The sequence below is a fragment of the Argentina anserina genome, chromosome 2, assembly GCF_933775445.1.
Source record: "Argentina anserina chromosome 2, drPotAnse1.1, whole genome shotgun sequence".
NCBI lineage: Eukaryota > Viridiplantae > Streptophyta > Magnoliopsida > Rosales > Rosaceae > Argentina > Argentina anserina.
Window position 1 is genome coordinate 1,932,211 of NC_065873.1, and position 64,926 is coordinate 1,997,136.

General features: G+C 38.1%; 7 protein-coding genes and 1 pseudogene across 7 annotated transcripts; 5 read left to right on the forward strand and 3 right to left on the reverse strand.

Annotated features, from left to right (window-relative positions):
- Positions 1 to 16,712: 16,712 nt before the first annotated feature.
- Positions 16,713 to 19,296, forward strand: LOC126783689 (F-box/FBD/LRR-repeat protein At1g13570-like). The gene is given in 4 exon segments (XM_050509201.1): positions 16,713 to 16,815; positions 17,405 to 18,316; positions 18,383 to 18,538; positions 18,660 to 19,296. Coding segments are annotated over 3 exon segments (1,353 nt in total). The 5' UTR covers positions 16,713 to 16,815; positions 17,405 to 17,434; the 3' UTR covers positions 18,975 to 19,296.
- Positions 19,297 to 20,187: 891 nt separating this feature from the next.
- On the forward strand, positions 20,188 to 23,582 carry LOC126783367 (serine carboxypeptidase-like 2). The gene is made up of 14 exons (XM_050508825.1): positions 20,188 to 20,477; positions 20,586 to 20,731; positions 20,824 to 20,900; positions 21,038 to 21,160; positions 21,347 to 21,449; positions 21,548 to 21,585; positions 21,698 to 21,799; positions 22,022 to 22,108; positions 22,214 to 22,375; positions 22,507 to 22,578; positions 22,765 to 22,883; positions 22,985 to 23,098; positions 23,209 to 23,266; positions 23,344 to 23,582. The coding sequence occupies exons 1-14, from the start codon at positions 20,308 to 20,310 to the stop codon at positions 23,425 to 23,427; spliced, it is 1,455 nt and encodes a 484-aa protein (XP_050364782.1). The 5' UTR covers positions 20,188 to 20,307; the 3' UTR covers positions 23,428 to 23,582.
- A 1,561-nt stretch (positions 23,583 to 25,143) lies between these two features.
- On the forward strand, positions 25,144 to 27,994 carry LOC126785324 (magnesium transporter MRS2-3). Its single transcript, XM_050510971.1, has 6 exons — positions 25,144 to 25,617; positions 25,791 to 26,012; positions 26,105 to 26,233; positions 26,468 to 26,622; positions 26,709 to 26,934; positions 27,140 to 27,994. The coding sequence occupies exons 1-6, from the start codon at positions 25,174 to 25,176 to the stop codon at positions 27,425 to 27,427; spliced, it is 1,464 nt and encodes a 487-aa protein (XP_050366928.1). The 5' UTR covers positions 25,144 to 25,173; the 3' UTR covers positions 27,428 to 27,994.
- Positions 27,995 to 28,104: 110 nt separating this feature from the next.
- On the forward strand, positions 28,105 to 28,970 carry LOC126785325 (uncharacterized). Its single transcript, XM_050510972.1, has 3 exons — positions 28,105 to 28,497; positions 28,594 to 28,640; positions 28,741 to 28,970. Exons 1-3 carry the CDS (start codon positions 28,281 to 28,283, stop codon positions 28,870 to 28,872), a joined length of 396 nt encoding a protein of 131 aa, XP_050366929.1. The 5' UTR covers positions 28,105 to 28,280; the 3' UTR covers positions 28,873 to 28,970.
- A 2,734-nt stretch (positions 28,971 to 31,704) lies between these two features.
- Positions 31,705 to 33,284, reverse strand: LOC126783972 (protein SOB FIVE-LIKE 5-like). The gene is made up of 4 exons (XM_050509493.1): positions 32,511 to 33,284; positions 32,344 to 32,427; positions 32,169 to 32,236; positions 31,705 to 32,069 (listed from the first exon to the last, which is right to left on the reverse strand). Exons 1-4 carry the CDS (start codon positions 32,919 to 32,921, stop codon positions 32,024 to 32,026), a joined length of 609 nt encoding a protein of 202 aa, XP_050365450.1. The 5' UTR covers positions 32,922 to 33,284; the 3' UTR covers positions 31,705 to 32,023.
- A 4,393-nt stretch (positions 33,285 to 37,677) lies between these two features.
- LOC126783414 (protein SRG1-like) lies at positions 37,678 to 39,780 on the forward strand. The gene is made up of 2 exons (XM_050508879.1): positions 37,678 to 38,484; positions 38,951 to 39,780. Exons 1-2 carry the CDS (start codon positions 37,928 to 37,930, stop codon positions 39,543 to 39,545), a joined length of 1,152 nt encoding a protein of 383 aa, XP_050364836.1. The 5' UTR covers positions 37,678 to 37,927; the 3' UTR covers positions 39,546 to 39,780.
- Positions 39,781 to 44,445: 4,665 nt separating this feature from the next.
- On the reverse strand, positions 44,446 to 48,686 carry LOC126782408 (increased DNA methylation 1-like; annotated as a pseudogene).
- Positions 48,687 to 58,615: 9,929 nt separating this feature from the next.
- LOC126784488 (cyclin-D1-1-like) lies at positions 58,616 to 59,988 on the reverse strand. Its single transcript, XM_050509952.1, has 4 exons — positions 59,662 to 59,988; positions 59,265 to 59,562; positions 59,053 to 59,183; positions 58,616 to 58,855 (listed from the first exon to the last, which is right to left on the reverse strand). The coding sequence occupies exons 1-4, from the start codon at positions 59,896 to 59,898 to the stop codon at positions 58,628 to 58,630; spliced, it is 894 nt and encodes a 297-aa protein (XP_050365909.1). The 5' UTR covers positions 59,899 to 59,988; the 3' UTR covers positions 58,616 to 58,627.
- Between the last annotated feature and the right edge of the window lie 4,938 nt (positions 59,989 to 64,926).

Consider the following 64,926-nt stretch of genomic DNA (forward strand, 5'->3'; position numbering starts at 1 on the left):
AATCATCGTCATTCGTGTATAACAGGTACATATCTTAATGCAGTAGTGATCATGTGTAGACACATGAAATTTAATGAAGTAAATCATCTTCACTAAATGATTAAATCGACCAAGAACCTGACAAAATTGCACACGTAGCCTAAAAGTCAACAAAGTTAGTGCGGATCCGAATAAAACTCGTGTCAGCACATAAATGAATGATTGTAATCAAAGCTAGGTAATTCCGACTTAAATCGGAAATTCAATGTTATTGACGATTCGAAATTGTAATCGGACATTTGATTAAATTAATAAATTCTTTAACGGTTATAATTAAATCAATTATTTTATGCTTAATTTAGTTATGAGAATAATTAATTTTAAATTAATTAGAAAATACATATTAATTTAATTATACAATTAAAGAAATATTGTTATTTTAGTATCATTAAAATATTCTATAAAATAGAAGATTTAACATTATAAATACTCATTCCAACATGAAGAAGGGGACTTGAGAAGAAGAGAGAAAATCACGTGAGCAAGATCACTCTCGAGAAATCCCGAAGTCTCCCAAGTCCACGAAGAATCATCAAACTATCAAATCGCTCGTTCTTCATCAAATCCAAATCCAAATCCAAACTCAAGTCCACGAAGAATCATCAAGCTACCAAATCGTTTGTTCTTCATCAAATCCAAATTCAAACTCAAATTCTCAAGATCAAGTGCATGTCACCCTTGACCCAAGTTACATACGGATATAGAATCAAAGGAGTTCACAAAGATTGTAACCTCGCGCTTAATTATCAATAAATTACATTTCATTTGTACACGTGTCTGCATTCTTATTTGTTTTAAGATTTTCATTCTACAAATTGGCACGCCCAGTGGAACCTTTTTGGCCTCTTATCTCCTTCTCCGAAAAATCTTTAAATTCGTTTGTGCGATGGCTTCCAAAAACAACCAAGCCGTTCCATCGACGAAATCCAAACCCACAACCGCGAGGTTAAGCGGAGAGGCCGAGCCGGTCAAGAAATCCAAACAAACATTCTCCAAATCAAAGAGTGAACCGATTGTCCATGTCACCCGGAGCGTGGCTAAAGCTCAACCCACAACATTTATGGCACTTGCCAGTAAGCCTCGTCAACCAGCTATCACATTGGAGAGCATGACTCTCAAAGTGGGAAGAAGCAAGTGTCAAAGGAGAAGGAGCCAAATGAGCAATCTCCTCTATCCGTTCATGGTGATGGCCCTATCCTGGAAGACGTTTTCTCTAATGACGAATTGAGCAAGACATCATACCATGGAAGTCCCAAATAAGATGGCGATAATTTTGATCCTATGGCGCATCAGTCCTCTTCTGACAATGCACATGTCTTGGTGACAGGGACATCCACAATCGATGAGCAACTTTCCAATTTGTTGGAGATGGTTGAAAAGCTCACCCAAACGGTTGAAGAAAAGGACGTACAAATCGTTGAGCTCTATAGCAAGTTGGAAGATCACGATGATGAGAACTCCACCAAAGAGTCGCATGGCAGGAGCAAAGTAAATAAAAAAAGAGAAACGTCCAAGAACATTGACGACTCGCTTGGTTCCTTATCACTCCAGCAATTGCAGGATATCATCACCAACTCAATCTGGGCTCAATATGGAGGTCCTTCTCGTGACTCCCTCACTTACTCCAAACCTTACACTAAGAGGATCAACAGCTTAAGGATGCCGCCAGGGAATCAGCCACCAAAGTTCCAAAAATTTCAAGGTAAAGGGAACCCGAAGCAATATGTCACCCACTTTGTGGAGACTTGCAGTAATGCTGGGATAGAAGACGATCACCTTGTCAAGCAGTTTGTTCGCTCGTTGAAGGGAAATGTCTTTGAGTGGTATACAGATCTAGAGCCAGAGTATGTTGACATTTGGGCATGATGGAGCTAACTAGCACGAAGCAACGAAAGGATGAACTCGTAGTCGACTACATCAATAGATGGCACTTACTTAGCCTTGATTGTAAGGACCGACTATCAGAGGTGTCAGTCGTTGAAATATGCATCTAAGGCATGTACTTTGATTTGCTATATATCTTGGAAGGAATCAAGCCTCGTTATTTCGAAGAATTAGCTACTCGAGCCCACGACATGGAGCTAAGCTTGGCAAGTCATAAGGGAAAAAATGAGTCCCTGGTTGACCAACGAAAAGACAAAGTCTTCAGAAGCAGATTTGACAAGTTTGTGAAGAAGCCTTCCAAAGAATCAATGGTCATCAATACTGCACCGGTTAAGATCTCTACGCGGGATACGAATGAGTTCAATAAGGTGAAACCTCCTCGAACCTATTATAGGAGTAAACGCACGTTGAAGGAGATGGAGCGAAAGACGTACCCGTTCCCAGACTCTGATGTGGCGGGCATGTTAGAGGATCTGCTCGAAAACAAGATAATAGATCTTCTGGAATGCAAGCGTCCATAAGAAATGCATCGTGTTAACGATCCGAAGTATTACAAATATTACCACCTTATTAGTCACCCTGTAGAGAAGTGCTTTGTTCTCAAGGATTTGAAAACGAATCTCGCCAAGCAAGGGAAGATTGAGCTAGATGTTGACGACATTGCCAAAGTCAATTGCACTATTGTAACATTCGGGTCATTCGAGCCAGTTTCATTCCCTTCACACCCAATGAAAGCACCGTTCCATTTCCCAAAGGAGGCACGCGAACATAAGAAGACCAAAGAAGTTAAAGAATGTCATGTTTCCACGCCTATCCTCCAAGTTGCCTCTAATGCCGATGATGAATGATGGATATTGGTCACTCGGAGAAGAATTCGCAAAGGTATGATGTCAAACTCACCGGTTGCCCGATCAAGTTATAAGAAATCACCTCCACGATGGGAGGAGAGTGGACGAGGACGTTTTGAGAAGAAATTCGTTTCATATTTGTGGAAGACTCTTCACCGGAACTTGTCGATAGAGCACTGGCTTACAGAACAACTGGAGGTCGCTTCAATGGCCACAAATTGTGAAGTCAGCTCCAAAGAAGACGAAAAGTCTGAAGTAAGAAAAATATGTCCAAGTCAAGTGTTAAAGAAAAATGAGGTGTTGAAACAATTGGAGAGTCTACCTTTCCAACTTAGCCTCTCTGACTTGGTGCAATTGCCAAAATCAACGAGATGCGCACTTGTGGAGTTGCTCATTGACGTAGAAAACACTCCACAAGCATAAAGGAATGTGGCGCGTGTGATGCATATTGTGATGTCATTCACTTCACAGATGATGACCTTCAATTGGGCTCAAAGCCACATAATCGGCATCTTTTTGTGACAGGGTACATGCGAGAACGGAAGTTGAATCGCATGCTCATAGACTGAGGGTCAGTAGTAAATATCATGCCCAAGTCAACCATATCTCAACTCGGCATCAACATTGATGAGTTATCAATGAGTTGTCTCATGATCCAAGGTTTCAACCAAGGAGGACAAAGAGCGATAGGGATGATCAGACTAGACATGGACATCGGAGAGTTAAAATCAAACACCTTGTTCCATGTCATCGATGCGAAGACCTCGTACAACTTGTTGTTGGGACGACCATGGGTACATGAAAATGGCATTATGCCAACCACTTTACACCAATGCTTCAAGTTCTCTCGCGGAGGTGTGAAAACTGTGGTAGGAGATACCAAACCATTCATAGAAGCTGAATCATTCTAAATTCGACACAGATGAGGAGTCAATGAAAGAAGTCCTTCCAGTCGGAGTACCCTATACAGGGAAAGCCACTAAAATTAGGGAGAATGATGCCAAATCAGAAGACATTGAGCTTCATGGTGAAGTGTCGCAAAAAGTCTCATTTGAAGCGGCAACATTGTCTATGGAAAGAAAAGTCAGCCATGCCTTTCCGGTCCTTCGCTATGTTCCGAAGTCTAGACGAAGGGAGAGAGAGTCTCCATTTGTGGGGACAAAGTCACAAGAGTGCCCACGAAAATTAGAAGAGGATGATGTGAAATTGTTGAGAGAGAAATCAACATTGTCATTAATAAAGGTGAGCAACCGAAATCCTACAAAGCATCCACTAAAGGGGTTTGTCAAACCAATTCAAGGTAAAACGGAACATGGATTGCTGCCCAAGAAAAGAACAAGTGAAGGGTTCGATTCTAACGCATACAAGCTGTTAGAAAAGGCCAGATACGACTTTAGTTTATCAGCAAAAAGGACGACCAAGTTGCAGCAAAGATGGCGCATGAGCTCGATGAGCCACAAAAGAAGTTAAGAGAGCAAGAGGCAATAATTGATTCTTCTAAAGCTGGTCTCGGTTTCACTTCAAGCAAGCCAATCAGAATTTTACAAAGGAGAAGGGCGGAGCGAGCCAATGTGCAACATATCAGTGTTGAGGTAGTTGAAGAGAAAAATCTAGAGGTTCAATCAACCCCTCGCATTTCGTCGTTCGATCGCATTCATCCAGGTTCTCAAAGAGCAACATCTGAATGTATTAAAGGATCAATCACCAGGGTGTCGGTGATTGACCGTGTGAACATGACAACAAGTAGAGGTTCAGTCTTCAATCGCATCGGTAGTACAACCACTCGGCCTTCCGTATTCAAAAGGATCTCAAGTTCAGACAAATATAAGAAAAAGTCAAACCTCATTCCGCGAAAGCCTGCATTAGAAAGGATCCAAGCATCGAATGAATGACAAATAAGAAAGAGGAAAACAACTTGTAGTCAAACGCTGAGCAAAGAAATCTAAAGTCTTATCCCGTCACGCATGAAGAGACATTGTGTGTTGGAAGTGGATTCTACGAATCAACTCAAAATGAAGCAACATACCATCATATTCATTGGCCAAAAAGGCGATAGCAACCTCGGTAATGGCGATGAGGATAACATTGTCCAAACCTCTTATCATATCACGATGGCAGAAGCATATGCCGTAGAGGAAGACGATTGTGAAGATTTTGAAATTGAAGTAGACGAAGCTCCTCCAGAACTTGAAGACGGGGGGCAAGCCACTATGGACGAACTTAAGGCGATTAACTTGGAAACAGAGGGAAACCCAAGATCTATTTTTGTGAGTGCGTCTTTAAGTCCCGAAGAAGAAAAAGAATTTCTTGATCTGTTGCTCGAGTACAAAGATGTCTTTGATTGGACGTACAAAGAAATGCCCGGCCTGGATCCAAAAGTAGGAGTTCATCGACTTTCTGTCAAACCGGAGGCTCGGCCAACCAAACAAACACAAATACGCTTTCGAACATAACTTATTCCTCAAATTCAAGCATAGGTTGATAAGTTGATTGCCGCATGCTTCATTAGAGAGGTTCAATATCCCAAGTGGATCGCAAACATTGTTCATGTCAAGAAGAAGAATAGACAAATCCGCGTTTATATAAATTTTCGTGACTTAAATGAGGCGTGTCCAAAAGATGATTTCTCTATGCCAATCATAGAGCTCATGGTGGATGCGACAACCGGGCATGAGGCTTTGTCATTCATGGATGGATCATCAGGTTACAATCAAATAAGGATGGCCTTAGAGGATGAGGAATTCACTGCATTTCGAACTCCTAAAGGAATTTATTGCTATAAGGTCATGTCATTCGGGTTTAAAAATGTCGGTGCAATGTACCAACGTGCTATGTTGATGATTTGGTTGTCAAAACAAAGAAAAGAAGTGATCACTTACAAGATCTACGAAGAGTGTTTGACAAGTTATGCAAGTACAAGTTAAAAATGAATCCTTTGAAGTGTGCCTTCGGCGTTAGTTCTGGAAAATTTCTTGGATTAATCGTGAAGCACCGAGGCATCGAGGTAGACCAAAAAAATTTAAAGCCATCAAGGAAATGCCAGAGCCAAGAAATTTGCGCGAGTTGAAAAGCCTCTAAGGACGACTTGCCTTCATCAGACGGTTCATATTAAACCTGGCGGGCCGTTGCCAACCATTCAGTCGACTTATGAAGAAAGTTGTTCCATTTGTATTGGATGAAGCTTGTTGCAATGCCTTTGAGAGCATAAAGAAATACCTAGCAAATCCTCCGGTGTTGGATGCACCTATCGCCGGGAAACCTTTTATCTTTTACATCACGGCTCAAGAGAGATCATTTGGGGCCCTTCTTGCCCAAGAAAATGAAGCCAAAAAGGAGAAAGCCTTGTACTACTTAAGTTGGACCCTCACCGGACCTGAGCTAAATTATCCGCTGATAGAGAAGATGTGTCTTGCAATCGTCGTCACCATTCAAAAGTTGAGGCATTACATGCAAGCTTACACAATGCATTTGGTGCCGTGAGCCGATCCAGTTAAGTTCATATTATCTAAACCAGTTCTAACCGGGCACATGGCTAAGTGGGCGTTACTATTAAATCATTACGACATCATATATGTGCCCGCTAAAGAAATAAAAAGACAAGCGTTGGTTGACTTCCTGGCATACCACCCTATTCCAGCAGATTGGGAAATCTCAGATGACTTACCGGACGAGGAAGTCTTCCTTGCAGAGGTCCTCCATACTTGGAAGATATTTTTTGATCGCCCATCTAGGGCAGACGGAGCAGGGGCTGGTGTCATCTTTGTCTCTCCACAAAAACAGATATTGCCTTATTCTTTTACTCTTGGGGAACTGTGCTCCAAAAATGTCGCAGAGTACCAAGCGTTGATCATGGGATTGCAAACAACGTTAGAAATTGAAATCCAAAGTCTCGAAGTGTATGGAGACTCGAAGTTGGTGATTGATCAACTGCTCACAAATTACGAGGACAATAAGGAAGATTTGGTACCTTATTTCCAACTCGCCACACAACTCTTGAATGACTTTGATAATTTTACACTATACATGTGCCACGAAAAGAAAATCAAATGGCAGACGCATTAGCAAACTTGACGGCGACTTTGGCATTGTCTGGAGACAAAATTTTGGACATCCCAGTTTGCCAAAGGTGGATCGTGACAACAAAGCCTTCACTCCAGTGCGCCAGTTCTCATGTAGTGTCAGTTTACACCATTGATGTTGAAGATTTGAGATATCATTTTATCGACTATCTTGAGCATAACAAGCTTCCCGAAGATTCGAAGCAAAGATGGAGCATCAAACGGCAAGCACCGCGCTTCCTCTATTACAAAGAAACTTTATATTAGAGGTAATTTGACGGAGTACTCATTCGATACTTGGGAAAAGATTAAGCGGTAAAAGCCATGGAAGAGGTTCATTCTGGAGTGTGTGGAGCACATCAGTCAAGACCAAAGTTATATTTTCAAGTAAGACGACTAGGGTATTATTGGTCCACCATGGTCAATGATTGTATGGAGTATGCACAAAAATGGCTAGCTTATCAATTTCATGCCAACTTCATTCATTAGCCACCTATTCGATGTTTGGGGAATGGATGCAATCTGACCCATCACTCCGAAATCATCGGTTGGTCATATGTACATTTTGGCAGCCACATATTCCTTCTCAAAGTTGGCCAAGGCTATACCACTCAAAGAAATAAAGAAAGAAAATATTGTGGACTTCATTACGAGAAGCATAATACAACGCTATGGTATACCACGGTGCATCATCACAGACAACGCCAAGTATTTCTTGAATACCGCAACAGAAAAGTTAAGCAAGAAATTCCACTTCAAGCTTCACTTCTCTTCGATGTACAACGCTCCGGCGAATGGTTTGGCAAAAGCATTCAATAAAACACTTTGTAATATTCTGAAGAAAATTGTCAGCAAGAAACAGAGGGATTGGTATGAGAAATTGGGCGAAGCTCTCTGGGCTTAGAGAACAACGTATCGGACAGTCATAAATGCTACAACCTTATTCTCTCACCTATGGTGTCAAAACCGTGTTACCATTAAAGAAATAAATCTCGTCATTAAGAATCGCTTTGCAAGAAGGTCTCACAAATGAGGAAAATGTCAAGTTGCGCCTTCAAGAGTTAGAAGCTTTGGACGAAAAGAGGCTTGATGCACAACAACACCTGGAATGCTACCAAGCTCAGATGTCACACGTCTTCAACAAAGGTGTTCGAGCATAGTCATTTCCAGTTGATGATTTAGTTCTTGTTGTTCAAAGACCCATCATTATGACGCACAAGAGTGGCCCCAAATTCAAGTCAGAGTGGGATGGTCCTTACATCGTCAGAGAAGTATACACCAATGGAGCTTACAAAATTATGGCGGAAGACAGTTTGAGAATTAGTCCCATTAACGGCAAATTCTTGAAGAAGTTTCATGCTTCAAAACGTCACACCATGCTCCAAGTCTGCACGAGCCTAAACTGCACAAGAAAAAAATGCAGAACGAGAATTAAAAAAATGCCCCACGACTGCATGAGCTTAAACTGCAAAATGCACCAAAACAAAACCGTTGAACTACGTGATGACTTGATTCCTTCTTTAGAAGGATACGTAGGCAGCTTGAGAATAACAATCTTAAGTCCAGTCACATCAAAATAAAAATAAGGGTTTTTCTGCCAATCATAGAGAAAATTCTTATTTAACTGCGTAAGTCCATTGCAAGATGGGAGTTGAGCTGCCATAAAATAGAGCTTTAAAAGCGAATGGCCCGATAAGAGAGGGATATACAGTTAAGGTGGTGTCATCATGTTGCTCATCTTCAACATCATCGAGGATAGTGATTGTCCCGTCCTTAAAACTCATGAAAGCCGTCATGCTGAATGTGATGCGTAAAGCCTAGAATGCTTTTATTGAGTGTTGTAGTCTATGAAATGAGAGCAGTCAAGCGATTAGGTTTTTTACGTCCTTGAAACTCCTGAAAGCCGTCATGATGAATGTGATGCATAAAGCCTAAAACGTTTTTATTGAGTGCTGTCAAGTCTATGAATTGAGAGCAGTCAAGCGATTAAGTCTTTTACGTTCTTCAAACTCTTGAAAACCACCGTGATGAATGTGATGCGTAAAGCCTAAAACCCTTTTATGGAGTGCTATCAAGTCTATGAAATTAGAGTAGTCAAGCGATCAAGTCGTTTACGTTCTTCAAATCCGCCAAAAATCAATGTGTTTCGAAAACAGTCAAATGGCTAGATCGACCATGACTCTCAAATTGTTGTCAAAATCCTACAAAAAATATTTAAAAAAGGGGATCAAAATCATACCAGTATACTCCTAAATAAAAAAAAGGGATGGGCTCATTGTCATGGGATGCAGCAGTTTCTAGGACAAAAAAAAGATTCTTTTACCTAGACTAAAAAAAAAAGTTATGAAATGAGCTCATTGTGTTCTACTTAAGTTTGATTTAGCAGCTTGGTAACCTTCATTTGCATCCGGCTCTTTTTCCAGACTATTTGATCCACGACCCGATTCTTCACCCAACCAACGCCCGTGATGCCATGCACCGCTTGATGGAGAAGGACAAGATCAGGGAGGAGATTCTTGCTGTAACAAAGCCGAGGTCAGGAGAGAGCTCATGTTGGAGCGAGAGCTCGCCTTGAACAAAGCCGATGAAGACGGCGGCGACGGGCTCGAGTTTGAGGACTCGTTCGGCCCAGTCTTTTGACCCTCGCTTTGGGTTTAGCTCTCGGAGTAGTTCACCATTGGCTATGGTGCCGCTGCTGCCGGAACTTGAGCCGGAGAAGGTGGAGGTCAACAAGGAGTTAACCCCGACGGCTAGTTCTCCGGAGCCGAACAAGGAGAAGGAGGAGCTCAACAAAGGGAGGTTGATCATGTTGGCAAAACCGAACCTAGACCTTTCTGGACTGAAACGGAAATTACTGCCATTAGAGGGTCTTAATGAGTTACATCAACATACTATGAGAAAAAAAAAAAGATACCTGAGGAGCTACCTGAGGAACAATGGAGTTGTGCTCTATGTCAAATGACTGTAACAAATGAGAAAACATTTGAAGGTCATCTGAATGGCAGGAAGCATAAGGCCAGCGAAAAACGGCTTGGATCTGAAAAACTAAGAAATAGCTCCAGTAACGCATCAAAATTAAAGAATAATGTTTCTAAGTGCTAGAGACAACTGATGCTTCAAGCTCACAAATAGGGGTCAAAGAAAGGTGTCTACTTGACCCTAACAAAGCCGGTGATGGTTCAGACAAGAAGGGTACATGTATTTCTAAAGAGAAAACTTGAAGATAAAGACGAAAAGCTTAAAGAAAGCATAAAGAAGACATGAAGAGTATGAACGTGATAGGATGGAGGAAAAGAAAATAAAAGTGAAGGGTTCACGTGGGGATGGGAGGAAAGTGAAAATGAAGATAACTTTCTAATATCCACATAAAGAAGAAGTACTCACTTTGTGGTGCTTACACGTGAAGGGCATGTATGCACATGGGGCAACCATGGCCTCCAGGAGACATAAAAAAGATTTCAACATTCGGAGGTTCTTCCATTCACCTAATGAACCTTCACTTCTGTTCTATTAACGGCGTGTGGAATACACGCGCTAACGGCCAATTCAATTTGGGGAAAGAAATCAAACACTGCAGTAACAATTGGGTTTACTAGCACGTGCATGACATGCGTGTCTTTGTTTCCGCGATACAACTAGAGTAGAAGAACAGCTCCTGTAGGCCTCCACAACCTGAGCTGAAGAGCCTTCATCAGAGCATGACCCAGAAATTTAAAATGTCCCCGAGCATATCCAAAAAGCTTAGAGTTGAGAATTCCTCCAAGTCAAGGAATGTTCCACTCCTCCATTCTCGAAGCTAATCCCATTGCAACTCATGTCATATATGCGGACTGCCGAAGAGATCAACACTCGCTTCCCAAGGTGGAGATGGAAGTCGTCGTGGTCGTGGTCGTGGAAAAATTGGAGAATCAGGTGACGGGGATTTGGGTTTTGCAGAATGGAAAAGAAATGAGATACACACAAATTATGAGCTCCCTTGCTTGGGTGTTCCCCTGCTTCTCAACCTTATCCAACTCTCCTAGATATATCCACACAAATACGGATTAGATCTGATGAGGGATTTAATAATCACTTTAATCAATACTCCATAGCCATTTAAAATAATAATATCAGAAACTATTTTATGTAAATAATAAATTAAGTGAGAGAATAAGTTGCCACCATAATGGTCAATTTAGGATTTATATTAATTTTTAGGCTATCTGATCTTTAAAACCTTTAAAAATTAAATATAAAAAATGATTTACTAAAATTAACAGGCTCTTAGAATAATAAGCTATATTCACTTATATAAAAATTCGGAAAAATTTATCACATAAGGAGATAGGTGGTCTTATGGAGGTATGATGATTCATTCATATCTATCTCATGATCAAAGCCCATAAATTGATGAAAATAAGTAAATTTCAAAACATATCCACATTTCACTATAACACTCATATCTAACGGTTAATTTTCAATTTATTAAATACTTAAGTTTAATTACATGAGTCCCATTGTACTTTATAAAATGACATAATTTTTTCATATATTATTTGGGAAAGAATATGATTTCAAACTAACTCTATCCAAGAAATCAATTTTTGAAAAAAATCAACATCAAGATATTATCATTGTAGGTTTGTAGTGAAAGCAGTGCTACGATAGGAAATTCACCTAATTTCATGTACGATTGGATTTCCATCCTTGTTGTATATCCTATATAACATACTACATCTTTAAGAGGTAGCTATATAACCATGTGAAAAATATGTCCAAAAGTTTGGATGGGTAGATATAGTGCATTATCGGGAATGTGTACAGTTTTTTGGAGATTTGTTTGAGTACCAGAGCTATTTATATGATTTTCAAAAGATTTTATTTTATACTAAATTTAATTTAAAGTCAAATTTTGGACACTTGGTGTTTCTCACCACGCATGTGTCAATCTAATTGAAGTTTTGACTTTGTAAAATTATTTCACAACTTCAAAAATTCTTTTAAAATAGTGCCGCTGCCCAAAAAGATCCCAAAAATTTATAATGCCCTCACAATGATGCACTTTACCCATCCATGTAAACATTTTAAAAAATACATGCCTTCGTGACATAACTACCTTTATGGAGGATGAATGACACTTGGGGTTGACCGAGTAGATCAAGACCCAAACGAGGTTCAGTATAGGTGAATTTTTAATCGTGACCATATTTTCATGTAGTGACAACATCCGACGGTCTGTTTTCCCGAAATTCAATTCCTATATACAGTTGTCATTGGGGAGGTAAAGGAGATTTTAGAGTTTACCGAGTCGATCGAAATCCATACGTTATTGAAAATATATAAACTTTCTAGTTTAGTCATATTTCGCTATAATAATAATAATATCTTACGATTGGTTTTTTCAAATTTCTTTGATAAGTATAGTTGGTTTATAAACATACTCATTTGCACAAGTTATACTATGTTACTAAGCATGTTGTGACTTGAAATATTAAAACTCATAAAAGAAATGTTGACCGTTAAATGTAATTACGAAACTGAAATATGAATGTGGTACAAAACTCTCTGATTTTGGTCGTTAATTAGGTTTCGATCCGCGTGGTCAATCTTATATAACCTACTTATTCCCTAAGGACAGCTGTATCACTCATGTAAAAAATAAGTCCAAAAATTACATACGTGGATTCAGTGCATTATCTAGAGAGCGTAAATTTTTTGGGAATTTTTTCGAGTACCGGAGCAATTTTCTATGATATTCTAAATGTTACAAAAATATTAATAATTAATATAAAGTCAAATTATAGACACATGGCGTGTTTCCAACCACATAATATTTTGTGATGTTAAATTACTGTGACTCTAAAACCAAAAAAGAAAAGAAATAACAAAAAAGAAACCTAAACTAGTATCGACCTCTGCCTCTATTTCTCCATATGTATCGACCTTTTGATTTGTTTATCTTCGATTTGTTGCCATCCACCGCCACCCTCATCCATCACCCTTCTCCCTGCTCCAAACCTTAAAACCCATAAACCACTAAACCCATTAAAAAGTTACAACCTTAGCCCTATCAAAGAATGGCCATCACTACTCTCCTCATCACCTTCCTCCTCATCTCTGCAACCCTCATCCGACGTTGTCGCCCTCCTCTCTTTCAAGTTCCACTTCAATCCCATATTCTCAACTTTCCATGATCGGAAATGCCCATCATTGGAGAACACACAGAGCCTCCAACCATGATTGATGTAAAGGGAAGATCGTAGAAAAAGCTTTCCATGATTTGAATCAATAGTTGCACAAAAATGATTTGATGTCCAATTGCTAATAATCACAGCAAGCAAATGTTAATTAACACCATCTCTCCAACCAACCCCAGAAGATTTGACCAAAAAACTAAAAAGAATCAAACCCACCAGAAACAATTCGCACCTCAAAGGAATCTTAGAGAAAGAATATAAAAGCTGAATATTCACTCGGGGTTGGGTGTCGATGAGAGAAAGAATTCAAATATAATGTTCAAAGCTGAATTGGTGACATCATGGATCAAAAGCTTAAAGATTGATTATTTGGGTACTAATTTTGATGAAAAGAATGATTAATATGAACATGAATACGAACTTCAAATCAGCTAATTTATAAGAAGAATTGAAAACTATGAGTTTTTGTTGATCTAGTTTCTACAATTTCAATCTTGTTATTAAAATTTCTAATGTTGAAGTAAAAAAAAAAAGAGGAAAGATTACATTATTACATTTTAGAAGTTTAGTGAGAGAGAGAGTTCTACAGTTTATGACTTTCTGGGTTTCAATGAGAGTACAAGTGTACAACAACACATCAACTTTTTGATTGTTTTTACCCCTCACCTGTTTTGAAGCAAACGGTAACTGACGGACTTAAATTGACTAACGTCAACACATACACTGACTGAAAGAAGTGGTTGTTATTATACCACGTAAGCTAGGTGAGCCTTCACCCAGTGGAGGTAAGAATTTTCGCAATTATACGGGTACAAGGTCTTTATGCAGAGAAATTAGAAATCAGGTTGGAAAGTGAGCACGCCACAAAACACTAAGTTAAAATATATGTTGATCAAATCAATCATCTCGTGAGAAATATCTTTTGTCGGGATTTATATATTGTGTTCCACCACTTGATTAGTTTGCAGGGAAAGTGGAGCATGCATGAAATTACTAAAGCAACTTTTAGAATAGTGATTGTTGCAGGCACAGTAGGGTTTGTGTGATTGAATATATTGAAAAGGAAAAGCATGAATCAGTAGGATTCGTGGTTCAAACTCCAAACTGATCGATGATCCTCATGCTTCCTTTTCATAGCCGCCCAAAGATCATCATCACTTAAAATAGGGTTTATCAGCCAGAAAAAAAAAACAAAAAAAGGGGCAAGCTATGCTTATGTATGAACTGCTGGCATTTCATCATCGAAAAGAAGAACTGCTGGCATTTCATCATCGAAAAGAAGAACGGCTGGCATTTCCATAGTTGTACCACACAGAAGGAACAAAGAAGAGTGGATGACACAACTCCAAAGGAAAAAAATAAAATGGAGTTACCTAGCTGCACTATACCATGGTTAGCGCTTAAACGTGACACAAACTCAAACTTCAGAGCATGCATGCCTTGAAGTTGCATACTTCAAGCTGCATTTTCGACACGTGACCACGACATGTCTGCAACACAACTTGAAGTGGGAGCATTTGTAGACACATGAAATTTAATGAAGTAAATCATCTTCATTAAATGATTAAATCGACCAAGAACCCGACAAAATTGCACACGTGGCCCAAAAGTCAACAAAGTTAGTGCAGATCCGAATAAAACTCGTGTCAGTACATAAATGGATGATCGTAGTCGAAGCTACGTGATTCCGACTTAAATCGGAAATTAAATGTTATTGACGATTCGAAATGGTAATCTGACATTTGATTAAATTAATAAATTCCTTAACGGTTATAATTAAATCAATTATTTTCTGCTTAATTTAGTTATGAGAATAAGTAATTTTAAATTAATCAGAAAATACATATTGATTTAATTATACAATTAAAGAAATATTGTTATTTTAGTGTCATTAAAATATTCTATAAAATAGAAGTCTTGACACTATAAATACCCCTTCTAACATGAAGAATAAGAAGAAAAGAGAAAATCACTTGAGTAAGATCACTCTCAAGAAATCCCGAAGTCTCCTAAGTTCACGAAGAATCATCAAGCTACCAAATCGCTCGTTCTTCATCAAATCCAAATCTAAACTCAAGTCCACGAAGAATCATCACTACCAAATCGCTCGTTCTTCATCAAATCCAAATTCAAACTCAAATTCTCAAGATCAAGTACATGTCACCCTTGAGCCAAGTTACATACGGAGATAGAATCAGAGGAGTTCACAAAAATTGTAACCTCGCGTTTGATTATTAATAAATTACATTTTATTTGTACACGTGTCTGCATTATTATTTGTTTTCAGATTCTCGTTCTACATCATGAATGAGTATATTCCATATGTGGGTACGTACAATAGCCTGGATTGCTACTCTTAACATGCAACAGTTGATGGATGGAGGCCATGGTATGTCGATGGATAAGTTGCAGGGTAAATATTGAGCTCTTAATTACTTCTCAATCTGATGACAATCATCCTCTAACTCATCTTATTTCTGAAATATGAAAACGAAAACCTGTCCAATTGATTACTTTTGTTTGTCCTCTTCAAGATTCACCGAGAAGTACACAAATATAGTATCGGAAGGATTGACGTTTGCAACTGTGAAGGTAAATATTACTAATTAGTAATTTTGGACCAACCGAGAAGTACACAAATATACAGGGAGGGGGTCACAGAGCTCCACAATACATGCCGAAGCAATGTCTTGAAATGTTGGATAGATGGTTCTCTTACTATTCTCTATAGACAGAAGAAACTATTCCATTCTCACCTGCTATATAACTAGCACTCGAGCGTTTTCTATGTGATCGAGGGACTGAATTCGGTGAAGTTAATTAGTTTTCAGATTGGTTTAGTTGTGGACAGTTGTTCTTTTGTTCCCATCGAATGTAACTCTTTACAAAGATGTACTTCCATATTGTTGATCAAGAATAAATTAAGTACTTTATGTCAACTGTGTGCTAACAATCAGTTGTGTGACTGTAGGTGTGATAACTTTTCTGAGTTTCTCTCTAACAAAACTAAATTTTGAGTATAAATCTCTCTCCTATGTTCAATGAATGAAAGACATTATATCATCATTTGAAAAACAAACAAACTAAGAACAAAACGTATATCATCTCCCCTTTCCATCTATTCAAATGACTAATAAATGACATTTATTGTAATAATGTGTTAGAGCATCTCCAACGGTAGCATCTACTAAATTGTTATATTTAGCTAAAATTGAGTTATAGCAATCGATATTACAATATTATGTATTAAGGTTGCTTAAATGCGAACGGAATTGTCTTGCAATGAGCTACGAATACCTATCCATGAGTTTGGTCGTTTCCCACCAATTTTATATTTATCGGTGTTGTATTGTTCTTGCCTAATTTTCGGCAAATTCTATTGAATAAATTTATTTTTTCAAATAAATAAAAATTAAATTCTAAATGTTACGGTTTATCAAATCATAGAATGACACATGAGGAATGAATATTTAGCTATTTCTTTAACAACGGATGAGTCTCAATTTAATTTGATAAATATTTAATTTAGTAATTTTGTAAGTAATTCTACTGGCCCTGGACTCCTGGAGCTCTAATTTATATCAAAATTTGACTAATTATTAGAAAATTACAAATTAAGGGCACTAGTGCCGGAGATGCTCTTAAAAGCAAGTCCGAATTTCATTGTGATATAAAACAGGCTCTTAAGCGAACGAGGTCAAAAGTCAGAATGATAAGTCTTGTACGACACTCTCACCTCTTACCTCTCTGCCAAATCGCTCTCTCACCTCTCCAGAGTGCTCTGTTCTCAATCCCTCAACCTCATTCAAGGTATCATGCATATTACTCTTGAACTTCTCTTCTACCGTAGTTTGGGTTAAAATTTGGGATTTTCTTCATTTCTTGCTGCAAGTAATCAAATTTATTGATCGCTAGGAAAGAGATATCAGATTACCCAGGATAGTGGCCATTTCCTTTATTGTCTTGATTGTCTGAGAGTTGAGTTGTTTGTACTTTTGATCGGTGTTTTAAAGCTTTTGGGTTGGTTGAATTTGTTTTCCCTTGAACTATGAGTCAATGAAACATAGATTATGTTTTGTATTTTGATAAGTTACCAATAACATGCAAGTTAGAAGATGCAAACGCTTTGTTTTCAAGATTGCAGATTTGCAGTGGTGTGTATATCTCTAATGTCTGTAGCTATTATTCAATGTATAAATTACTGTAAAGTACATTAGAGATAAATTGGCATGTAAACTACTTTGAGGTTGATCAAGTATCAACAAATATATTCACAAGGGTTCCTAGCAGGACCATGTTCGAGTATTTTCCAAACTATATCATCAAGAATTTTAGAAATATTCGTAGCAGGATCACATTCGAGTATTTAACAAATTAAATATCCCTTCCGCATTTGCAGTGATTGAGTTTTAGTGTGCTGGGTTTGAAGATGGAGTTGGTTCAGTTGGATAGAATTAGCAGTTTGCCGAATGAGGTGACAGAAAAGATTTTGTCATGTTTACCGCTGAGGGAAGCAGTGAGGACAAGTGTTTTATCCAGCAAGTGGAGGTACAAATCGGCCATGCTTCAAGATCTAATCTTCAATGAACTTGCGTGGAGGGAAAGTCACAATTATGATGATCAAACCTCCCAAACCTTTGCCAACATGATTGATCATGTGCTCTTACTTCATATTGGCCCCATTCGCAAGTTTGATTTGTTTGTTGTTGAGGTAGCCACTCGTGATCTTGATCGATGGCTTACTCATCTATCAAGAAACTCGATCAAAGAGTTGGTACTTTGTATTTGGATATATAATTACCGGATTCCATCATGTGTGTTTTCTTGTCAAGATCTGGTTCATCTGGAGTTGGTTATGGGTCCAGACACTGAGGTTTGTCTCAGACCTCCATCAACATTTAAAGGATTCAGGAGCTTGAAGAGTCTTCAACTAGGTGGCATCAACATGGCCCGGCATGTGTTTGAAAATTTGGTGTGTTGCAGTCCTCTGCTTGAGAGATTAATATTGCAACATTGTAACGGTCTAATGGTTCTGAATATCGTTGCACCAAATCTCAAATTTTTAGATATTTTCGGTGCCTTTTATCTTGTCAACCTTAAGCGTACCCTGAATCTTGCTGATGCTTCATTCGCTGTTCACATCGATACTGATGGTCCTAACCAAAGATGGGTTCCTGATGCTTGGATTCCTAGCAGTTCTAGCAATTTGCTCAAACTTTTTGACCACCTCCCTCATATTGAAAGGCTTGCATTAAGTTGGACACCTTGAAGGTAATTTATTTGCTAGCTGGTATTATACTTTTATTTAGTGGTGTTTGTCATTGCTATTTGAATCTGATCCATGTTAACTAAGTGTGTTATATTTTGCATTGATCAGTATTTGTCTCTTGGTGCCTTGCCAGAAAAGCTTCCTAAAGCATGTGAATACCTGAAAGTTCTCTCTATGGTTATATGCTTTGATGATCCGGATGCAATTTTAACTGCTCTATGCATTCTGAGAAGCTCCCCTGCGCTGCAGGAACTAGAAGTTCTCGTGAGTTGATTCTGCCCAACTTAAATCTTGATTTTTACCAACTTTATGGTCGACTGTCTGATTAATTTAGAAAGCTACTGGCCAAAACTTCCAGTTTTAAAGTTATAGACAACTTTTTTAGGTGGACCGCGGAAAGAAACTCACAAGGGCACCCGGTGTTGTCGAAGCACAGAAATCTTCTAGTTTAGAAGTGAGCTACAATTGTACACATCCTGAACTGCGGCTTGTGAAAATAAGTAATATCTCTGGTGTTAAAGCGGAACTAGATTTCATCAAATTTCTACTTTTAGGTTCACCTCAACTTGAGAGAATGACTGTCACACCGCCTGAATTTCCTCAACCTGCTTCTGTGAAAGGTTTTCCAAAACTAGTAAAAGAGCTGCTCCTGTTTAAACGTGAATCAAAGCATGCAGAGATAGTTCTTCTGGACCCATGATTCTTCATTAATGAATTGAATCAGTCAGAGATTCTGGACTTCTGGTGAATTGAAATTGGGTTTGGAGTAGTACCTGTAAACGCATGCTTGTCGAGACAAGTTCTCATGTTTTCCATCGATATTTCCACTGTGGAAGTGTGAATGGTTTCTATATTTGATATGGTTTCCTTATCATGTTTTGCCGTTTCAGAGTTGAAGCTTGTTCTATTAGAAAACTTTAGGAATGTCTTTGGCTTTGAATCTTTTAAGTGCACTATGAACTTGTTTAGCATTGAACAAATACAGAGCACCATGAACTTGTTTAACCTTGCAAGAATGCAGTTGTGAGTTTCGTTTCTCCCTAGAGCCTGCCAGGATGACTCCACCTTAAATAGTAATTTGTCTTTCATATGGGTGAAGTTTGGGTACTACTCGGTTGTAATGGTAGAATGTTGATCAAGTGCATAAATGCATAATTGTTTGCTTAATACTGCTCTATGTTCTCTACACTAGCAGCATCAGAAATGGTTTGCTTAAAAACTAACCCTTGGGCCCAAAAGACCTAGGTGATTTGATTAACTTGTCAGTTGCCACCGTTGTAACCCGGCCCAAGACCAATTTATACATCATTGTTCGATTTGTTCACCCTGGGCATGAGAATGGCGAGAGCTTCTGTTCTTGAATACACATTGAAGAAAAACATTAAAAACTATAAGCATTCAAAACGTGACTTAACTTCAATTGTTGAAATTTGAGGTACTCTTGGGAAACTGTCTATGTTTGCTGCAGCCCTCTATTGGCAGCCATTAGAAATTAGAATGTTAGTTGCACACTGCTTGGTAGCACCTTAGTCTGTAAGTCAACATTTGATATATCCAGTACAACCAATTTATCATCATCATCATCCTTCAGTCCTCTGCATTTTCCACATGGAATATTAAATCATCCCAAATCCTAAGACCTTAAAGACATAATTAGAAGTTTACAACTAAGAACCACAGGTATGGCACACATATATGTAGCTCTAGTTAAAAGGAAAGGACGAAAGGTAGCTGCAATTGTCCTTGGTGAGCCTATCTGAACCAGCATATCCAAGAATTAAGGTAGCAACAAGATTCACTACCTGTCTTTCTCTTGCTAGAAAAATCAGTTAATCTGCTAAGCCACCAAGAACAGAAGCCGGTCACCACTTGTATAACCACCACATTGTATACATTACAAGTTTCCCTCCTCGCATTATTTTGCTCCTGCTCCCAGACGGTTTCTTTTCCCAGTCTATATGGGTAAACATACAAGTGCATAGAAAGTTCAGTTTGGGTTAGCCGAGTACCAGATTGATTTCATTAGTTGAGCAATGGCAGGGATAGTGTTACCAGAATTAGCAGCCAGCAGTGACAAGAAGATGAAATGGATGTGTCTGAATTTACTTCTTGTGCTGGTTCTCTCCGGTGTCGCTATGTCGAAGAATATCACTACTACTCTGCCTGGTTACCCTGGTACACTCCCATTCAGTCTAGAAACCGGGTGAGTCACTTTTTACCAACACCATATAGACAATGCCAGATTTTCTGGTTTCTGAGTGAGTTAGTAAATGTACTAATAGTTGTGAGGAATGTCCAAATTTGTGAGCAGATATGTGAGTGTGGGAGATTTGGATGAGTTGCAGTTCTTTTACTACTTCATTGAGTCACAAAGGGACCCTGTAAGGGATCCTCTCTTGCTTTGGCTCACCGGAGGCCCTGGTTGTTCTGGTCTCTCTGGCCTTATCTATGAAATCGGTATTCATTTTCTCTCTCATTCAGTTTTCCCACGTAGCTGCTACAAATTTGAAGTTAAGAAAATCAAGGACTAAGAAGTAGTACTATTGCAGGTCCATTCACTTTTGACTATACTGCCTTCAATGGTAGCTTTCCTACTCTCGTGGATAACGCTTACTCATGGACACAGGTGCTAAATCTCACTCATTACCTCATTTCTTGTTGTTGTCATTGTTGAAGCATATAGGAAAAAAATTATGCGTTTATGTCAGAATTTTGTGTCTTGTGTAATTTAATGAAACATGTATGTTGTAATCAATCTTTTAGATTGCCAACATTATCTTTATAGATGCACCAGTTGGTACTGGTTTCTCCTACTCAAATACTCAGGAAGATTACAATACCAGTGACACTGAATCAGCAGAAGCCGTGTACCAATTTCTCCGAAAGGTGAGGACTTCATGTCGCTTAATCTTCCATCAAGTACCAAATAAACAACAAAATTTCCAAACTTGAAGGGAGAAAAGAGGAAGAAAACGATTTGTTTTTTTTTTTTGCCTTTTTCTGTAGAAATAAAAACAAAAGGAAGTGATAAATGTGTTACATTTTGCTTACTTTTGGAGTTTGTGACAACAGTGGATGATCCAACATCCCAAGTTTAGGTACAATCAACTCTACATTGCTGGAGATTCATATTCAGGCGTCATTGTTCCTCAAGTTGCTCTTAAAGTATCAGATGGTTGGTAATTGAAAAAATTATATAGTTAATGTATAATTAACACATAACCGGCCAATTAGCGGCTTTTTCCTAATGACTTTTACATGGGTGTGCTGCAGGTAATCTTAATGGAGTCAGGCCAGCCATGAAGCTCCAGGTACATGTCAAAATCTCTTCAAAGAAGGGAACATCTATAGCATGCATGATATCTTAGTGTCTTACAGACTTCAGAACATGATTTAAGTGATTTGCTTCTGTCATTTAATCAGGGATATCTACTTGGAAATCCTGTAACAGAGTTGCACAGCGATGAGAATTCAAGAATCGAATTTTACCACCGCGTCACACTTATATCCAGTGAACTTTATGCGGTAAGATCTCATAGTTAGCTCTCAATTTACTACAAGAAAAACACTCTGAAACCAAAACATATCCTAAAAGGTGGAAACTTCATTATTATATAGCGTTAATTACTATCTAGTAATCCACCAGCTTATTATTATCTCATATAAACTGGATGACATTACGTACTTGTCTATATTTCAAACCTAAATTAAAACATTCAAAACTTATTGTATATATACTTGTTTCAGTCCATCCAAGAAAGTTGCCAAGGTGAATATGTTTATCCAAATGTGAGCAATTCAGATTGCATGGACGACATTGGACTTGTTGCAGAGGTTGTACATCGTTAACTACTCGTTACTTCTCTTTACTCCTTTATAGTGAACATTGCAGGCAAAACACTGACTATTAAGAATTTGTTTTCCTCTTAATTTTTGTAGTGCACTATAAGAGTAGATGATGCAAACATTTTGCAACCAAAATGTTCATGGGCATTGCCAAGAGTAGCAGATAGATCAATAAAACAAGGGCTGAAATTCTTTGACGACATCCCAGATGAAATCATTCAATCACCAACTAAACGAGAAAGACATTGGTGTCGTGTAAGTTCTTATCAAACTGTCTTTTCTTTCTCATTTTCTTTGTTCCGGTGAATGCAAGTGATTTTTATTTTTACGTACTTTCTGTAGCTAGACTGACGATTATATTACACACAATATTTCTGGTTTTACAGAACAGCAACTATGTGCTGTCTTATATATGGGCGAATGATGAATCAGTCCAAGCAGCTCTCAGCATTCGAAACGTATGCAATTTTCTCGTTATGTCATTCAATTTTCAAATGTTGTTAATTAATGCATGCATGTCATATCAACATAGTAATACGTATGCAGAACTTGAATTGATAACTTCCTTTCATTAATAGTAATTGTGAAACTTGTACTAGTTCTATTACTAACTAAAAGTTTAATCTAACATGTAAAAATATCAGGGTACCATAACGGATTGGAAGAGGTGCAATAAGAGTTTGGCTTATGAATCTAATGTGTTGAGCGTGGTTAATTACCATCATGAGCTCATCGGAAGAGGCTATCGTTCTTTAATATACAGGTGAATTTGAGATCACGGCATGCTGCATATATATTTAAACCAATTATCATTCTTAATTTTCACGCACTCCTAATTGATCCTAACATGCTGCACTGCTGCAGTGGTGATCATGATGGTTTGATTCCATACATCGGCACACTAGCATGGATAAATTATCTCAACCTGACTTCCGTTGATGGATGGAGACCGTGGTATGTCGATGGAAATGTTGCAGGGTAAGAATCGATAAGAAGTCTACATTTTGCTAAGGAGTAGCACAACACTCCAATACTGCAAATGTAAGACTAGAAATCCCAATTTGATTGATAAATTTTTCTTATCTCAGATTTACCGAGAAGTATACAAATGATGCGTCAGATGGATTGACCTTTGCAACTTTGAAGGTAATCAAGAACCAGTGTTTTTGTTGAGTAATTAATTAGTTACTGGTTTTTAATTAACTGTGTAAATCTTTGTGTAGGGGGCGGGTCATACAGCTCCTGAGTACATGCCTCAGCAAGCGTTGGATATGATAGATAGATGGTTGGCTTACTATCCTCTCTGATTGTAAGGAAAATAGTTGGCACCCTCTAGCTAAGTCACTTCGATCATGGAGAAACTTCCATATACAGTATATGAATCACGGCGCCATGAATCACACCCAATTTTGTGATATGATGTAATCCTCCAAATAATATTCTTGTTCAAGATGTTTCGTTATGAGGTCTTTTTTGGTATGAAAATTCTTAGTAATTGATGAATACACCCATATACGTTATAAGGTTATGTATACGGGTGGTGGAGATCTATATATCCGTATGCAAGTTATAATTCCGCTCTTATCAGCTTACTATCAGTTTTCTACGTTCATGACATACATGTCTAGTGATTAAGGGTGTTGCTAAATGTAACCAGCAGATTTCTTAGTATACCCAGCAGTATAAATAATTTCGGTACTACCCTTTAGTATTATAGAAAAAGAAAAATCGCATTATTTGATTGAACCAGCAGGAAAAACCCAATTCAAGGAGAAGATTAAAGTTTATGGATGATCCTCTATCGGCCCAATTTGTGATCCTCTATCTATCTACCCAATTACACAATGTTCTCGTTCCTGCCCAATTCTTTTGTTCTCGTTTAGTTTCTTCCATCTATCTATCTTTCTTCTAATATATGATCATCTTGCATGTTGATCGATTTCTCCAAGTGGGAATCCTCATTCATAGAAATTGGTTCAATCCTCATATTCTTAGTAGTGAAATGAAACCGGAAGCAATTTCAAAGAAAAGGAAATATAAGAGGAAGTACTTCCAAACTGGAAAATGAAACACAACAATTTATGTCAAATTCAATTACGAATGATAGTAGTGTATGAATGAAACATTAAATTCAAAAGAACCGGGCAAAAAGGGGAAGATGAAGTTAGGATATCATTGATGTTGGAGGAGAAGGTTGTGGAAGGTTTGGTTCGGTTTCTTACCTTTTTAAATTTTCCAAAATCAAGAATTTAAGGTGATACTGGAAATACCTAGAAAAATATCATAATATTAGGTACACTCAAAACCTTATCGGGTACGTTTAGCAGCACTCAGTGATTAATCGTCCGAGTATATCGACCTATGAAGCACGGACATGGTTTCTGGAAAGCGTATTGCGTGTCGAACACGGACACGCGAATTGACTTTGGATACGACCTGGACACGCGAGTATCTGAATTGGACACGCGAGTATCCGCATCGGACACGCACCAACTCATGATAAAAGTGAAAGTGCTTATGGTGATATTCGAACCTCGTAATAAAAATAAGGATGCTTGTAGCGGGATTCGAACCTTGGTTATCATCATTTTAATGCATATTTTGACATATATATACATTTAAATACTTTCAAATTTATAAATTATTTTTTTTAATAAATAAATATATATATATATTAAAAATAATATTTATTTAACGTTTCCACCACGTGTCCGTGTCCAAAAACATTTTTATATACCGTCTACGTATCGAATCGTGTCTAATACAGGCACTCGTGTCAATGTCCGTACTACTTAGATATCGACACTTCTAAAGCGCGTGGCCTCTAATCTCCTTTTGGTCGCGAAAGTAACACATCCTAAAATAGTGGATCAAAGTCATGACACGTAACTAGCGGTAAAAACAAAAAAGTCACCCACCTAGTGAAACACACAAGACCCGTGGTAATAAACGAAAAAAAACTACCCCACAGTAAATTCAATCTTTCCGGACTTTTAAAAACAGAGAAAAAGAGAACCCAAAAAAATTCCCAAGCCAACTGAGAGAAAGAAACCATGAGAATCCATTATCCCACTCACCACCGATCCAAGTCCGGCACCGACCCCGACGACCCGGACCCGACCCGGGCCATAATGTCCGGTCCGGGCATGACCGTGGGCGGCCCGCTGCGCAAGAAAGGCATGGGAGTCAAGCCGTGGCTGCTCCTCGACTCCAACGGCCAAGCTCAGGTAGTTGAGGTCGGAAAACACGCCATCATGCGCCGCACGGGTCTACCCGCCCGGGACCTCCGGATCCTCGACCCGCTCCTCTCGTACCCGTCGACGGTGCTCGGTAGGGAGAGAGCGATCGTGATTAACCTGGAGCACATCAAGGCCATCATTACTGCCCAGGAGGTTCTGCTGTTGAATTCCAGAGACCCGTCGGTGATTCCGTTCATCGATGAGCTTCAGGAGAAGCTCTCACGCCATAGCCAAGCCTCCAAGGCCATGAAAGCTCAGGTTGAATTTCATCTCGTGGTTGAATTTCGTCTCGTTTAGTTTTAATTACTGTTGTGGTAATTTCATAGCAATTACTGCGATTGTGAGTGTAAAATGTGGTGTAATTTATGGTGATTTGCATTTGCGAGTGTACACTGTAAAATGTGGTGAAATTTATGGTGATTTTTGGTCAGGAGGGGAATGGCGAAGAGTCGAAATGGTGTGACTTGGAGGAGGCCGAGGCGCATTTACGAGGCGTTAATGCCGCTGGTGGTGCTGGTGGTGGTGCTCAGGGAGGGGAAGCGAGTGGGAAGCAAGGTCAGGAGGAGAATCGTGAAGGATTGAAGGTGCTTCCTTTTGAGTTTACGGCATTGGAGGCGTGTCTTGAAGCCGCGTGCAGTTGTTTGGAGTGTGAGGTAATGTGAATTAGGCTCTCGGCATTGGCTCATTGGTTTTGTTGTTATGAGTTGTTTGTTTTAGTTTGGAGTTTGTGGATTTTTTATTGCAGGCGAGGACATTGGAGCTGGAAGCTCATCCGGCTTTGGATAAGCTCACGTCAAAGATTAGTACACTCAATTTGGAACGTGTGCGTCAGATCAAGAGTCGGTTGGTGGCTATTACAGGTCGTGTGCAGAAGGTTAGCTTCACATTTTAGTAGAACAATCTGTATTCTTTCCTGTGTGGATGCCTTTATAATGGCCGAGTTGCATTTTGTAGATAAAAGTCATAAAACAATGGAGCCTTGCACAGTTGCATTTTCTATGCCTGTTTGACAAGTTTTTCTTGTGTTCTTTTCTTTGTGGTATGAGTTTGGCCGTTTGATCACCAGGTGAGGGATGTTACTGACACTGGTTATTTTTTTGACTTCTAGGTGAGGGATGAACTAGAACACTTGCTAGATGATGATGACGATATGGCTGAAATGTATTTAACGGAAAAGTTACAACTTGAAAATTCTACTACCTCATCTTTGACTGAGAGAGATGATATGAATGTTGAAGGTCCACAAGCAGATATAGATGACAGGCATGGCATCTTATATTGCATTGTTTCATCGTAATGCATAGGCATCTCATCTTTAGTCCTAACTTTTCATGTTCTGATGTGTGTAGGAATCTCGCTGATATATCATTGGATGCTACTGGGGAATCCTTGAATTTTGAAGGAGATCTTCGAAACACTGATGACCCCCAGCATGAATCCCTGGACATACATGGCACTCATACTAGCAGCACTCGTAGTGTTACAACTGGCAAGAATCTTGATGTCGAGGAGCTTGAAATGCTCTTGGAGGCATATTTTGTGCAAATTGATGGTACACTAAACAAGTTATCCACGGTATGGAAGTTTCTACGTCAATTTTTACAATGCTGATACCTTAAAGTGAACATCTATTGGATAATGTATAATTAAACAGAATTAGAGTCTTTTGAGACTTGAACCAGGCAATAGCTTTTTTAACCAATTCTATTCGTGGGTGCTGTTTATTTACATGATGTTAGTGTTCTTATTTATTTGACTCATATTGATTCTTCTTTGGCAGCTGAGGGAGTATGTTGATGACACTGAGGATTACATCAATATAATGTTGGATGACAAACAGAACCATCTTCTGCAAATGGGTGTAATGCTGACAACAGCAACCCTGGTAGTTAGTGCCTTTGTTGTTGTGGCTGGTATTTTCGGTATGAATATTAAAATTGACCTGTTTGATGAAGCCAAAGCGGGAATGCGAGAGTGGTTGTGGACTATTGGTGGCAGCACTATAGGGTCCGTAGTCTTGTACATAATTGCTATCGTATGGTGCAAGTATAAACGCTTGCTGGAGTAGTGAAGGTTGGATCAGGGTTCTTTTATAAACAGGAAAGGTGCTCAACAAGTTGTTGTGGTAGACATCCTCTATGTAGACAGACATGATTCTATACAGCGTACTTCCTTATTTATGATACACAATGGAAACATGCATGGAATAAAATTCAGCACTGGCACTGCTCTTCAATTTTCAATGGAGTAACATCTCTGGTGATTCCGAAATCCCTGGTCATGAGCTGGAGTACTAGACTACTAATCAAGAAATTAGAAGCTCTGCATTAGAATCGAGGACAAGCTTAACAGAAGCTTTGATGACTTGGGAGAGCTGAACTGAACTTGCAACCTACGGTCTAAATAGACGAATCATATGCAGCGTACCGTACACAGTTGCTGAACTCGAATGAGTCGAGTCTGCATTTGTTCTTGATAATGCGTTATAAGTATATGACTGTATATGTGTATGTACTTTCCAAATCTCATGTACTTCTCAGATCACAGTACAGTAAATGTGTATGTACTTATCATACAACACTACAGCATGTTGTGTAGGTACTTGAACTTGAGATATGGTAAATTGTGGTTGAAGTTCTTTCTTTCTTTCCAGGCATTTGAGTGATTCGGAAATTGTACATGTACTGCAAGAGTTTACGTAGTATCATATTTCTTTGTCTAAAACTCTGTCAGTGAAATAGTGCTTTTCTTTGGGTTTATATGGAAGACAAACTATGTTTTTTTTAATAAATAGCTGACGTGGATTTCTAATTAGGAACTTTGAGCCTGTTGGGAAGGCTTGACTAATTACAAGGAGAAAAGGAACCTCATCTTCTTCATTATCTACATGTTTAGAAAACAGGTGGTTGTAGTGAAAAGCCATGAGCTCAATAGGGCAGAGCATTTTGATGGCCCTCACTGTTACTGTGAACAAGTTTGCTTCCTCTAATGTGCAGGCAGTTCAAAGAAAACATAGAAAAGGACCAAAGAAAACCACTTCCTCCGGCACCACAACCGATTTCGGAAGAAGAGGGCTGCTCTTATCTGCTGCAGTTGCTGCTCCCCAACTCAGTGACTCTGCCACTGAGCTTCTCAAAAGTAATACATTTTTTCTCTCTGTTTTTATCATCAGTCTTAGCTTCATTGTGTTTGGTTTGCTTGTTGTAAGCCAGTAGTGATTGAAATATGTATCAGAGTATCTTAAGAAGTCAGAAGACAACAAGGCCAAGAATGACAAGGAGGTAAAAGAAGATTCTTGAACCTTATCCACTCACTCTTTGTTCTGCATTTAGATAATATTCATTTTTCTGATACCATGTTTTCTTGTGATTATGTTTGCAGAGAATGGACGATTATTACAGGCGGAATTACAAGGACTATTTTCAGTTTGAGGAAGGACCTTTGAGGGGAAAGAAAACACCGCTTACAGAAGCAGAGAAGGGTATTCTTGATTGGCTTGACGGCAACAAATGAAACCCAAATTGTACAAGTGCTTGAATTTGAAGAGTAATGAAGTAGATTTTAGTTGTGCATTAAGCTTTTGTTTTGAATGAATATTCTTCTGTTTGAGCAAATTACATATAGGCTTTGTTTTTGCAAGCACCTATCTCACAATTTCTTCACGAAATGAAGCCGAGTATAACACAACCATCAAAATCCACATAATCAAACAAGAAGTTTGAGCTTTTGCCAATCACAATGAACCTGATTGAATGCTCGTCGCTGCAGATACTTTGTCTCCAACTCTTCCGAAACTTAACCCACAAATCCATAATGAATTTAAATCAGATGGTTCACAGATTTCGGGCCTTTCTAAGGAAAAGCCCATTTTCGTCCTTCGGTTTGGGCTTTCCTCCGGGCCCCTGAACCTTCTTTAGTAGAAAATCGGGAACTTGAAGCCGATGGCCGGAAAATTTGTCATGCCCTATCCCTGGCATGCACGTGCCGCCACTGATCCAACATTTAATTTTTCTTGAAAAAGGAAATGAGCTCCACAGGCTCTGCTAATCCGAAGGCCATCTGGAACTGGTGTTTCAATCAATTGCAACATGTAACAAATGACAGTGCTATGTGATTTTGATTGCCAAGCAATATGTAAGGTACTTGTTTCAATTCATCGTTGAGAAAAATTTCGACATAATATTTATATATGATGAAAAACAAGGTGTTCGATAAAATGCTTCAAATAAATCGAAGCTCCTACATATATGTCATGTACGTCTAAATCTCTTATGCTAAATTTCTTTAAACTTTCTCAAAGGGATTCCCTAGTAATTACATGCAAATTCTTTACTCCGTCGTCTGTATATTCATTTCACATTCACCCTTTCTGGGATATATATCCGATCTTGGCCCTTAAACCCCATGATTTCCAGATTTGTGCTTTCTTTAGTTTGATTCATGCAGTATATACATGTAAACTTTTTTCTCTGGCCGAATACGAACAATGGAGAGTCACAGTTTCTACTTTCTACTGCTTCCTGTAAATTGATCATATCAACACCTCTAACTCTGTTACGGTAGAATTTGTATATTACTCTCGATCGGCTGCAAGTGCAGGTATGTATGTGCTGATCGACTAGCTAGCTTAGTCATATCCGACTCATATGACATTGATATATGCAGGTCCTTAGCAGAGACGATAAGAATTGCTGGTGACCCTTTGTCTGAAGAAATGGGAACACTAGAAGTTAAGCTGCAATCTTGATAGCAGGCAGGGACTGAATGTTACATAACATTTCATAATCTATACATGTAAGTGCAACACGGCTGCTAGCCTTTCTTCCCCTCTATATCATTATATCATATGTTACAGAAAAATTTGAAGGCTTTGTCTTGGCGGTGGTTACTTGGGCAAAGATGTTTTCCCATACCTCTTTGATTTCTTATCTCAATATCTCTGCACTTCTCTCTGCCACATGATGGAACGCAGTGTAGTGAAGCAAGAGACTAATCATCACTTCTATATGTATATTTTCTGATAACAGTAGACAACCTTTTGTCCTTCATGTCCTTTGTGTCCTTGCTTGCCTTCAATTTAGTTCTGTATTGTGACTCTGCATGAGTGTTAGTGGTTAAACTATAGGGCTAAACCCTAAAATCAAAGATAATGGACTTCCTTTATAAAATGGATAGTTGATTGACTGCATGGAAGACTCCAATTATTGAACCTAAAATTTATATAATTGGAAAGAACATGGGATAGGGCTTGGAATTTAATTTTGACATCCTAAATTTCCAACTACTAGCTAATGATCTTATCTATATCCTTTTCAACCTTGAAAAGTTGAAAGAGAAGAACAAAACTATATATAATTTGAATGGGGCGCTGCAGACTGGGAATGGTTTGGGAATAAAGAATAGGCAAGAAAGACATATAATTGTGCATGCATGACATAAAGTCCAATGACAGCTTCCTAGCAGACAGAGTTGGAGTGTGCACAATTACATTGATATAAATAGAAATTCACAGGTTATCTTCTAAAAAATGATATAGAAAATGGGATACTTCCAAATGAGATAAAGGGCACATAATAAACAAGATGGGGCATGTTCCATTGGGTCAGGGAGATCTCAGGCAGGATCTCCTGGGCTTAGAAAAGAGTCATAAGAGATGGATATCAAATATTCCAACATTAAGTTTGGCATTTCTGTAATATTATCAGGCTGCCCATCACTCCTTACACAGTTACACTTTTGCTTAATCGTGTCTTATTTTCCATCTGCATTACAAGCCTTGAGATTTCCTTAGAGAACAAGTATGATCAGTATGGGATGCACCCTTGTCTTGACTCATGGGACATTGTCCTCATTGGAAGCGTTCCCTTAGTTTTACTTCTGAAGGTAAAACTAGGTTTTGCGATTTGATAATATGGATATGATTGGAATCCTACCTAAGCAAATCTGATGTTTGCTTAGTCTGTTTTGTGATTATGAAGTTTGCGACTAGTAAGCCATCAGGGTTAGGTGGAAACTTCACTAGGTCTTGTCTAGTTGAAAATTTAAGCTTCTGGTTAAGCTACACTATTAAAAGATCTATCTACGTCTTTGGACTGCTAAAGCTACCTGATTTAGGGGAAGATGAATGGCGGCTGACAAATTTGGAAAAACAAATTATTGCCTATATGTGATGATAAGACACAAGATTAACTTCTCATAAATCTGACAATGAAGAATATCCACTTCTGAAGAAAATTCCTCTACGAATAATTGGTTTAGGCAAATCAGAACTGCTCTAGAATGTTGATTACTTGCACCTCTAAGATACATCTAGAAATATTGTTAAGGACTTAAGGCTATTAACTGTTCCATAAGAAATAGGAGTTTGCTGAATTGGTCACAAAAAAATCTGCTTACATAAGTTCTAACTTTTCTTTTCCTCCATTCTTTTTGGGACTGAGCAAAATTTCAGCTCAGTTGCACCACTACAAGATGACATTGAATTAAATTTTGGAAGCATGAAAATTTATTCCAACTTCTCCTCTTAGGTTGTTTCCACATTGACAGGTAATGGGAGAAAAGAAACAAAGAAAGAAAAATTGAAAGGAGCAAGATCCCTCTTTGAGATCCAATTCCGTCTCTACTTTTACAACCTCCACACTAACACATGCAGCAACTGCTGATATCATTTATGATATGAAGATCTTGTTATCTCATTCCCTTCAAACCACCTGCATGTTTAGAAACAAGCTCTGATGTTAGTTTATAACTTGAAGTACAGAAACAATTGCAATGTAAATGTTTATAAGAATTAAAAATGAGTACTCAACTGGTTTTGATCCAGAAGTTGATTTCCTGATTGGAAGAAACCATAGTGGTTTTGGTATGCAGATCTCCCCTGCAAGAACAGAGTAATTATTGCTAGCTATTTGCAATTAATCAAATAATTTATAGCTAAAACTAGTAGTAATGGATAACACGAGCATATAAGAAAGCCCCAAGTACCTGAAAATGAGTTGATGAGAAACCTTGTGAATAATCCAGGACACTATCACCGGAAGCCTGATTATTGGACACCATGAAATTGTTCTGCAAAATTTATTCCCCATCAGATAAATTTAAACACCAACAACATCAAGTTTGTCACATTGATGAAAACATGAAATTATTACCTTGGAAATGTTGAACAAAGGGGAGCTAGCAGTGTCATCAAGAAAAGATGGTTGATGTTGCTGTAGATCTTGATTCAATGTTTGAACATCTTTGATCCTCTGCTTTCTTCCTCCATACTTCAATGTCTGAACATCTTTGGATGGAGAATAGAAACCCCCATTATTGTTTTCATCAAAGTAAACCTCATCTTCATTGAAATGAGGAGGCCCCGAAGAAGCATCAGAAACCATTGACTGGTCTTCTTCCTCTTCTTCATCCTCATTACTATAGCTAATTCTCTTTTCCTTATACTCCTCACAAAAACCATCTTTATGTAAACCACTGGGATGTTGAGAAAGAACAGATTGCTCTAGGTATAGAGTCCAACCAGACTCACAACCGCTACTGCATTCTGATGCCAACACATCCATATTGATTCCTTTGTGTCTTCACAAAGAACAATACTAGCTCTGATATATAGACAGAGATGATCGTGTATATATGAACTGTTACAAACTACAAAGTCTCTCTACTGCTCTAGATATATGGATACAGCGTATCTAAGCTCTCAAACTCAAGACTGTATGATTGAAATTAGTGTCTCTCTAAATTTGGAGTAGCTCCGGTTTATGTAGGGATAGGAGTGAGGAATGTGGTGGAAAAAAACAAAAGAGAATCGGACTCAAATAATCGTCCCAGGCTTGTTTTGTCCTCACTGTCCTCAATTCCATCGGCTCTCTTATGTGAATGAATCAAAACTGCCAGTTGAGAGAGAGAGAGAGAGAGAGAGAGAGAGAGGTATAAGTATAACCTCTTCACATGGTATACAGCGAGACACTGTCTACTTCTCTTAGACAAAACCCGGTACACGTCCATTTTCCTCCTTCCCCAATATATGGACACCTATCTTCTTCAAATTATACGAGTCATCTCGATCTTTCTTTCTCTCTCTAATGAGTTTTCCTTTTTAGGGTTGATAAACATTAAAAACTCCCATCAGGTTAAAAAAGTTTAAGATTATTTATATAACGTTTTTTTGTCTAAACAGTCGACTTAAAAGTTTATATTTTATCTTTTAAAGACTTAAGAATTTCTAGAAAATGCATTGCAGTACGTCTTATTTTTTTTAAAACATTGTTGATGATTACATGGCTTGATTTGATCGAGGTGCGGAGTCTTTAGTGTGAGATCTTCTAATCTATATGTAAGTGTGGTCCGTCATATACAGATGTACGTTTTCATAGATATTATAGAGCAATTATATATACATGCTGCATGTCACTCAACTAAATTAGCTTGTTATTTGCAAAGCAATTATCATGTTCTTGTTGGACACTGACCCTTACTGTCTGTCCTCAAGTTTCGTGTTAACATATCCGTAATATGATTGTTGATATTTAGCTTTTATATTAAGATTTATCAGACATTGTTAAAAGATATTTTGGTATACCTTAGATTGTCTTCAAAAGTTTGAGATTTTCAAACGTACTGTTGGTAGTGGAGATTTGAGAAACAAAAAACAGTAGTTAGGTGTGTGTGTGTTTGTCTTGTCTCAATAAGAATCAAGTGTTCAATTATTAAAGGGTTTAAGCATGACTGTGTAGAATTGGGGGAGGAAGGGATCGAGTTCTGTAGAAAACTTCTTGGGGTAAAGTGCAGTTGACTGAGTTGTGTTTATGAATCCACATGCAATCACATTCCTATTCATTCATTCAATCACACTTCTCTCTCTCTCTCTCTCTTTTGCAGGGTAGAGTATTAGGGTTTTACTCACTCTTTACCTCTAAGAACTCACACACGCATGTGGGCACGTGTGCATTTGCATACTATGCAGAATTTCCCACATATTTACACACATGTCTGCACGTGCCAACACGCACTTCCACCCTAAATTGCATGCTCTTACAAACTCCCTGCATTTAAAACTATCACTTGCTCCTTGTACCAAAAAAAAAAACTATCACTTGCTCCCATCCCCTCACCACTTTCTTCTTCTCCGTGTGATCGATATATACGAGTAGGTCTGTGCAGGGGGGGGGACACACATGGGCCAGTGGGGGCAGCTGACTTCGCTCAATTTTTCACAGTCAGATTTTTTTTTAAATCAATGTATAAGATATATATATTTGTTTTAGGCTATTATTCATAATTTGGTGCATCTAGTTGTTAATTGTTTATTTATTCTCTTCATACTTTTATTAATTTAATTAGAATTTTTGATAATTCTCGCATAAGTTGGTGTTATGATTGTAGTTTTAGTTGTTGTTGTATTTTGTTTTTCTCATTAAAAAACTAAAAAAAGAAGAAGCAAAGTATATAACGCATGTGGTGGTCAAATAAAGGAGCACTAGGCTTATCCATAGTGCATAGACTATTATTAACCATGCATAAACCATAATTATTGATGGTTCTAAGTTAGAACAGCACATTTTCCTTCCTTCAATTCTATATTGCAAGAGCTAAAATGCACGTGATTCTTTTGTTTATACTTTATACGTACTCCATTTGGTTCTCGCAATGAAAACAATGTTACTGATGTACACGTACATGCATCATCTTGATATTAAGTACTTGTGCTTTTGTTTACAAACTTAACCTCAAAATAATATGGCATACGATAATGATACAACAATAACTTAGGCTAGTGCGACTCATGGTTTGTCTAGGTTATGAGGTGAGCGCCACCCTAGTAAGGACCTTTTTCCATAAATTCTATATAGGATAAAGGACAAGTTGCTTGCTAGCTAGCTAGTGCATTTGCCAATGGACTACATTTATGTAGAAATATATAATACAAAAGAGAATCAAGGTTAAAGCTTTGAAATCCCATGCATGTGCATTCCCTCTTGGATCACTCATTATTAGTAGCCCATCCAAATCCATTAGGGACCTGCAAGTGTTACTATCAAACCCATCCAAAATGGGATTCTATGTCTAGTACTGTGTACAATGCATCATCCAAGATTAAACTTGATTTAATAGAATTACTACCCATCACCCATGTCCATCCAGCTCATGATAGGGACCAACTTTGAGAATTGATTTGACCTGGAAGAAATATGATCAATGTTTTTAGCATTTCACTAACGTACTTACGTTGGAAGTTTTAACATTTCACCACCAACTTGTTCAGAAAACTAGCTAGTAGTACGTGTTTTCTTGTTAAATCATTTGAAATGATCATTGAAAATTAACCAAAGTTACGTACATATCTACTGCTCATTCATTTAACTGTGATCAAAGTCATTCAACAAGTAGTGGCTATCTAAAGCACTATCAAAACTACTTATTCGTACCCAGCAGGTTTGATCTAGTATCATTTGCAAAAGCAATAATCTTCAAAAGATATTTTGATTATTAAGGGACGATTTATATTGATAATATATATTGGCACTCAAAGAAGATCAGACTCGATCCTTTTAGAAATCATCTGTTCATACTCTTATCGTTTCTTATATGTACGTACGTACGTACGTTTAACTCTTAATTGCTCGAGTCATATTTTCTCCGTACGTTAGGATAAGACATTCCCGATTCAAGGGTTCTTCCACAATGTGCATGCAAAGTAAGCAAGTAAATCTACGAACCCCCAGCAGATGACGGAAGAGGCTAGGGTTACCGGAATTAGCCGACGGAAGAAGCTAGCTAGGGCGATCATCAGTTTTCGAAAGAATACAGATGAGCATGGCCACCAGTTACGGGAAGAGATTAATGAAAGTCGATCCAAAGCTTAGCTGTAAGAAGATTAGAGATAGAACGTAGGGTCCCAGAAGACTACAATCATGATTTTGTCGTCTACGAACGCAGAAGACTAGTACATCGTACGGACGGGAGTACGAGGGCTCACACCGACCGGTCACCGGTGGCTACACGCAGACACGAGGCGGACTGCAGCTGAGTGGTCTCTCTGCCCGCCACGTATGTGTCGGGCCAATCATTTTGCAGGGAACAGCCAGATATGGAGATAAGGTCATCACTGTTTCTCTTCCAATTTTCCTGAAGAGCCGTGAAAGGGTGAACTTAGTTTACCCTAACTCTTGGAACTGGGGGTAAACCCCACAAATTCATAAAGCCAGGTGGGCTAGCTCTAGCATGGTCCAACTAATGTGAATTGCAAAAAGAATGGAACGTAAATCTGGAGGCTTCCAGGGTAATCTTGTCGACGCTGTACTACTCTCCGTATTTGCTACCTATTAAGGACAGCCGGAATGTGGACTAGCCGGAATATGTGCATACAGACACATATTGATGAATCATGTGTATTTGATCGGTCTAAATAATTCATAATAAATAATAACTTAAACGGGATGAGAGGCATGAGAGTTTTGTATGTAAATTTAAACAGCAATGGCTTTTTTTTTTTTACGACATGAGTTTTCAGTTGTCATTTAGGTGGCACACATCAGTTTGTGAAGTCATTCCACATTTTCCACCCATGTCCTTTCATATAGCGGATTTGTCTATGGTGCAGTGCTTATGCAGCACATAATCATTATCGTTGAAATTCAAACTTCTAAAATCTTATGGTTCTCATGACATTCTGAGGTTAATTTTTTAATTGATTTTTTTATTGCATACACACAAAACAGTCTGCATAGTGTGCAACACTATATAATAGAATTTTCCTCACATAGCTAGTTCTTACTGACCGCCCTCCTAGGGTTTAGGGTTTAGGGTTTAGTTGTCTTTGATGTGTTTTCCTAGGAAAAAGGAGAAGTTGTCTTTGATGTGCATGTTATTCTTTGTCCTAATATAGGTTTTCTTCATTGTTCTATGAATTAAACCTCGTTTAAAGAATGTTGAACAGTGAAAGGCCATGCATGATATCTAGGCCTCTCGATCTGTCCCGGACATACCAAGATTACTCATGTGGCTGATGGACATACACGTTTCGTGAATTTGAGCCTTAACAAAAAAAAAAAAAAAGACATACACGTTTAGTTCTATTTGGTTAGAAAATGATAGCTAGGCACCCAAGAACGTGTGATTAAGAACGTCGGTCATTAAGATGGGACCGTTAAATATATGGACAACCAAGAACTTGTCCTCGATGCTTAATTAGCCGATGATGAAATTTGGGAAGAGTTCTATACTTCTATAGCTGATCCCTCAAGTATCTTATACGTTGTTTGGTACTTGATATGAAATAGATATATAAAGATTTGTGTGGTGTTAGTTTTAGCCTTCGAGCCCGACTCGGCGTACATAATCCGATAAAGATTGTCCTTGCGCTCAGTCTCTACCTCCAATATTATTAGATCACTAATTGATTAGCAGCACTTATGGAACTGTCTGATGACAAGCTCATCTAGGGCCAAAGAAATAATTAAGCAAAACCCCTCTTTTAAGTCTTAAGCGTCTAATTAACACTCCAGTACTCTCTGACCCTCTATCCATTAATCTCATTTCCACACAAACTTGATCAAAAGCTACAGGCATGGAGAAAAGTAGTGACAGTAGTTACTTTCATGAAGCCAGCTACGTAGAGGAAACAGGTCAACTAAGAACCACAAGAGTGCCTGTAGTTCAAGAACTAGCTCGCCAGGGGCTCAACCACCTACCGCAGAGGTTCGTGGTGGTGCAACCTGAACGCCACCATGAAAAGCCAGCACCTCTATCCAGCCACCGTGTCTCGGAACCCCTATTATCCATAAACATGGCCAAATTACGAGGCAACGATCGAGACGAAGAGTTGGCCAAGCTACTGAGGGGAGCTAAGACATGGGGTATGGTTGTACTTGAAGGCCACGGAGTAGCTGAGTCTGTTTTGAATGGTGTGAGGGATGTAGTAAAGGAGTTCTTTGGGTTGTCGTTTGAGGAGAAGAAGGCAAGTGTTGGCTCGTATGTGAGCGTCGATAATATGGGATATGGCCGGAACTTTGTCAAGTCGGAAGAGCAGCCGTTGGATTGGATTGATCGCGTGACCATGAAAGCAGCTCCGGCGGGAGCAACCGAAGGGCTTCATGTTTGGCCTCAAAGGCCTTCTAATTTCAGGTACGTTTATTGAAGTAATTAATTAGTGAAATGAGATTAATTAAATCGACAGTTGCAGACTTGGGAGTAGGAGTAAGAGAAAATTGGTTTGAGTTGTTTCTATAGTTGATACGATTAAACAAAGATTGTTCTGTAATCTATTTGTTGTAGAATTGCGTTTTGGAAATTCTCCATCGAATGAAACGATGATTATGGTGAGCAGATGTTATTTTTTAAGACCTGAACATAGTCCTAAGCTTCAGCCAACAAGCCATATATGAGGGCATCCATTGTATAGAGAACTCTTTATATGTGTGTATATATGTACTGCTTCGCATGCTTTCTGCTATATATGCTTATATTTCTTGTGCTTAATTGCTTGTAATTGTAAACATGCACAGTCGTTGTGCTTGATCACTTATTGATTTATGAATTATTAGTAATATGGACCAAGTTTTACTGACAACTAGTTAAATTTTTTGAGCAGACATGTTATAGAGCAATACGTTGCAGAAGCAAGACACATCTTCAATGACATACTCGAAGCCCTTGCCGAAGCCATATCACTAGAAAGACATGTATTCCTCCGAAACTTTGACCCCCATGAGAGTGAGATCAATGTGAGAGTGAATTACTACCCACCATGCCCAAGGCCAGACCAAGCCCTCGGCCTAACTCCACATACTGATGCCAGTGCCCTCACTCTCCTTCTTCAGTTTGAAGCCGGCCGAGGGCTCCAAGTGCTGCGGGACACGAAATGGGTGACTGTGCCTTGGCCAAAAGAGGCAATGCTAGTGAATGTGGGAGACTTACTAGAGATTATGAGCAATGGGATGTGTAAAAGTCCATGGCATAGGGTTGTTACCCAAATGGATGTGGAGAGGTTTTCGGTGGCTTTGTTCTATAATCCTAGTCCTCAAACTGAGATTGAGCCGATTGGGATACGTGCATTGGCAAATGAGGATGATGTTGAGGCGTATAAGAAGGTGGTTGTGGGTGAATATCTGCAACATTTTTATAGCATTAGTCCTACTGTGAAGAAACAAGCTATCAGCTTTGCCAAGAGAGTACCCGGATCATAAAGTGGGTGTTAAAACTTTGGGACCTAAAGACATTTCCTATAGCTGCGTCCTAGTGTGGAGAGAACCAATCTTATAGCATGCACAGTGCACTTTATTTATTTGCCAGGAGAGTTAATCACATACTGAATATAATGGAAACAGAAGCCAGCTGATGAGAGACAAAACTTCTCTGCTGTAAATCCTGTAATCTTCTTGTTACCTTAGTAAACATGCGAAACCAGAAGCTAGAATTCAAAGTATCATATGCCTTTTTCAAAACGTATCATAGAATTCACATTTTTATTCCCAGATAAATCTACATAGAACGATGAATACAAAGAGTGATTACTATTGATTGATTTGCTAGTGTTCATGTCTGGGAAAATCAGTCATCCCTAGTAGTAGTAGGAACAGTTATTAATGGTCAAGCTATTGGTAATACTGCATTGCATGTCTTTCATGAGAAGAGAGTAGTCAATGAATATAACCTAATTCGCAATCCATAATTCTCTCATCGAAGCATTCTTCAGCTCTTTCCAGATCATTTCTTGATGCCACGAGCTTAGCCTCTAGACTTTTTAATTCAGTCTCCAAACCCTTCACATTCTCTTCTAGTCTCTTTACGTCTGCCGCCTTGTCCACATACTCTCTCATACCCAAAGCTGTGTTAACATGAGGCTCCAGCCAAGTCAGGTCGAATCCAAAGGCTTTTAGCTCTTCCATGAAGTTTCTAGGTCATTACACACATTTGCTGTCATATCCTTAACCTTTTTAGTCTTTAAAAGATGCAGGACTTTGCCCAAGATGGTGAATGCACATCCAGCAAACAGGGGACTACTCTCCTTTTGGCATTTGATAAGAGAAGGACGCCATGAACAAACAACCTGGAGTAAGGGCATATACTCTTGGTTTATCTTCGCCAAGCCTGGGATGTTCATGAGATCAGAAGGTGATGTGGATGACACACCTTCAAATTCCTCAACAGTTGAAGGGTCAGTACTGCTATCAGAGATCTCAATGTAAACTTGTTCAAAATTTGATGTGTCCTGGGGGGCAGCTATGTGCCTAAAGCTGGTTGCCTCGTGTGCTGCTGAAGAAGCATCTGGAACTTCCATAGACTCCAATCTGAATGAAGGGTTGATCTTACCATCAGGAACATTGGTGCCAGGTTGTTCAGAACTTGATGTCTCATGGAAGGGAGTTGCATGTTTAAAGCCCGTGGTAGTGTGTGTCGCTGAAGAAGGATCTGATATCTTCACAGAGCTTGAATTTAATGGATGCCCCTGATTTGAAAACTCCACAGGTCTAGCGCTGCCAGTTTTTTGGTCTTGTGATATCCTATTATGAGCCATACGGACTGCAACATGGGCTTTCATGATACATGTATCATCCACAAGAAATCCTTTACTATGGTCATGTAACTCATCTTGAGGAATTAGTGGTGTGAAGCCAGAGTTACTAATATCCTTACTGAACGCACATTTAGCTTCTGCAAAATCAAAATATCAAAGATCAGAAAAGACTAATCAAGAGGACATATAGCAGCTCCACACTAAGTAATATAAAACAAATAATGGTAATTCCTTTTCTGGAACATAGTTTTCATCTTGGCCAATTCATACGCACATACAGAAGAAAAGGCTCTAGTACTTGGTTTATTAAAAATAAGTTGTCTGTAGCCTGTTACGTTCAAGACATGTCCAGGAATTGGTGAAGATCAAAATCTTTACAACTCAGCCATCCATAAAACAGAAAGAATCCAAGATTATGCCTAATTCACATGCTTCTCTTCATTTCTTTTCCTCACTTTCTTATATTAAATGGTGTGACAAAGAAACCTATCCTCAAGCAATTTGCAGAAAAATAGTATCGGCGTATCTGAATCGAAGAATTAACCATAACAGGGTACAACAGTCACCAGTTCCATTAAACATATCAACTTAACCATAATCATCATGTTATGTCAAGACAACAGAAAAAGAATGCCAGCATATCTGTGGAATATATAAATAAATATAAATTCAAGCAACATCAAGTGAAATCCGACTAAAATAGCATATGCGCCATGGTAACATGATGGATTGATGGAGTACCTTTCCATGAAATAAGTCCAAGAAAATAAGAAATACCTTTTGATGGGCGTGCTTCAGCTAGAGATGTCCTTGTTAAACATTTCTGACACATAATGGAATCCTCAAAAGAAATCACTCTATAATCCATAAACTGTAGCCTCTCAAGACCTTTAATAACTGAAAATCCAAATGATCTATTCCATTTTCCTACTGATCTAGTGTGAATGGGCAAAACCAATCTCTCCACACCTAACTCCAAAAGCATCAACAAAATAAGTTACCTGAAACCGAACCATAAATGACAAACAAAGTGCAGGATCACCCAGTAAATTACCTTTTCAAGGATATCCATCATCACATGACACATTCCCTTTTGACGATGCTGCAATCTAGTACCAATAAGAGGTACTTCTGCCACCTTCCCTCCGTAGATCCTGTTAACAAGAAGAAGCAATTAACAAACACATGAAACAGTGCCAACAATTTTCAATAAGAATCTGCATAAAACTCACCTTACAGCAGCTGCAGTTATTACAGCATCATTTTCTTCTAAAAGCAGTGTAGAACCCCCGAGTGTTTGTGCCACCAAAAGTGGACCTGCAAAGTATAAGAACATGGTTGTATAAAGTTTCAACTGAATACTAAGTTAATATATAGGTGGAATCAACATATGCCAAATGTGCCAAACTCAACTGGTAGGAGTATTGTAAAAATTGATAGCAGCAAATGAAGCAGGAAGACTGAGCTTGGTATAGCTCTCGGTTGCAGCATCATCATCAGGTTCATTAGGAAAATTGCTTTCAGATTTCTCGGGCTTCCATAATGACCAAGTTAGATTGCCAACACCCACTGAAATTTTTTTCCCTAAACGCTCGTGGAGGCTAAAAATATTTGAAAGTGTGATACAGACATAAATATATCTTCAACAGGAAGATAAAATGGACTACATGAAGCTTGTTCATATTATGAAGCAAAAAAATAAGAACCTAATAAATCACAGTTCAACATCTCACAACAACAGGACACTGAGGGTTTTTCAAATAACTCAAATCATAACTGAATGAAGAAACATTGGAACTTATACACGCGTGCATGTATACCACCACTGATTTTCCTCCAGCTTGAGAAACTAAGTTTTAGGCTTTTAATTATCTGATAGCTTGATTGTCACATTAAAGTTACCACCTCTTTGTCGATAAGAAACATTAAACAGAACCATATCAGTCACATAATTTAGGACTCTATATAAAGAACCATTACGATACATACAGGTATGAGATCATATAGTTTATGTACAGGATCCATATTAAAGGTGCACACATAGGCAGTCTGATCAAGTCTCTTCCCACGAACCATTAAACAAAATTCAAGAATTAATAAAGATTCAAGTACGAAAATTTAAAAAGAAAACTACATACTATTGATGACATGTTTGAGATACCTTTTCACAGTTGTTGCTGCAGAACCAATTTTCTTTTGGACCAACCTCTACACTCAGGCAACCGGTGTGATCTAAGTAAAATTTTATAAACAAAAAATCAACAAAATAAAAGAAATCAAATTCTTCAAAGTTCTCACACAATAGTTCAGATGCATGCATATGCTAGAATGAAGTTTCATTTTGGCATGAATGGAAGTGATACTTTAACATACATTTATGTTCACATTGACCGCAGGTATGATTATGGACTGTAGGGACTATGCTGTTACCACAAATTCCACAACTGCAAGATGGACAGAACCATTCACCATCTGGAACATCCTGCAGAAGAAAAACCATTAATATATATGTGGTCTAAACCCTAAAGGTATGAAAAGTTCATGATACTATGATTAAAAGATGAACAATAGAGTTTGCACTAGCTATATGAAGAGAGTCAAAAGAAAAAAGACTACCTCCAATCCAATGCAATTCTTGTGAAATACTGATGGACATCGATCGCATAGCATCAGATCACCACCATCCTGACAGATGGTACAAAAGTTATCATTTTCTATTTGAGTCACGTACCCTTCCATTACATCATGTGGTTCTGGTCTGCAAACCCTCTTTCCTCTATTAGTCTTAACTTGCATCTGACAATCTAGGAGAGACTTTCCATCTTCCATATATATTCGCAGCAGGCTTGTAGTTACTGCAACCAGCATGATTCTCAAAGCCACTAAGTGTAAAAACCTTATGGCAACAGTTGCACTTAATCCCCTCCCTGCAAACTTTTCCTTCTACCACGTGATCACTCCTCCTTGCGCTACAATAACGCACTTTCTCATTTGGCGAAACCACATTATTGTCAATCAGCCAAGATAAGACTGTACAAGGATGATACTCATGATAGCATTTAGAAGTAGATGTAACCGCTGCCTCCACCCAACTTCTTGACCTCAGCACAGGAGTTCTATATTCAGAGGAAGATGCTGATGGGTTTTGCTTTTTCACCTTCAAAGTTTCACTGTCTCCCTTTTCACCATTCTTGTTGACAAACTCCACAGAATTGCTCAATGATGACATGCTAACACAACATCCATTCTTATTGCCACTCTCTTTGTTTATATTCGCCAAGCCCAGGATGTTCATGAGATCAGAAGGTGATGTGGAGGACACGACATCCATTTTTTTTGTCCAGAGAATGGTCAGTACTAGAATCAGATAGCACGATAACTTGTTCAGAACTTGCTGTGTCCTGGGAGGCAAACACATTTTGAAAGTTAAAGGCCTTCCGTGCACCTGAAGAAAAAGGACGTCCGTAGGCTCCATTCTCAAAGTAGACTCAGAATCGGCATCAGACAGCTCGATGCAAGCTTGTACGGGATCTGTTGCATCCTGGAAGGCAGTCACATTATTGAAGCAAGTTGCTTCCCATGCTGCTGAAGAAGGATCTGGAATTTCCAGAGGCTCCATACCGGATTCCTGGGCATGTGATTTCTGAATTCTAGCCTTGCAGACAGTAATATTGGCTTCAATGATACATGTATCATTCACAAGATACCCTTTACTAGGGTCATGCAACTCAGTTTGGGAAATTAAGGATGTGAAGCCAAATTCAGTCTCCCCTTTATTGAAATCATGTGTAGTATCTACGAAAACAAAATTTGCAAAGATCAGAGAAGACTAATCAAGAAAATAGCAGCTCCTTACAAGATAACAATAAACTATTAACAAGGGAAGGCGGAAGCCGCTTCTGGATTTTAGTGGTCTCATATGAAGTTGATTTGTCATAGATTAGACATCAAATATGTGGATTGTAAGCAGCATATCATTGGGGAAAAAAATGTAAGAGTTCAGTATGTGGTTAAATAAGTAGAGCCTGCCAGGCTTAAGATTGAAACACTCCAGTTACTGTCCAAAATCCATTATCTTGTAAGGTAATAGAATTCAATAAGAAAGAACATCATTTGTTTGAGAACTAAACTAAAGTTTAAGCCAATCGAAGAGAAACAGGGACTACAATCACTACGTCCACTTAGAATTATGGAATTAATGACAAAGTCAACAGGAAAAGAGCACAAACATGAATGTGAAAGAAATAGGAGTCGCAAAAGAAGTACCTTTTGTAACTGACTTGTCGCGCTGAAGCTGATTAACCATGGTTACGCTGACTTGCGCATAGCTAGAGAAAGAAGTGGCAATTCATAGCTACCTTTAACATCAAAAGACACTGAACAGTTGTCTACAGTTTCCTTCCCCTTTGGATACAACAGAATCCGCCTGAAGAACAAATCAAAGTCAAGTTCAGAACCGTAACACATCACAATGTATACATGGAAAGTGTTTGAAAGTACCATCTGAATTGACCAGTGAGGAAAGTGTCCGAGTAATTGACCACTTGACCACTTGTAGAATCACCACTTGAGCCATTAGATTCAGTATTATCCACACTTTCAGAGATAACGGATGGAGTTCCTGCAAATGGCATATATAAACACGTGCCCCACGTTAACGAGATGAACTACATTTCATCACTATGAGAAAAGTCCAAGAACGTAAAAGATACCCTTTGATGGGCAGGGTTCAGCCAGAGGGATTTCCAATAAACTTTTCCGACACATAATGGTTTCTTCAAATTCCATGAATCTATAATCCAGAAGCTGCAGCCTCTGAGGTTCCATCATCTTTAAAAATCCAAATTTTGACCAATAGTCCAGTAAACTGGGGACAGTGTGCAAGACCAATCTCTCCACTCCTAAATCCATTAGCATCTGAAATTGAAAAGAAAAGGAGACCAATACCATCAACAAAATTCTGCAAGAACAGATCCAATGTTATTTAACAAATTGTGGAAACACTTAACGAGTTAACATACTACCTTCTCAAGCTGATGGATTAATGAGCGACACATGCCACATTGACGATATTGATATCTGGTACCAATCAGTGGTATTTCTGCCACCTGAGCTCCATAGATCCTTTGAGCAAGAAGAAAAAGAACAATTTCAAGAACCAAAAAACTTATCGTGCAATAGCTCAAAATTATAGAAGCTTTAAGCTCACCTTACAGTAGCTACAGTTATTAGTTCATCATTTCGCTCCAAAAGCATTGTATAAAAACCTTGAAAGTTGTCGTGACTAAAATCTAACCTGGCAGTCCAAAAATTGGTCTTGGAAGTAAATTTAAGGATATTATCAAAACATAAATTGTTATCCAAGGAAATTCTATTTCAACACGAGAATAGTTACAGTAATAGTATAAATAGTGATGCCAGGCTATGTGCAAGATTGAGCTTGCAGTAAGTCTCTGTGATGGCTTCATTACCAGGCTCATTATTATCTTTACCATCAGACTTCCATAGTGACCAAGTTAGGCTTTCAGAACCTACAGGTACTTGTTTACCTGAACACCCGCGGAGGCCTAACCATATCTGGAAGTGTGAAGCAGTCTTATCAACATAATCAATACAAAGAGAAAAATGAACAGACAATAAGCTTGTTATTCTTATGTTGGCAAAAGTACTTTCCATAATTCAAAGAAAAAACACAGCACTGAACTCCTTAAAAGTTAATCAAATATAAACTGAATGAATTAAAATATGAATAGTGCTACAATGGATCTATATTGATATCCTTCTCAATGATACTAAGTTGCACTAATGGCTGATAACTATACCTATTTCTAGTGTCAACATAAAGTTACCATCTCTCATGGTAACACTGCATCGAGTCACACCATGTCGATCAGTTAAGGAATAAATTACATTGGTATATAGGCAGCTATGGCTTCATGTCATATCTATGTACGGGAGTATTGAAATGTGTTCCACAGATAAGCATCGTACACGCTGCATAAGCTAATGTGACTTGTCAGTAATAATTATTATGTCATGATCTGATTTGGTCTAACTATTTCATTATGTAGCCTGCTCTCTAAGAAACTATCAAAGAAGGTCTAGCTAGCTTTTTCCTATTATGCTTCAGGATATTTTTCCCAATCAAGCGGAGGCACAAGAAAATAAATTCCAAAAGAAGTTAAATACTTGAATACCAATAGTGATGGAGGTACCTTTTTACAGCTCTCCCTGCAGAACCAATTCCCTTCTGCATCACTTTTCAACAGATTTTCACTTATTTTCCCCTGGCACCCAGTGTGATCTACACCAAATTGAAAGCCAAATTATGTGTCAGTTTACACTTTACATAATATTCTGAAATTTGAAGCATGCATATGCTAACCCATATAGAAAGATTGAGTTTTTTTTCCTTTACTTGAATAAAATACAAGAAAAACAACCTACATTTACGCTCGCATTGAGCACAGGTACGATAATGCATAGTAGATTCTCTGCCTTTCTTGGGTATGCTTTTGCCACATAGTCCACAACAATACTGGACAGAACCAATCTCCAAATGGAACATCCTGTAGAGGCAAAACAATTTGAGGCAGACGAGTCAAGAATCTCAAATTTGTGGTGCTTAAAATAAGATAAGTTCCCAGGAAATAAGAAACTTGAGCCCATATGACATACAAAAACAGAAAACAGCAGACTTTCCAAAGCTGTGAACATAGAAGCAAAAAACAGAAATTATACCTTCAACCCAATGCAACTCTTGTGGAATGCCGAGGGACACAGATCGCATAAAATCAAATGGCCACCATCATGACACACAGTACATATGCAATCACTTCCTCGTGGAGACCATTTACCCTTCATCCTATAATGTAATTGTGATCTGCGGCTCTTCTTTCCTTGTGAAGTCAAGAGTTGTCTTTGGCAATCTAAGAGAGACTTTCCGTCAGCCAAGAAAATATTGGCAGCAGGTGTGCTGTTACTGAAGCCACCATTAGTCCCAATGCCGCCTGCACGACTTTCAAAGTCACTAAGACTAAACACCTTCTTGCAACAGTCGCACACTATCCCCTCTCGGCTTACTTTCCCTTGTGTTGTTGCAGCACTGCCCTCTGCAATATAATCTACGGTCTCACTTGCCGCAATCACATTATTGTCAATCAGCCATGATAATATTGTACAAGGACGACTGTGTGTCGAAGTCTCCTGCACTTGTTTTTGGGACCGTAGGACACGAGTTGGCTGAGTACCATTCAGACCAGTACTAATTGATGCAGATGACTTTTTCCTTTTCGTCTTTGAAGGGTTACCAATGTCTTCCTTTTCGTTATTTCCAATCCTCTTTTTGCGTAAATAATGATTCACTCCCTGATCCTTCCTTCTACAAACCCAAAACCAATAAGTACGCACCAAATCTTAATATCGTTCAACAATTTACAAAACCCTAAGATTAAGACTAATTATAAGTATTTTTAAAAAGTGTTCTGAAAGAAGTTGATCTCCATTCCATTCATAACATAAATTTAGAAAGGAAAGTAGTACTCTTCTCTCTATGGCCAAATATGACTAAAACTTTAATCTTCCCAAATCTACTTGTTAATTGAAACCTAACTCAAAAATTTCCCCAGATTTTCTAACAAAAGAGATCTTTAGTGACGCTATTCAGATCTGTAATGGACATCTGAGTCTATAACTACCAAAACAAAAGATGACCCATAAACTAGTCATTCATTATTGTGAAGCTAACTAAGATCTGAAAATAAAAAAACTAAACTTGAAACTATTGATGAACCATTGCATACCTTTCCATTGATCAACTCCAGAGAGTGCTCTGCAGGAGATGAATACTCTAAAGAAATGAAATTTGAGGCAGAGCAACTCAGCAAAATGCAGATAGAAGAAACTGGTGAGTGGTTTAAGAGCAAAGAGTAGATACAGCAGGAAATGAATGAGGGACTTGAAAGAAAAGCATATGATTGCCATTCTCGGTAATACAAGCTCCTCATATAGAGAGAAAGCAGAGAAGTATTAAAACTTCTGAAGAGAACTGACAATGTGACTACTACAAGTAATCGAATTGAAGCTGAAAAGAGGTTGTTCTGAAATGGCCCCACTGCAACTGTGGACGAACCAATTGAGAACCGAAACCTAAATCCAGCACCTTCATTTCTTACTTTGAATTTGAGAACAAATTTTGACGCCCTATACTTGCAACAAATTGTCACGCTGGTTTTTCTCTTAGGGTTTATACTATAGGGCAGTAACATACGTGTTGCAGAAGCAAGAACTATATATGATCTTCAGTAACGTACTTAATGGAAAAGTGAACCTTGCTGGCTATAATGGCATTATATGTCTCAGAATAGACCAAGCCTTCATGTGAGTTCACTTGCTCTCCTAGTGATTGTAGGAGATTCGTTCTCGATGCTTTGGGGATTAGGGATTGGAGATTAAATCTCACGAGTTTATTATATGTGGACCGAATATTGTGGCATAACTGGGAGGTTCTTCATAGCAAGGCTAGTTCACTTTCTTGTTGAAGTTGCGAAAGACAATAATGTTGTTCCAATTAGTACCGAGTGACTGACTGACTGGGTCGGGACACACTTAAACAACATGAAGATAGTATCTTCTAATCAAAATATTTAAAAGTTGATCTCTTGAAATCAATTTTCTCCAACAACTTATTTGCTTAATTAGTTGTCGAATAATTCTATACTAAAGTTATTTAAGAGGAAAGAGAGAGTTAGGTGCGGGCGTGGTGGCGTGCGGGCCTGGGGTAGTAGGAGACAGAATAGAACTTGTGTTTTGTTAAATTTGAGTTATAAAGCTATTAAAACAAACTCTCGTAAATAATGAACAACAAACGAAATAAATATAAATATACATTTAGATTATTTTGCATACTAAGACTTAGTTTGGTACAGCTTTATTTATTTTTTAAATCAGTTTTTAGATCGACTTTTAAATTTTATAGTGTTTGGTAACTTTAGAAAAATCAGTTTTTTTTATAGAATTTATAGGTCACTCAAAAAAGTTTTTAGAAGCAACATGAATGTTGCTTTTAAAAGCTACTTTTACTCAAAACTCAATAAATATTAATATTTTTCGTAAATTCTCAAATAACACATTTAATTATACATTCTCAATATGTTAAAAAGAAATCATGTCTTTTTTTATCGTTGACCATATTTACAACAGTTTTGTTTAGAATTTATCAAACAATTTATTTATCGATAACACTTATAAAAGTAATATTTACCAAACAAACCTGTTTTAATTTAAAAATTGATTTTTTTACAGCACAATAGAAGCATATTTTTATAAAATCATTATCCAGGATGGACATATTTTATATAGTGTGACTGATCTCATGCACTCCATTAAAAATGAAGACACTGGTGACAAATGTCAAATTTGAGTCCGGTTCCAATTCATCTCGAGTGATGTAAATATATCGTAGTCTTTGATCCGTGATGAGGAAGTCTTATAATATGATAAACTTTAATAAGATAGCTAGTCTTTCAGTATTTTTGAGGGAATTCCCTCATAAAATGATACTAAAGAGACAATGACTAGCTTATTTATCCTAGTCTCAATCTTTCAATTATCCTAAACTCATGGCACGTTTATTAACGTAGAATAGAATTGAAAATAGAAGAATTGATTACGAGATAAAAGAATTCTGTTGTTTACTAATACATAAGAGAATTAGATTAATGAATATGAGTCTCACATCCTCATCAGGAATCAAATCCTCCCAAAACCCCTGACTTGATACCTAAGGGGAGAGGTGGGTATCAAAATTCTCCATCAGTTCGGGTATCAATTTTTGTTACCTAAACTACCCTAATTTATTTGAGAATATATCCAAATTTTTCAATTCAAATTGAGAATATATATATACAATTAAAACCCACAAATAAACAACCACATATATTCTACGTGAGTACTTAAGGTATGTTCATCTCTTTTTCTAATAATATTCTCTAATTTTTTTCTTTTATTTACATAATATATGATTAAGTGAAATTTAATTGGAATTAGATTTGTCTTATTGGGTGTTAAAGGAAAAGAAAATTGGTGTAGTGACATTTGTATGTCGTTCTGATGGTAAAAATTGATGTATCACAGTAGCACTATTAATTGATAGAAGAAATAAGCGACTTCATAGATCTATAGGGATATTTGAGTAATTAAATTAATTTTAATTATTATTTTGATGGTAAGTAAACAACATCAATCGTAATTATAATTGGTTATGTTATAATTTTATGTTGAAAGTAAACAGTAGGGCTTGTCAACGGGCCGGGCTCGAACCGGGCCTTAATGAATTTAAATAAGTGGCGGACCGGGTATTTTCAAAAATACGAAGATCCAAGCCCGCCACCTAAGGCGGGCCTTGAGAGCTGGGTCGGGTCGGGCCTTGCGGGCTTTTACGGGCCGGGCCATACGGACTTGTATTATAAAAATAATATAATACTCTAATTTAAGGGTTCGAAACAATAAAATAATTATTAAAAAATATTTTAAAACAAAAGTCACAAATAAATTCTAGTTTCTTAATATTGTCGATCGACACTAATAGATGTGATTGATATATATATTTAGAGACCGTGTAAAAATTTCATCCAATTCGGACCACGTTTAACCGTCAGAATTTTCGGTCAACAAAAAAAAAGGCGTTTTCACATAATAAAACTTCATTGACCGGGGCTTTGCCAAATGGTTTTCTCGTTGCGACCACGCACGATCGGTGACAAAAATTAGGTGATTTCAAATATGTAAACAAATTTCCGCATTCGCATCTTGGTAATTGGTCCCCCCTTATGGCATATTAGTGTTTTTTTGGTTTACCGGAAATTCCGACGGTTAAACAAGGTCTAAATTGGATGAAATTTTAAAATGATCATTAAATATATATATTGATCACATTGGATGGTGTCGATCAATTCCGAGAAGTTTCCTTCATATAGCTGCTTCATAATGTGATAGTTTTATTATAAATCTAGTATAAATGTTATAATACATTAGTGGACACTTCGGCGATCGACAACTCTAATTCAAAATATGGTCGATCGACACGAATAGATGTGATTGGTATATATATTTAGGAAACCCGTAAAAATTTGGTCCGTTTTAGACATAATTTGACCGTTCGTACCAACGGTCAACTAAAAAAGAGGCGTTTTGATATATTTAAACCCCATTGACCGGGGTTTTGCCAAATAGATTTCTTCAGTTCGACCGCGCACGATAGGTAACAAAAATTAGGTGATTTTCATATATGCAAACGGCTTTCGACATTCACATATTTGTAATAGGTCCTCCCTTATGGCATATTAGTGGTGTTTTCGATTTACCGAAAATTCCAACGGTTAAACGAAGTCCGAATTAGATGAAATTTTTACAGGGTCACTAAGTATATATACCAATCACATCGGCTAGTGTCGATAGATTCTGATAAGTTTTCTTCATATAGTCACTTCATGATGTGTTAGTTTTAGTATAAACCTAATATAAAGGTTATAATACATTAGTGGACACTTCGGCGATCGACAACTCCAATTCAAAAAATGGTCGATCGACACTAGTAGATGTGATCGGTATATATATTTAGGGAACCCGTAAAAATTTCGTCCGTTTTGGACATGGTTTGACCGTTCCTACCAACGGTCAACTAAAAAAGAAACGTTTTGACATATTTAAACCTCATTGACCGGGGTTTTGCCAAATAGATTTCTTCAGTTCGACCGCGCACGACAGGTAACAAAAATTATGTGATTTCCTTATATGCAAACGGCTTTCGGCATTCGCATATTTGTAATAGGTCCTCCCTTAGGGCATATTACTGGTGTTTTCGATTTACCGAAAATTCCGACGGTTAAACGAAGTCCGAATTGGATGAAATTTTTACAGGGTCACTAAATATATATACCAATCACATCGGCTAGTGTCGATCGATTCCAATAAGTTTCCTTCATATAGTCGCTTCATAATGTGATAGTTTTAGTATATCATAATGTTCTCGATTAAAGGTAACAAACAGACCGGTCTGACCCATTTTAAGCGGGCCATAACCCTGCCGCACTTGGGTTAGTCAATTTGCTTAAATACTAAACCCAGATTGGCCCAAGCCATGTCGTGCTGGGCTCGGGCCCGTGCCGGGTTAAAAAGCGGGCCAACACGGCCCTTTAGTATTATAAAACACAATTAACATATAAAAAATCGTGTAATTAGAATATTTGTTTTATATAACTATTTATAATATTAAAATAAATAAAATACTACGACACATTTAATAATCTTTTTTTAAAATGTTACATATGTTAAAACAATGACTTTTTAATCATTACTTTGATGATATATGTGAAAAAATGTAGTTAAAATGATAAAAAGATTTTGATTTAAAATGTCTAATATTCAATTCTAATTTTTATAATTGTTTAAATATTTATATAAATAATGTGTTTAAAAACAGGCCGGTCTATGAATTTATCGTACTCGGACCGTGCGGGGCTCAAAATAGACTTGGGTCGGGCCTGACCCATGAGCTAAAATATTTAGGCACAGTACGACCCATTAAAATAACGGGCTTAGGCCGTGCCAGTCTAAGAATTTTTGGCCCACTTACCACCTCTATTCTCGATATTGTAATTCATTCTCACGTTGACAACATGACATGAGTGCAACTGAGCAATGCTTTGTGAATGCTATGAGTTACTTGTGAAAACACATTTACTAAGCACGTTTACTTACTCATAATAGATTTTATCAAGAATATGTGCTTAGATGAATGAGTCACATAATGGAGTTAGTATAGAGATTTTGAATTCCATCAATTGTTTACTTACCGTTAGGAATTAGAATTAGGAATTAAATTAATTCCAGTTTGATTACTAAAATAACCCTAAAAATGCAGTTATACCTTTTAGTCACCCTCATTGCAAACTATTTTATATATTGAGGGGAAACTTTTCAGGAGCGGAAGTCCACACCGTGCAGATTCGGTGATTTTGGCGACTAGCGGCAGGCGACGATGACACGGAAGGTATCAACCGCACTTCCCCCTCTCGGCGCTCATGTTTGTGCCGGTCGGAGCTGCATCGTCTGCCCACTTTCTAGGCAGATTTTGACCTCCATGGACGGGCGATGCAGTCTCGGCCGACACAGACAGGAACGTCGGGAGGGAGGGTAGCCGACACTATTTTTCCGCCCCGTCGTCGCGTGCCGCCGGTCTCCAGAATCACGGAATCTGCACGGTGCGGACGTCCGCACCTGCACCATGCGGATTCTGTGATTCCGGCGACCAGACCAATGGTTTTGGTGCATATTTTTATTTTTGCACCACTTTTCGATCGAATTTTCTCATCTCCACTGTTTCATATCTAGATAATATTGCGTAGATCATCTCTGCAAAATTTCAGCCAATTTGGTAATCCTTAAGGCTCTTAAAATTGTGTTTTTCTATTAAAAATATGAACGGTTTATGTTTGACAAAATTCAGTCTATCCATTATTTTTTTGATTCTGAAGGCCTTACCGATCATCAAATTGGTTGAAATTTTTCATAGACGATCTACACTATTATCTAGATACTAGACGGTGGAGATGAGGAAATTCGATCAAAAAGTTGTGCAAAAATAGAAATCTGCACCGAAATCATTGGTGCGGACCTCCGTAGCCAAGAATGCCTATATATATATATACATGAGAACATTTCTAGGTGCGGATTCCGTGATTCCGGCAGCACGCAACGATGGCGCGGAAGGTGCCGGCCTCACTCCCTCTCTCTCGGAACTCATGTATGTGCCACGCGGAATCTGCCAAGAAAGTGGGTCGGCATTGCATCTCCGACCGACATAAACATGAGCTCCGGGAGGGGGGAGCGTGGCCGGTACCTTCCGCGCCGTCATCGCGCGTCGCGCGCTGCCGGTCTCCGGAATCGTTGAATCCGTACGGTATGGACGTCCACACCTGAAACGAATTGTGTATTTATATATAATACGAGTTACATATGAACATCAATTTCTTTCATGTAACTGTATTCTTTTTAAGCTGAAAAAGTAAACATATTTCTCACCTTTTTAGAAAATATATCATATTAATATAGGTATTATCGGAAGAAATATCGATTCATATGTTTCAATCCCAATCACACCGTCCCCTTGGATTTTAAATTTCGGATTGTACCATGTGTAAGTAAATACTGAAATTCTCTATATCCATAATCATTCCCTATTTTTTTTCATTCCATTTCATTAAGTAAACGTGTCTATAGGTATCATATGATCAGGCACTCGCCTTTGACTAAATACTATATTATTAAATAAGCGCGCCATTTATATAGCTTCAGAAATTAGAACGTATTAGCAGTAATTAATGCCCATTTTTGGCAATTTCAGCAGCTGTCATGCCGGTCAATATCGAATGTTAATTACAATATATTTGGAAGAATTTTCAAATGACCTTCAACAAAAGCTACCGATTTTGTGGCAACAGATTAGGATTTTTTTAAAAAATTTGCTACTGAAAAGCATAACTAGACAAATCCAATATCATTATCAGTCCTTAATTACGTCGAGTACAAAAAACAGTTGAAAATTAAGTGCTACCTAGAACTCTGCACCTTCATCTTAATTTGGAGTGGATTGTGAGCTCTTGGATTATTTCGAATTTGGTTCAACAGATATACATGATTATGTATATACATTGGATTGGAGATTTAACGTACTATCGAGAAAGAATATATGGACGGGAGGTCTTAGATCATCTCCAACAGTTTTGCAATTTTTTTTTTCTAAAATAGAGAAGTAAATGTCAAAATTTCTAAAAAAATTATACTCAAACTCTAACCGTTTTTGCATTTTGTATATTTTAACATTTATTACAAGTGAATAAAATATCATATAATCCTACTTATATAACTATAAATTATTTTATATATTTAATTTGCTAATTTGAAATAAATGATTCAAATTTTTTATTGTTTTGATTGATTGATATCAAAGCTTGAGTTATTACAGAAAGTGTAGCATTTAATGTTATTGCTTATGCAAAATTTTGCTGATTGCTGCAAATTTAGAGAATTTCTCATTTTCTCTCATCATTTTTTCTATTTTGGATAATAGTATGCATAATTTGTTGGAGTGGAAAAAACTTAATATTCTCAAAAATTTCTCTTTTTCTCCAAAATACCAAAATTGTTGAAGATGCTCTTACAATCGAGTCGTAGAGAAAATTTCACAAATTAATAATGTGTTTACGTTGGATTGAATATTTACCGATCGATCGAGCAACTTATTCATCAAAGATGTAGCTTAACGAATTACTAGCTAGTGTTAATTTTTCGTATCACCGAACATTAATTGAAGAAACATGTGCGTTATGCTAACACGAAAGATGGTTCATCTAACTAGTCAGAGAGCATCTAATAAACTGAAGAATGCACATTGCACATGCGTAACGTAATTGCACGAAAACTACGTGGGATATATATAACTGGAAAGCTCAAAGCTAGAACATTAATTTATAGTGAAGCTATAAGGCAATATATAAGATCTTCCATTTTAATAAGTAACGTAGGTCTAGAACTATAGATGATAATAGCTGCATGGTAAGTTGGTAATAACCACCAAAAACGAACCTGCTAAAACCCAAATACCACATTGATGAGGAGCAGTCATATATGCATGTGGTTGCTCGACTTGATCCTATCTAAGGATATCGAAAGATAGAAATCGAGTCCATGCCAATTATTCAGAAACATATGTAAGCAAAACAGTACTTGGGGTCTCTCCTATGCTCACTCATTCATACACGATCATAAAGTCTCGAAGAGATGAGAAGACGAAGGCCATGCATGGTCGGTAAGGGTGGGTGGGTGGATGGAGCTTCTGAAGAATGTGAAGGTTGTTAATGCTGCTTTGTCTCATCCATCGGCCTCTTACTAGTCCATAACTGCACCCTGTGATCTAAGCAAGTTAGGGTCCTCAGAACTTGTCCCGGCTAACCCATTCTCATGTACACGGAGTAATCAACCATAGAAATGTACAACAACACTGCATGGTTCATATACTTTTTTTTATTAGATTAGTTCATATATTTGAGTTTGCGTGGCTCCGGCAGCCAAAGGCTTGGGGGGGGGGGGGGGGGGGGGGGGCTTAAGTCCCAACCTTCGTGTTTTGTTAGAAGATTAATCTAGTTGAGTTAAAGAAAAAAAAAATTTGGGTCCCCATGGATCTCTAACTTTCCCCATACAGCCTGGAAAATGGGTCCTCTGATGAGGAGGGTTTCGTTTTCTTACTCGTATGAAATATGATTATATAAAATCCAAGACACATTTTTCTTGTCCCCGGCATGTTTGGAAAGTGACATACAACAAAGATGATTAAAACATGTCAATATTCTTAAACTTACTTTCATCTACATCAAGTAGAAATGTAGAATTACGACAAAGATGAAATTAGATCAAGGAATTCTATAATGGTTATTTTTAATTTAAAATTTGATTTTGTGTACGTCTTCTTGATTGATATTTTATTTCTTGTCATCAGTTCTTATTGAGATATGTAGTTGGATCAAGCTTCTTTTATTTTCCCTTTGAAAATTTAAACTTATCATCGAAGAACATTAGATCTTCAAATAAGGAATCGAAACTTAACACACACAAAAAAGCCTCAAACGAACACCAAAAGATCATGAGCAAAACTCCAAATGAAAAAAGATTCAAGGAGCAAAAAGAACTACAAAGCATGAGCGAAGAGCCTCCTTAACTCCACTTAAGAATGAACTTCACGTTAACAACTCTACATCCTATTGACCAGATGGTACCTGAGTGAACATGCATTAGGGAAGCTCCTCGATCTACCTTTCCGGCACTGTTTTTCCGGCAATGTTTTCCCTTCCAAGGTCCTCAATAGCCAGATGGTCGTCTACGTGACCCCTTGTTGGCCTCCCCTCGTCAAATCAAATCCGATCCTTGTCTCAAGGATATCTCCACTAAAGAAACAAATTCACACAAGCACAATAGCACTAGTAACCACCTCTATGACATTCGAATCATACTTTCAAAAATCCGACTATTCCGGATCGCCGGTGACCAAGCAACGAGCCAAGAACCAACCAGTGTCTCTACAGTCTTTAGGGCTGTTCCTCTACAGTACCGGAAAGTTCCCGCCTTCTTACTTCCTAGGTCATCACTAGTCCCATGGCCGTTGATGTGACACCCTGTGGGCCACCGCTCGTCAAATAAAAACCAAAACACTCGCATATAACAATTTTATATTCCATCTTTCCACCTGGACGGCTCTGATTCATCTGACCTCTCTGTTTCCCACACCCCAACCTCCACTCAGATCCTTTCCCTCCGAAATCCCTCCCCACCTTTACGTGGCACTCACCCCTCCAACACACGTCATCAGCCCCCACAGAATCCTTGTCATTTACTACAATTACGAGTCTACCCTCCGATCAAAACATACTTCTGTATTTCCCAAGTATGGAAAAAAATTACTGTAATATAATACGCAAGTAGCGTTAATGTTACGCCCCAAAGTCCCAAACTGGTCTCCATGCACAAATGAGATTTTTACCGAAGCGAAAAGTCAAACGGCTCAGATTGGAGTAATAACACAGTAAATAATAAAATTGACAGCCATAATTCCTTTTTTGAGCTTTTACTTCATAATCCGAAAACAAAATTTATAGAAGAAAACTCCGAAAAATGGGAGTCGTTTTAATTTATTTTTAACTAGGAAGGTTGTATATTGTCCGGCAATGAGGTTCGGAGACGTTTTAGGGGCGGCCCGGCTTGGATGGTAGACGAGTGAGTATTGCAACTCACGCAGGCGGCAGTGTCGAGCACACCGGCCGGGCTGGCGGGGGAGGACGGAGGAGCCGTGGCAGGGCTACCGGCTAATGAGGGACACGAGTCTATCAGGTACTCCTCCATGAGTTGGTGACAGCTTCTCACATTTTCCTGTTCCAATGAAAGAAAAAAATTGTGATTTACCGCGAGTAAATAATTTCGTTCTTATTATTCTTTTCACAGCTTTCTATGCGTCGATTTCTCAATCGACTCTTCGATTTTCTCACAGTAGGTAACAATATTAATTACATTGCCAAAATTAACCCCCACAGAGTTCAAAATTAGCTCGCAGACCCATGGATAATTACTTTGTTTACTCTTTCGTCAAACACCACCCCTGCTTCGTCTTCCGGCACCGCAGACCCGACGCTTTCACCGGCGCCGCAGAGTACAGCCGCCGCCGCCACCGTCGACGGTGTAAAACCCAAGAAATCAATCACTGAGAAACACAACCAGATTATCAGAAACACAAGAAAAACCAAACCTTTGTCTGAAAAAGACTACGTGCGAGTATTTTTACGTCGTATGGTTTTGAGAACTAGATCGGAAGAAGCCTCGAGAAGGTTGAGAGGCGAAGAAGCTGAGAGCTTAGAGATGAAATGAGGTAAGAAATCGAAGGGTGTGACTGAGCGGAGTCTCCAGTTGAGAGTGGACAAGACCCAAAGCTCCATTCTTTGGATTATTTTGGGTTCGAAGACGAATCTGGGCTCGAAGATTTGGAGGTCGACGATGTAAGGGACATGGGGCTCTTCCATCTTGGCCGCTAAAGACAAGCACGCCACCGAGAGCAGCTGAAACGGCCACCGCCCATGCTCTCTCTGCAATAAGAAAACAACATACAGTTTCATATAACAAACAAACCAAAAAAGGAAGAGCTTTTGTCGGAGAATGAATGACAGAGACAAAGATAGAGTTACCGGGAGGGAGCGGGTGGAGAGGAAACGGTCGAGATAGTTGACGGAGAGGAAAGCCGTGAGAGGGGCAAAGCGGTAGTGGGCGTGGACTTTGAGGATCCAGTTGATGGAGTCCTGACGGGCGGTGACGTCGACGGTGCAGTCACGGCAGAGGGAGATGTAGTCAGGGGAGGGGAGGTGGTGGGACTCGGAGTCGATGAGGCGGCGGAGGGTGGCGAAGGTGAAAGAGGAAGAAGACATGGGTGGGTTTTGGTCATGGCGAGGAGGGAGTGAGGATTTGGAACAGTGTGTATGGCATTGTCTTTTTAGAGAGACTGAGAGGGTTTGGGTTGGGGGGGGGGGGGGGAGTTTTGGATTTGCTTGGTGTGAGTGAAGGAAGGAGTCTGGTTGTGTCCGTGTGGTGTGAATGAGTTGGTTTTTCCTTTTCTTTTACTTGGTTTTGTTTTGTTGATTTATGGGGTGTTGTGTTGGTGGAGAAGAAAGAGAGAAAGATGGTGTTTCAGAGAATTGATCAAGCATGGTAAATGGTCTAATGGAAAGTAGAAGGGCAGAGATTGCACTTCAAGCTCTGCGTTTTAGTGTGTAGAAGTTGTTTCCTGCTGTGTACAAGCCTCTACACACATAGTAGGTAACCATGTAGAAGCTGGATTGAGGAAGAAAGGCATTACCATGACCACAACCCGTGACATCCCTCAATAATGATCGAGTTCAAGGTCTAAAACACCTTGCGCAAAGTAACACCTAGCTTCCTTGCTTTTCGTTCACCAAAGAAAATCGATGGTGACATTTATTTCACCGATATGGTCAAGTTCCCTAGCTCTATAGATAAAAATCTACTAACCTAGATCAAGCTATCTCATGCATCTTAAGACAAGGTCAGCAATGATGTAGTGGAACATTATCTTGTATTCTTGTTGCATTATGAGTAAAAAAAAATTTCTGGTACATTATTGGTTCCTCCATTTGTTAGGTTCATAAGGAGTACATATGTAAGACATAATGTGGTACAGAAACTAGCGCCATTCCATAGATATCTAACCATCATGGTCATACTAGCTAGATACTAACATACTGGTATAGATGATATGAAAAACCCTATACTGGGATTTAGAAAAATAGGTAAGAAGTGAAGGCTATAGGCAGAAGATGAGCAAGAAAATTCTTGTTCACTTGAGAAAAAAAAAAGACCAAAAGTTGGGGAAAGCTATGGTTTGTGTTAATGATATACTTCTCCTACTTACAAGATATCAAGTAAATTATTACAAAGTTGTGGAGTAACATTGTAGCAATTAGTATGTTCCCCTATATACATTTTCACCAATTGGTTACGTGACAAATTGATCTTTTCTTTTGGTACTCATTCCCATTGAAAGGGACACCTACCATTTGTTACAAGTATACATCAGCTTAAGGTAACCTCAGAATGATGGTTGAATTCTATTCTTTACCTCCCAAATTAGTACAATATATAGTTTTACAACAGTAGATTGGTTAGATGGTATAGAAGTTGTAAGAAGTACTAAAACAGGTTGGAACGTTGAATAACAAATGCATGAAGATTTGAGAGGTTTCTTCTCTCTAGTGTTGATATACAAATGCATGCATATGTGTTTCATGAGTATATTTGGTATATAATAGCACTCGGTACTCTCACGTTCAATATGTGAATGTGTAAGTGAATTACTTTATTTGTGATAACAGATTTCATATCCTTCGATGTTGATTTTAATTTGATTGTTATAGTAAGATTCGTATGTATGTACATGGAGGAATATCATAGCCCGATTATAGGATATTGGAGAAAATTAAAGATAAATTTAAGAATATTAAGTTTAGTTTCACGTTATAAGAATAGAGACATTGATATTATATTTTCCTAATATAATAAAGATGACAAGACAAGTACATTAAAGTAGATGAAAGATATTATAGATAGGTAAGTAAAATTTAACTTCAAAAGTGAGTAGCAAAACTAAGTTTGGTTACTATGTCAGGTTTAGTGCCTCAAAATGTTTTTAACAGGGGTTGAGCTTCGCGTTAGTCTCACACACTAAACATCCTCAGTTTGAAGATGGGCTCAGACATTTGGATATTATTTTATTTTCAAAAATAATGAGTTAGAGTTAAAAACTATCGAGAATTGAGTTAATCGGAAACCATTCATATACTAAACCTGAAATATTATTATGAGAAAATTAGTGATACACCCATTATTCAAGTCCATTTTTCAGATAAATCCACACCCCTTTATTTTGTTAATCTACACTCAAAACATATATTAACATTCCTTATATATATTTTTTCTATAATTAATATACTTCAATTATTTAATTGAGTTCACCTTTTTTACTCTTCTAGCTATAAATGGAAAATATTTCCATAAATATAGTTCTTACAATTTTTCAAATGCTATAAACATGAAGTTATAAATATAAATTAAATGTTCAATTTAGTAAATCAGCCTTATCTTAAGGAATAATCAAACGAAATATAAAAAAATTATGTTATTTCTATTACTGTCACAAGTTATGAATGTCAAAAACTATCAAGTTGTCATTTATATTGTTTTTCTATTGCAAGGCTATCTGATCATGTTTTTCAGCATATACATTCTTTCCTATTCAAAAACACAAATTTCTTTCTTTTGGTTGTCTAATTTTCTTTTTCCAACCCACACTTCCTATTCTATACAATAGAAGATTTACTTTTATGAAAAATGATAATTAACATATATAAATAAGAATCAATCTACACATTCCACAAAATTAACCTACTGAATAGAAGTTATGTATATATGTTGCCCACACTCTTTACCTATAAAACTCACACTTCCTACCTTAGAGATAGGGTCCTATACAACAGAAGAATTACCTATGTGGAAAGAATAATTAATATATATGCAAGGAACAATCTACACATCCCACAAAATTAACATACTGAATAGAAATTACGTACTTATTCCACATGAGAGAGAAAACAAATCAAGTACCATACCCTATAAAACCACATGTCTTCCATGTTCAACCCTCACACATTGTTGCCTAGCACATAGATACAACAACTAATTTCCTAGGTAGAATACATCTAACCAGTAGATTCAACTCAACAACGAATCACATATACTTATTTAACATAACTCAAATTTGAGTCATACCCTATAGCACAAGAACCCCATAACAACAAACACCATAAACACGAACAACTCATACAATTGGAAAATTAATACCTACTAAGCAGATCACAGAAAAACAAACCAGAATAAGCATATGCATAAGTTGTCGACAAAACAACGCCACTAACCAATTGAGCGATCCATTTCATGGATCTCATGAATAAAGGTGGAGAAGTCCCCCTATCATATGATGAGATTACATAACCTCAAGATCCCTCTATATTGATTTTTGTTGCGCTGATCATATTATTCATATATAAGCATGAAAATCAATATCAAATGCTACAATCAAGGACTAGATATGAATTCAGTTTACTCATTCATAGTTGAGTTTGTGAAAAATGGCAGATGTTTCAATCATGTGAAACATGTCATTTTTGAGTTTATGATTTTTGTGTTTGGTGATTGGTACATCTAGTAAATACCAGCAAAATAAAGTTATGTTATTCAAGTCCAAAATATTTTTTAAAAGAAAAAAATCAAGCTAACAAAAAAGTCGAGTGTAATTTTAAGAGGTGAGTGTAATATAACATTGGTCTAGATTTAGGGGTGTATATGCAAATCCCTCTATTATTATTCTATTGTTTGTCACTCAAAGTTAGACATGTCAGATCGAACTCTATACAAAAAAGTTATAGAATCATACCTGTAAATTTAACTAATGTATATTTTATATCATAATGATACCATATAAAATCACCTGTTGTACGTGTTTGATTATTTCAAATTACCGTATGTATTGCAGTATATAATCAATATTATATGCAGCTGAGTTAAATACAGAATACATGACAAACTAAATTCAGCTTCTCAGTTAATCAAAGCATATGAGAAGTGCCTCCTGTTGTGTTTGTATTGTTTCTTTTCCTCCAAGCAGTTCACTGATTCACTGCAGAGTTTAAGAGTTTAACATCCAATCCCAACATTATTGAAACTTCCAAATCCGATTATATCAACGACGTTCTGAGCGGTTGGCCAGATGCTATTGTGAAAAAGGAAAAAGATCTGAGATCTCAAAGTCCTGACAAGACACTATTTGTCTCAAATATGAGATAACGAAGCTGGCCTGAGGTCTGGGATCCGTGGTGACAAGATTCTGAATAGGGGCGGATCTGCAGCCACATAAATATAAAGAAGATCAGGAGGATGACCATTCGACGACATAAGTCTCAAGTGTGAACATTCATCTTTACATTGGATGCGGTTTCGGGGTATTCAGAAGTTGTTCTTGTGAGGAGAAGAGAGGGAGCGAGTCAACAACACGACTCGATCGACCAGCACTCGGCTCTGAACAGATCTCATCGCCATCAGTCTTCTTCTAGAGATCAAATTTCAGCACGAGAAGAGCGGACAACAACACAAGCCAGATCGGAGGAGCTTCTACCAACTCCTGGTGCATGCGAGCTCTTGAGATCATATGTTTCTTTTCAACAACCAAATAATCAGGTGAAAGCAAACATACCATTGATTCTCCTGGACAACTCATCCCACCAATCCAATGGACCTTCCTTCTCTGAGGATCCAGAGCCAGAAGCATCTTGATCTTCATAAGACATGTTCTTCTCTGCCTTCTTCCTCTTCTTAAGCCCCCTCACAGACAACAAAAGTAGGCATACCCAGGTCACACGCCACCAGCCTCCGTGGAACCCATTTCCTCTGGTGTACCGAGGGCGATCTGCCCTTGGTCCTTTATGAATGCTTTTGGATCTTCTAGGGAGTCTTCCTAGCTGCCACTACATGCCTTTAAGGTAATGACTTTTGCCTCTGTTCTTTCTAATTCTGTTGAGTCGACTGTAGCTCTCAATCAATTGCCAATTCTGGTTGTCCGTGGTGATATGACGTATGTTAAAATCAATGAACAACTCTACCAAGATCAGTTGAAGACTTTCAAGACTAATTTGATTAGTCGTTTGTTGCTTCGCAAAAGGCTATACCCCTTTGAAGACTAATGATCTGAAAGTGTCTCTTGCTTCTCTATGGAAGATCTAATCTCCATGGCATGTTGTTCCTCTGGAAAAGGGCTATTTTGATATTCATTTTAACACTGAAGAGGATATGAGACGTGTCTGGGGTGGAGGGAACTATGGCATGACTTG

Coding starts and splice junctions, on each gene's coding strand:
- LOC126783367 (XM_050508825.1), top strand. CDS start 20,308: ATGGCAGGGATAGTGTTACCAGAATTAGCAGCCAGCAGTGACAAGAAG. Junction 21,800..22,021: donor TATCCAGTGAACTTTATGCG/GTAAGATCTCAT, acceptor TACTTGTTTCAG/TCCATCCAAGAAAGTTGCCA. Junction 22,109..22,213: donor ACATTGGACTTGTTGCAGAG/GTTGTACATCGT, acceptor TAATTTTTGTAG/TGCACTATAAGAGTAGATGA.
- LOC126785324 (XM_050510971.1), top strand. CDS start 25,174: ATGAGAATCCATTATCCCACTCACCACCGATCCAAGTCCGGCACCGAC. Junction 26,234..26,467: donor TTACAGGTCGTGTGCAGAAG/GTTAGCTTCACA, acceptor TTTGACTTCTAG/GTGAGGGATGAACTAGAACA. Junction 26,623..26,708: donor CAAGCAGATATAGATGACAG/GCATGGCATCTT, acceptor TGATGTGTGTAG/GAATCTCGCTGATATATCAT.
- LOC126785325 (XM_050510972.1), top strand. CDS start 28,281: ATGAGCTCAATAGGGCAGAGCATTTTGATGGCCCTCACTGTTACTGTG. Junction 28,498..28,593: donor TGCCACTGAGCTTCTCAAAA/GTAATACATTTT, acceptor AATATGTATCAG/AGTATCTTAAGAAGTCAGAA. Junction 28,641..28,740: donor AGGCCAAGAATGACAAGGAG/GTAAAAGAAGAT, acceptor TTATGTTTGCAG/AGAATGGACGATTATTACAG.
- LOC126783972 (XM_050509493.1), bottom strand. CDS start 32,921: ATGGATGTGTTGGCATCAGAATGCAGTAGCGGTTGTGAGTCTGGTTGG. Junction 32,428..32,510: donor CTTTGTTCAACATTTCCAAG/GTAATAATTTCA, acceptor TAAATTTTGCAG/AACAATTTCATGGTGTCCAA. Junction 32,070..32,168: donor CAACTTCTGGATCAAAACCA/GTTGAGTACTCA, acceptor CTAAACATGCAG/GTGGTTTGAAGGGAATGAGA.
- LOC126783414 (XM_050508879.1), top strand. CDS start 37,928: ATGGAGAAAAGTAGTGACAGTAGTTACTTTCATGAAGCCAGCTACGTA. Junction 38,485..38,950: donor CAAAGGCCTTCTAATTTCAG/GTACGTTTATTG, acceptor TTTTTTGAGCAG/ACATGTTATAGAGCAATACG.
- LOC126784488 (XM_050509952.1), bottom strand. CDS start 59,898: ATGTCTTCTTCCTCTTTCACCTTCGCCACCCTCCGCCGCCTCATCGAC. Junction 59,184..59,264: donor AGTTCTCAAAACCATACGAC/GTAAAAATACTC, acceptor TGTGTTTCTCAG/TGATTGATTTCTTGGGTTTT. Junction 58,856..59,052: donor TTGACGAAAGAGTAAACAAA/GTAATTATCCAT, acceptor TCATTGGAACAG/GAAAATGTGAGAAGCTGTCA.